The sequence below is a fragment of the Humulus lupulus genome, chromosome 2 (assembly GCF_963169125.1).
Source record: "Humulus lupulus chromosome 2, drHumLupu1.1, whole genome shotgun sequence".
Lineage (NCBI taxonomy): Eukaryota > Viridiplantae > Streptophyta > Magnoliopsida > Rosales > Cannabaceae > Humulus > Humulus lupulus.
In genome coordinates, this window is record NC_084794.1 from 14713427 (window position 1) to 14785515 (window position 72089).

General features: G+C 39.5%; 2 long non-coding RNA genes and 1 other non-coding gene across 3 annotated transcripts; 2 read left to right on the plus strand and 1 right to left on the minus strand.

Moving 5' to 3' along the window:
* Positions 1 to 19795: 19795 nt before the first annotated feature.
* LOC133815854 (uncharacterized) lies at positions 19796 to 21480 on the plus strand. Its single transcript, XR_009884863.1, has 3 exons — positions 19796 to 19847; positions 19992 to 20061; positions 21365 to 21480. It is a non-coding gene; the product is annotated as an uncharacterized LOC133815854 (long non-coding RNA).
* A 7633-nt stretch (positions 21481 to 29113) lies between these two features.
* LOC133820165 (small nucleolar RNA R71) lies at positions 29114 to 29220 on the minus strand. Its single transcript, XR_009886594.1, has one exon. It is a non-coding gene; the product is annotated as a small nucleolar RNA R71 (small nucleolar RNA).
* An 18563-nt stretch (positions 29221 to 47783) lies between these two features.
* LOC133815855 (uncharacterized) lies at positions 47784 to 49537 on the plus strand. The gene is made up of 4 exons (XR_009884864.1): positions 47784 to 47904; positions 48190 to 48267; positions 49149 to 49287; positions 49403 to 49537. It is a non-coding gene; the product is annotated as an uncharacterized LOC133815855 (long non-coding RNA).
* Positions 49538 to 72089: the final 22552 nt, after the last annotated feature.

The window sequence follows — 72089 nt, forward strand, 5'->3', positions numbered from 1 at the left end:
ACACCCTGCAATACAAACAATAGGGCTACGCCCTGCAATACAATCAAAAGAGCCACACCCTGCTCTACGGGTACAACAATTTCCTTACCTGTGTCTCGAGCTATTTGAGCACCGCAATCCCGAGCACTGTCCTGTAACCCGAGCCTCATTGAAAACCTAGTCACAACATATTCATAATAACCATCCATCAAGTTTTAATCTAATAAATGACTTTGAAATATTAATCTAGCCTTCGGGACCTTGGATTCTACCAAACTGGGTAGTAGGATCCTTCCCGAGCCTTAATATTTGAGTTCCCGAGCTAAAAGCCTTCAAATAGCCATTATTTGCATTTGAGCTGCGGCCCAGCCCCTTAAGGGTCGCGGCGCGCTCAAGTCAGAGGAAAAATGCCTCTCTACTGAGGGACACGGGCCACGATGCGCTATACCTTGCGCCGTGACGCGCCTCAGCAAACAGAGGCTTTCCAACCTCCTCGAACATAAGGGCTGCGCCGCCTGAAGAATAGGGTCGCGACCCGATCTCCCAAACCCAGAAAATCAAACTATTTCATGCGTTTTTCTCGAGCCTAAGCCCCAAATTCTCACCCCAATCATAAACCCAACTTAGATTTAAGCCTAGAATCCCCTTTTACATATCCTAAACATCACAATAGAACCGCAAACAACTCCTCACACTCATCAAACATTTAAAATCAAACTTAAAATTGAACTCTCGTGCAAACCTCCAATCCCAGCAGATTTCAACATGATGATCAAGTTTAATAGCTTACCTCTGTACAAGATTTGACCCTGAGCTAACTTCGATTGCCTCAAACTTCAGTTTTCCTAAAGCTTCAGCCTCTAATCCACAAGGTTTCTCCAAAATTCTTAAGCACCATAGAATGGGAGTGAGAACCGACTTTGAGAGAGAGAGAGAGAGGTGGAAGTTACTGTTGTTTCCCTTCTGTTTTCTTCTAATATCTCAGCAGCCCAAATGCTTAAGCTTATCCCTCAGGCAAAAGTCCAAATTACCCCTCTTAAGTCCATCTAAGTCCTCAAGTGTCACCAAGGGCAATTTCGTCAGTTGCCAAGTCCCGCTAATTCCTCGGGTGTTCCTATAAATCCCCATTTGATCCCGTCATGTCCAAATCATTGCTAAATTACTACCCATTACTTGATAAATCCCAAGTACATATTACGTTCCCAAAATACCCCTAGGCTCCTCTTCGAGCTGGGTATTCGACCTCGTTGTGACTATCTAGCTAAACTTCTCCCTAGGACTGTCTCGGATCGTGCATCATAAATATATCACCACTCACTCGTGGTATCAATCATAATATACACAAATATTGCATTTATGCCCTCAACGAGCTAAAATTACAAATATGCCCCTAATAGCCAAATGGGGCCCACATGCATATTTAATTCACCTAAACATGCATTTATAATTACATAATCATCAAATTCATATATTAACATAATTAAATAAATTATTTCCTTCTTGACACGCTAATCAAGACCCTAAGCCTTATTAGCAAATTTGGGACGCTATAACCATAACCATCATTCAATCCTCTATAGATGATCTACTAATGAGATTGGTGAAAATTACCGTTTTACCCCTCATTGGTATTTTATCCTTAACTCCCACAAAGTTCCTTGTTAATGATATCTTCGTAAATTTAATTACAGAAATGAGTACTCTATCATTTAACACTTAAACCAAGCTATAAGGAAATCATCGTTTCACTTCTTAAACAGAAGCTATAGATTTCATATCTATGATAAATACTCCCACTCAATTATATTACCAAATCTCTAATATGTAAGTATGAGCTAGTCCGTAGGGTAAGCTGGTAACGAACAAATCAGAAGACTTGAATAATACAATTAGCAGAATATTAATCACTCAGAATTAAGATTGAATTGACATATGGTCAACGTTGTGTATGATTAGATTAGATAATAATGATACTTACTTATCTTGTCAATAATCAATATCGTTCCATTTCAATGTAACAAAATACATCCAATCTTATCTACTTGGTCAATGTCTTGGATATGACATTATACCATATGTGTAAGTAAATCTTATCGTAGATTACCCAATCATCAGTAAAAATCCAGTGTACTGATTTAATCTTAGGAAAAAATGCTTTTGAATATATAATTACAATTATAATCTACTGTGACTGACTCACTATAATTTTAACTATACATATGTTCGGAATTTTATAAACATTTGTAATAATAATAATTAATAATCATGTAATAAAACATATCAACAAAGTAATTTGATTGAACAAAATGATTTCTACTACTTTATTGATAATGAATGAATTACATAAGAAATGTGGTTTTATAAATGCATAAAACCTAACAGCTATATGTATCTCGAGCTTTAAAGAAGCTTCAAATGCATCTCATATTATTATATATAGAAGTGCTCATATTTAAATTATTAAAGCAAAATTTTTATAGAGGTTGATTGATGATGTTACATCTTTGATTAATTATAAAGAGAAATGGCAAAATATTGTGAAGCGCGTGTGATTATATATATATATATACTAGATACAAGCAACGCGTGTTGACGGTGAAATCTCATCAACGAAATTAGATTGGAAAACTCAAAGGTAAATATGGAGATATTTAGATAAGAACTTAGAATGAACTTATGGATGGATAAACACAGATCAACAATAGAGTAAGCCTTTGTATATTGCTTAATAGCCTAAGTGTACAATGAATTTTCCAACCCTTTTGCTGGAGGGGTGAATGTCTATTTATATTGGGGCTCTAATGACTCCTGGTACATCGTGGTCCCAGGGGACAAGATTGTACATGGGTACATTGTCAGGGTTGTGGCACAGGTCGTAGTGATGTTGAAGGAGTGGTGGTCGGCTCTAGTACGTGTCAGGGGCCTGCAAAAGTACTCATGCATTGGTACCACATTACACCTCCACTACTTGCATGACACAGATGTCAGGGCCACGCTTTTGTCCTCCACATGGTCGTACGTCCTGCACCTGTACACGTATGAGTACCTTGTACCTGATGGTTACTCTCACATCTCCAAGGCATGTATTTGCTCAAAGCTATTCCACATTCTACTAAGTGTAGGAAAGCTTGTGTATTAACATGAGCGATATACTCAGTCGTCTATACCACTATTGGCTTGATACCAAATAGTTCTTGGGTCTCTTTAATTGCTCCTCGTACGCCCCTTCCAAGGGTCTTAGACCCCATACGGAAACGCGAGGCGTCAACATCATGGCAGAGAGGCATCGGGGTTAGATGAAGCATGACATGGATATACGACACCTTGTCACGACTGGGCAAGGTGTGGTGCGAGGCCCTTATGTGCAGGTGCGCGAGGCCCTGATGCGCGGGTTCGCGAGGCCTTGGTGTGCGCGGGTGCGGAAGGCATTGGTGATGCGAGGCCATGGGGGCCGCGAGACAAGGTGCGCCTCACTTGGCGCGAGACACTTGGCCTCGCTATGCGAGGCTATGTGAGGGGTGCCTCACTAGGTGCGAGACCCTTGGCCTCGCTATGTGAGGCTACGCGAGGCTATGTGAGGGGCGCCTCTCTTGGCGCGAGATCCTTGGCCTCACTATGCGAGGCTACGCGAGGCTATGCGTGGGGTGCCTCACTTGGCGCGAGACCCTTGGCCTCACTATGCAAGGCTACATAAGGCTATAGGTGCTTGGGATAAGGCGTGTTGTGAGGGGAGCCTCGCGAGGTTCGCGCGAGGCATGTTGCGAGGGGAGTTGCGCGATTCGAGGGGAGCCTCGCTGTGCGAGGCATGCTGCGAGGGGCAGGCTAGCGAGACGCGTGCTAGCGGTGTGTTACGAGGGGAGCCTCGCTGTGCGAGGCGTGCTACGAGGGGCAGCCTTGCGAGACGCGTGCGCGCGGTCGAGGCACATGGCTCCGATGCCCTTGACATCTCTCGACGTCATAGCGAGGCCCTCGTGCACCTGCCCTCTTGCAACGCGTAGCTTGGCCCCTTAGCCTAGCAAGGCCATACTTCATGGGTCATAAGGTTATGTTTCCCTTGGGACAATCTCCCGGTTTCACAAGACTTACGGGCCCGAGCCTGATAACATGACTAAGTGACCTTTAGCCCTGTATTCCAACCATGGACTAGAGATTTTTTTCTTGGTGGATTTTTGGCATCCACAACGTGCATATGCACGTTTGCTTAATTTTATTTATAGAATTTATTAATTATTTTTATTAAATTTATATTAATGTCATATAAATTTCAAATAAATATCCTATTTTAATTAAATAATTTATTTATTTTTGTTTAAGTTTATGTTTGTTCAAATTTTTGAATTTGGGAGTGACAACAAGAGATTATATATTATATGTTTAATATAATATTAAATATTTTACTAGTTTTTTTAAATTTAAGTTTCTTGCTAGTTTTTTTAAATTTAAGTTTCTTGCTAGTTTTTTTTAAAAAATAATTTCGTGCTAATTCACAGTAGATTATACTATAGGTTTAATATGATATTATTCTAATAAGTGAGTTTAAGTTTAATTAAATTTTATTTAAGTTATAAAACATATGATTTTATTATTTTTAAATGATTATCATTGTAAAATATCTCAAAATTATCATATTTTAATTTGTTTAATTATTTATTATTATAAAATAATTATCATTGTAAAATATTTAAAAAAATATCCTATTTTAATTTGTTTCATTATTTATTATTTTTAAATAATTATCATTGTAAAATATCTCAAAATTATCCTATTTTATTTATTTTTTATTTTTTTTATTTAAGTTTAAGTGTTTATAATACTATCATTAAATATAAAAATATTTTGTTGAATATAAAAATATTCTATTAAAGTTAGCATTAAAAATTAAGAAACTATTAAAACCAACAATTTCCCTTATCTACACACTTATTATATAAAAAGACATATATAAAACAAAAATTTTATCATCTAATTATTAAATTGTATTTGGACTTGTACATGTCGGTGGTTTACGTTCTGCAATTAGTAACAATTAATTATTAGTATATTTAGAAAGTTGAGTGAAATGTCGACGTGTGTTTATATATAATATCGGTCTCGTTGAAAAATAAAACTTTTGTATTTGGAATTACATGCATGGGTGATCGGTGATTTGGTACACTTAATCTAATCTTTTGAGCACCATTTCGAGATACACTTGACTAACTATAATTAAGGAGAGCTATAATATCCAACGTATAACATCCACCCTGATCCTTACAAAACATGTTTATATATAAACTAGCTAAAAATAATATGTAGTGTAATTTTCTTAGTTTCAAAGTTATAAACATGCTTATTCAAATATGTATTTATTTTTATTATTTTTAGTTATCATATAAATAAATAAATAAAAATAAATAAAATATATTTAATATAATAAATGACATAAATGTATTAAAAAATTATAGCAAAATATTGTCTATAATTTTAATAAAAATTGATTTACTTTTTTTTCTTTAATATATAATAGAATGAATTACAGTTCTACAGTATATATAAATATTTATATCAATAATCTCTACATATATGACATTTAAATACAACATTGACATAGATATATATATATATATATACATGGCTATATGACATATATATATATAAATTACAATAATATTTAAAAAGAAATTAATAATAGAATAAAATAATAATGAAAAAGTCATAGTGTAGAGTAGGATACATGCATCAACTATTTTTAGTTTCTAATGTATCTTGCAATGTCTTTTGGTGAATTTGATGAAGAAAATGAGTTTAGATCACTTGATAAAAAATAAACTATCACACAAATTTATTACATAAAAAAATGATATGTATGACTTTATTATTTTTAAATAAATATGATTTAATTATTTAAATTATCATAAAATATCTTTAAAATATCATATTTTAATTTATTTATTTATTTTTGTTTAAGTTTATGTTTGTTCTGGTTTTTGAATTTTGCAGTAATAATAAGAAATTATATATTATATGTTTAATATAATATTAATATTATACATGGATTTTAAATTTAAGTTTGGTGCTAATTTTTTTTTAAAAGAAGTTTTTTTCTAGTTGATAGTATATTATATTATGTTATATGTTTAATATGATAATTATTCTAATACGTGAAGTTTAAGTTTAAGTTTAATTAAATTTGATTTAAGTTATAAAATATATGGTTTTATTATTTTTAAATAATTGTCATTGTAAAATATCTCAAAAATATCCTATTTTAATTTGTTTAATGATTTATTTAATTTGATTTAAGTTTAAATTATTTTTATAATCTACCGTTAAATATAAGAATATTCTGTGATATATAAGAATATTCTATTAAAGTTAACAAAAAAATAAAAAACCGTTAAAACCAATAATTTCCGTTATCTACACACTTATTATATAGAAGATATATATATTGTTGACGCGGTTCTTCGCTAACAGGTAATTAATAGAATAAGAGAATGTGATTAGTGCTAAGTAATGAATCGTAACAGATGAATGATCTTGAAATAAAATGGTGATACGAATACTTTTTTAGGTGGTTCAAAGGTTAAAATCCTTCTACTCCACCAGCCAATATTATTGCTAGTTTTCTGGTATTCTTTACAGCGTATTTCTTTACACAATAGAATCCAACCCTTTGCAGCTCCCAAGGTCTCCATATTTATAAGAGAGAGCACCTGGGGGTTGGCAAGGGGGGTCATCCTGTGACCTTCTTACCCATCATGTCACTTCTGTGACATTCATGATTAATTTCTAAAACCTGACAAATGAAGTGTGGTCTAATCAATAGGTAATGGGGATAATGGGCCGCACGACCCAACCCAGTCGTGGGTGCCTGAACAAGCACGTTTATGCTGCGTGTCTGAGAATTCAGGGATATATCAGACACGTGATGTTTGATATATGCACGTTTACATTGCATGGTTGACTTTATAAAGGGTCACAGCTTCCAACTCAAGCACGTGCCTCGAGCTGGATGTCTTCTTAGCCTGTGGTGTCTATACTTCTGACCCGACTCCTTAGTAACTTTAGTAAGCCTTTGGTTATCTCGAGCTAAAGAGGTGGGACCTGGTAAAAGAAGCTCCGGGTACGTGGCATCCACGTGGCTGATACAATTATGCCATACCTCAGCTCGCTAATAGCCCGTGGAGAATTAGGGCTTACACTTGCCCCCCAAGCCCCTGCTCGTGGCACACGACGCAACCTGGGGCCACAGTGGGGGCTTTTAGGCTTCCTTGTGGACTCTTCACATCCCGCCCATTACGCAGGCGTCGAATACGTGGAGCATCGTGGTTGGTGACGGCACGTCTTCCGAGAACCGCATTAAATGGCCTAGCCTATACTCGGCCGTCGTTTCACCTTTCGAGTAGAGAGCCTTGTATCCTACATCAAGGCAATCCAATGGCCCTCCTCACTTGGCCTCTTACGTATATAAAAGGGGTAGCCACCTTACGCATGGGGCACCCGTACATTTGAAAATTTTTCTTATTTTCCCATCTTCTTCTTCCTTCTCAGTCTCAAAAAATGCCCTCTTTCTTCTGGTTACTGTTCCCAGCGTTCCAGAAGTTTAAGCGCGAGAGCTCCTTTGAGGCTTTGGCACCAGCTATTTTGACAAGGCTCCAACCCAGACGACCCTTTCAGCCTCCTCACAGCAAAACATTCTGTAAGTTCTTCGCTCATGCATGCTTTAAATTTCCTCTTCACTGTTGCTTAGGTAAATTGTTTCTGTAGATGCATGCAACATTCTGTTGGTTTTTGTGGGTATGATAGGCGTAGGTTTTTATTCTAGGGCATCGATCATAGAAAAAACCATTTAGGAGCATGACTCATAGGGTACGCTTTCTGGGGAAATTTTCTGGGTAGGATTTTTGGTATGCCTGTTTGAAATAACCAGCCTTTTGGGTGCAAAACCGGGTAGCATAGGGGACACGCTTCATAGGCGGTTTTGCACTGTTTTCCTACTGAAACTTTCCTTCCAAGGCAAACTTTTATCCTGACCCTCCTGACACACGGATTTTGAGTTATCGGGGATCCGTTGGGAGTACAGGCGCGTGTTCATAGAACCGCGTGGTCTCACTCTCCATGGGCTGAGATTACCTCAGCCCGTGTAAAGGAGACACTTCACACCAGATTCTTTCCTATGCTTAGGTCGCCTTTTCTAAAATTTCTTCTTTTGTTCGTTAGGCGACCAGATGGGACCAAAGAAGAATGCCCCTAAGAAGGCTGCTGGCAGCTCGTCTTCTCAGCAAGCCAAGGGAAAAGAGGTGGTCATGGACTCTCCAATCCCCGTTTTCGGTCCAGCCGTGGAGCAGGAGCTCGAGGCCGAGAGGATCGTCTCGATGATCACCAACCAAGGGAAAGTGAATAAGATATTACTTTCCCACAGTATTGAGATTGGGAGGGGTGCCCTAAACGCCCGACCTCCCCTAGAAGGCGAGCGGAGCTGTACGTCGCTCGATGAGGAATACGCGGCCTGGAGTGACGAGCACTTCAAGGCTGGGGCCTTCCTTCCGCTGGACCAGTACTTTGTGGATTTTCTCAACTACGTGAAGCTGGCTCCTTTCCAGCTCCCTCCTAACTCCTACTATTTGTTAGCGGGGTTGAGATATTTATTCCTGAAGCAGGAATGGGAGGTCCCAATGCCTGCGGACATCCTTTACTTTTTCTGCCTCAAGGCCAGCCCGGAGCAGAGGGGGCGAGGCGACGGGTTCTACTATCTGACCTGTTTTCCAAACACGGCTGCAGTCATCGAATTGCCCAGCCACCCCAACGACTTTAAAGACCAGTTCTTCATGTCGAAGGGGTTTCGCAATTGCGAACATCACTATTTCAACCGCCCTCGTAAGTACCCTTTGCTCTTAGCTCGTAAGTTGATTATCGATTATCTCCTTTATTAGTTCCTGACTTAGAGACAACCATGCATCCATTTTCGTGAGGACGACCAAGTCCGTGACCCTCGGGGGTCAATACGAGACATTGGCGTGGCTGCCCCCCAGCGAAAAAGACTATCGCCAGCTCGTGTCGGACGAGACGATGCTGGCGTGCAAGCTAATCTCCCCAGGACAAACCTTGGCCTTGAGGAGACCGTTGGGCCTCCCTCCAGCTCGTGAGATAGCGCCCATCCCCGAGGAGGAGGCCGCGGGAGAAGAAGAGGACGAGGTGGACGAGGTGCCCCTCGTGAGGCGGAAGCGGGCGCTGGAGGTCGCCCAAGAAACAGACGAGGAGAGGGCCCGGTCCGGAGCAGCAGATGGTCCCTCCGGGCAAGGTAATCCTTATATGTTTAGGGACTTAGATAGGGCCACTGCAGACCTTCGGTTAGCTAGGTTCAATCCTAACCAGCCCGTTCAACGTCATCGAAGTGACCCAGACCGCGATGTAACCTTACTCCAATGCGTCGACCAGCTCGTGCTGGATTACGAAAGTAGCCGCCCTAGGGGCATTGTAGTTGTAGATAACACCATAGCTTTTAGGTCGGTCTTTTTGAGGAGTATGGGACCAATCTTCGGTTGTGGCCCTCCCTTCGGGAGGGTATAGTAGCTCCGGGTCTTAGGAAATATGTAGAAGAGTCTAGTCCCGAGCCAGATTCGGACCCAGAGCCTCTTCCAGCCCGCGAAGTCATTATCCTAGATTCCCCGGCTGCAGCTCCGAGGCCAGTGGTCGTGACCATAGATTCCTCCTCTAGCTCGCAGGGTAGGATCCCTTTCAATATACTTGAGATCTGTTTTCCCTTTAACTTTTGTTGTCTTGCCTAAATATTTCTACTGGTATATTAATACTTTGCCTTTGCTTTCTCAGAGGAGATATCTCAGCCCGGGAGCAACGACCTACGAGCTGTGTTCCCTGGAGGGAACCCTTCCTCTGGGCCCATGGTGAAAAAGCTTCGGCTGGCGAAGAAGGCCATCGGGAGTACCTCTAAGTCCCCTGCAAAGGGGAAAAACCAGGCTCCGGCAGCCCAGGAGAAAGTGCCTCCGCCCCCTCTTGCAATGAAGATGCCTCCTCCTCCCCCGCGAGTTCCCAACCCTGCTCGGGAAACGGAGGTGCCCACCGGGACCTTGTCAACAACAACCCCCGAGGTGTGCGTCCCGGTGATCCCCCGGGCTCTAGAGAAGATCCCCGACGTCTTTCGGGGAACGGTCTACGAGACGGCGAGCTACACCGTGGACCATTACTACAATGCTGCCGAGAGGGATCTACGGGCGATCGAGACAAGGAGCCCGAAGATCGTGATGGAGTCCTCACTGGGGATGGCTCTCACGGTAAGTTGGCCTTGCCATTTGTATCCCATGCCCATTATGCATCACATGTTTGTTTGTTTTTTTTTTTCTCTTAGGCAGTTGCCTTATCATGTTTTTGTCTTACAGGGTGCCTTGGCTCTCCATCGGAGCATATCTCGATCTAGGGCTCGACTTGAGGATATGAGGGCCGGGCACCAGAAAACTTTGGCTATTAAGACTGCCCAAAAGCAAGAACAGGATGCCAAGGATGCCCTGACGACTGCGCAGGCCGAGCTGGACGCATCTCGACCTAAGTTGCAGGAGGTCGAGGCTACCAAGGCTGCTCTAGCCGCCGTGAGGACTGAGCTCGAGGAGGCCAGGGCCGCTCGGGCCGCACTGGACGCCGCGAAGGCCAAGGCCGAGGAGGCCAAGGCCTCCCTAGCGATGGAGTGGGCAGCCGCTAGCTCCTCCATGGAGGCTTTGCTGTACCATTGTTAGGTCTATAACCCAGATGGTGACTTCTCCTTTATGGGGGCGGATGCATGGGACAGCTTCCTGAAGAAGTTCAACGCTTGCCTTCAGTAAGAGGCGCCCTCCAAGACCGAGGAGACCTCCGCAGCCACTGAGCAGGAGGGCGAGGTGGTGACCTCATCGGAGCAGCCTGGCGGGGCCTAGGACTTCTTTTCTTTCTACCCTTCGAACAACATATATATATTTTTTTGTAACTTTGTATGAGGTTTTCTAACCTCGAGACAATTGGCTTTACCAACTTTTTGCTTTTAATTGATTCACATCATTTTGCCTTTATGCATTATGGTAATAGTTTTAGTTTTTGTTGGTGCTGCAGTTGACATTTTATGCTTTTCTAGGAAAAAACATAATCAATTTTGAGCCAACTTCTAAGATAAGTCCTGGTTGCATCCTGGACATTACTTTAAATACTTAGTTCGCGTTAATTTTTGATTAATATCTCGTGCTTTTTAAGAAAAACAATGATCAATCAATTTGAATTAACTTCTAAGTTTTAGGACCTGGTTACATCCAGGACGTTAATTTGAAAACTTAGTTCACGTTAATTCTTTATTAATATCTTGTGCTTTTTAAGAAAAACACCGATCAATCAATTTGAATTAACTTCTAAGTTTTAGGACCTGGTTACATCCAGGACGTTAATTTGAAAACTTAGTTGGTGTTAATTTTTATCAATATCTCGTGCTTTTTAAGAAAAACAACGATCAATCAATTTGAATTAACTTCTAAGTTTTAGGACCTGGTTACATCCAGGACGTTAATTTGAAAACTTAGTTGGTGTTAATTTTTATCAATATCTCGTGCTTTTTAAGAAAAACAACGATCAATCAATTTGAATTAACTTCTAAGTTTTAGGACCTGGTTACATCCAGGACGTTAATTTGAAAACTTAGTTGGCGTTAATTTTTATCAATATCTCGTGCTTTTTAAGAAAAACAACGATCAATCAATTTGAATTAACTTCTAAGTTTTAGGACGACCTGGTTATATCCAGGATACGACTTAGTTCGCGTTAATCCTTTATCAATATCTCGTGCTTTTTAAGAAAAACATCGATCAATCGATTTGAATCAACTTCCAAGTCTTTAGGGCGACCTAGTTGTGTCCAGGTACCATATGCCCCCCAAGTAATTAGGAAAGGGTCTTTCGTGGTCACTTGAGATTACATTCGCAAATATACACAATACTGAAAAAAGATTTAATTCTCATTGCTTAATAAACAAAAAATGGCCTTTCTGAGTAAACCTTACAAGGGTATTACTGATAATATTTCTTTAAATGGATGGCATTCCAAGTTCGTGGGACTACTTCTCCGTTAAGCCGAGCTAACTTGTAGGTTCCTTCCTTTATGACCTCGGTTATTTGATATGGCCCTTCCCAGTTCGGTCCCAATACTCCGTCTTTGGGGTCCTTATTGGCTAAGAAGACTCCTGAGGACCAGGTCGCCAATGCCAAAGGTGCATTTTCTGACCTTTGAGTTGAAATAATGAGTGATTTTTTGCTGGTAATGCGCGAGCTGGAGCTGCAAATCTTCTCGTCTTTCATCAATCAGGTCGAGGGACGCGCAAAGCAGCTCATGATTGCGGTCCTATTCATACGTCTGGACTCTATACGAAGATATCTTTATCTCGACAGGAAGGACTGCCTTACTCCCAAAAGCTAGGGAGAAAGGAGTATGACCCGTAGGAGTTCGATGCAAGGTCTGGTATGCCCACAGTATCTGGGGGAGCTGTTCTGGCCATACCCCCTTGGCTTCGTCCAGTCTCTTCTTAAGGCTCGCCTTTAGCGTCTTATTGACGGCCTCGACCTGCCTATTTGCCTGGGGATAGGCCACGGAGGAGAAACTTTTCACCATGCCGTACCTTTCACAGAATTCGGTGAAGAGGTCGCTGTCGAACTGAGTCCCATTGTCGGATACGATTTCTTTGGCAGTCCGAACCGACAGATAATGCTTTTGACCACGAAGTCGAGGACTCTCTTGGAAGTGATTGTTGCCAAGGGTTCTGCCTCGGCCCACTTGGTGAAGTAGTCAATAGCCACCACCGTGTAACGGACCCCTCCCTTTCCAGTGGGGAGGGCGCCAACCAAGTCGATTCCCCAGACCGCGAATGGCCACGGGGACGAGATCATCTTCAGCTCGACTGGGGGAGCTCAGGCAACTGTGGCGAATCATTGGCACTTGTCACATTTCTTGACGTATGAGATCGAGTCCTTTGACAGAGTGGGCCAGTAATAACCTTGCCTCAAGACTTTCAGGGCCAAGCTTTGCCCCCCAGTGTGGTCCCCGCAAAAACCCTCGTGCACTTCTTACAAAATGGTCTTTGCTTCGCCTGGCAGAACACATCGTAGGAGGGGTAGAGAGTACACAATGGTATAGCATCCCATCTACCATTGTATACCTTGGAGCCTAGTAAAGTATTCGCCGTGCGTCATTACGCCCTTCAGGTAACTTTCCTTCGGTGAGATACTCGAGGATGGGGGTCATCTAGGTCGGTCTGGCGTCGATCATCTCGACCCCCGTCCCGACTTCTTCTATGCTTGGTTTCTCCAAGAATTCAACCGGTACTAATCCCAAAGTATCCGTCTCCCTGGAGGTAGTGAGCTTGGCGAGGGTGTCTGCGTTGGCGTTATGCTCTCGAGGTATCTGATCGATTGAGCCCCGTTCGAATGCGGACAGCTCAACTTTTACCTTGGCCAGGTAAACAGCCATCTTGGTTCCCCGTGCTTGATATTCACCTAGTACCTGGTTTACCACGAGCTGGGAATCGCTGAAGCACTGAACGGAGCTGGCCTTTAGCTCCTGGGCCACCCTTAGCCCGGCCAGCAAAGCTTCGTATTCGGCCTCGTTGTTGGATGCCTTGAATCTGAATCTCAACGCCGAGTGGAATCTATGCCCTTCAGGGGATATCAAAATGATTCAAGCCCTAGAGCCGTTCTCATTAGATGAGCCATCCACGAAGATCTTCCATGATGCCTGGGCCGAGGTGACCTGGGGTGAATCTTCCACAGAATCTTCTTGGAATCCTGTGCATTCTGCCACAAAATCGGCCAGGGCCTGGCTTTTTATTACAGTTCGCGGAGTGTACAAAATATCGAACTGGCTGAGCTCAATAGCCCACTTCAACAGGCGTCCCGATGCTTCAGGTTTTTGCAAAACCTGCCTTAAAGGTTGATCGGTCATGACGTGTATTGAGTGGGATTGGAAATACAGCCTGAGCTTTTGGGAGGCCGTGATAAGATAGAATTTCATCTTCTCCATCAACGGGTATCGGGACTCAGCTCCGAGAAGTCTCTTGCTGATGTAATAGACTGGTTTTTGAACCCGGTCTTCTTCTCAGAACAATACGGCACTAGCTGCATCTTATGTGACAGCTAGGAAAAGGAAAAGAGGCTCTCCTGCCGTTGGTTTGGACAATACGGGTGGCTCGGACAGATGCGCTTTCAGGTCGAGGAAGGCATGTTCACACTCCTCTGTCCATTCGAACTTCTTATTCCACCGAAGCAGGTTGTAGAATGGCAGGCACTTGTCAGTGGATTTAGAAATAAACCGATTGAGGGCTGCCACCCTTCTTGTCAGGCCTTGAACGTCCTTTCGCGACCGAGGTGAGGGAAGCTCGAGCAACGACCTGATCTTATCGGGGTTCACCTCGATTCCTCTAGTGTTGACAATGAAACCCAGGAATTTTCTAGATGCGACCCCGAAAGTGCACTTCTGCAGGTTAAGCCTCATGCCATATTCTCTTAGTAGCTTGAAGCATTCCTCCAGGTTGAAAACATGGTTATCAGCAGTTTTCGACTTGACCAGCATGTCATCAACGTGCACTTCCATGTTCTTCCCGATCTGGTTGGCAAACATCCTGTTCATCAATCTCTGGTATGTAGCACTGGCGTTCTTCAGTCCGAACAGCATGACCTTGTAACAATAGACGCTAGTTGGGGTCATGAAGCTAGTGTGCTCCTGGTCCGCTGGATTCATGGCGATCTGATTATAACTTGAGTACGCATCCATAAAGGACATGAGCTCGTGCCCCGTCGTGGTGTCTACCAATTGGTCGATCCTTGGCAAGGGAAAGCAGTCTTTGGGGCAAGCTTTATTCAGATCGGAGAAGTCGATGCAGGTCCGCCATTTCCCGTTGGGCTTTGGGACCAACACAGGATTGGTGACCCAGACCGGGAACTTGGCTTCGCGGATAAAGCCGCACTTTTTTAGCCGGGCTACTTCCTCTTCTAGGGCTTCAGCTCGAGTTGTTCCCAGGGGCCTCTGTTTCTGGGACTTCGCAGGCACGCTCTTATCCAAATGGAGGGTGTGCATGATGACGCTTGGACTGATTCCCACCATGTCCTCTTGTGACCATGCAAACACATCCAGGTTCTCCTATAGGAACTTGATCAGCTCTGCCTTCCTCTTGCCACGGAGGTTTTTCCCAAGCTTAACCATCCGTGATGGATTCTGTGGATCGATATTTACCTCCTCGAGCTCTTCGATAACTTGGAGCTGGGACTTATCCTCGCCTACCCTAGGGTCAATATCATCACTCAGGACGATATCTTCCCCTTCGGCGTTCTGAAGTTTTTCAATCTCAAGATTAGGCAAAGGTTCCTGAAATTCCTCCTCTCCACCTTGAAGGATCATCGTTAACTGCCCGGGTTTTAATTTTCCCTTCGTGGAAATGTTGTAGCATTCCCTGGCAGCAAGTTGATCGCCACAGACCGTGCATATCCCCGTGGAAGAAGGGAATTTCAGCACGAGGTGGCGAATGGAGGTAATGGCTTCAAAAGCTATAAGTGTAGGTCGACCCATAATGGCATTGTACGCGGCGGGACAGTCGATGACCACGAACTCGAGGAGTTTTGAGACCGTCCGAGGTCCCTCTCCTAAGGTGATCACCAGCTCAACCGTCCCTATTGCCACCGATCCTTCTCCAAGGAAACCATAAAGCATCATGGAGGTTGCCTTCATCTCGGTGACAGACAAACCCATCTTCTCCAGCGTGGACCAGAATAGAAGGTTTATCGAGCTCCCATTATCGACCATCACTCTCCTAACCCTCCGATTAGTGAGTTGTACTGCTACGACCAGAGGGTCGTTATGAGGGAACTGAACGTGGCTGCGACTCTGGGAGTCGTTATTGTCTGGACTATGTTGATGATCCAACCACGCCTCTCACCATCATTGTGACACCTGATGCTGCGACTCTGGGAGTCATTATTGTCAACCCTGAGGATGTTGCTAGGGTTCGGTTTCAGAGGACTAGACGCCAAAGACGCAAGCCAGATTGGTTTGAGGACTACACTGATCCCATGAGGAAAAGACCTCGCACTGATGCAACTGCACCAGAAGAGGAGGCTAGACAGGTGTTGGGCCCTTTCAAGAAGCAAGATCGCAAACAGTACAGGACAGTGTCCAAGTGGCTGCTTGGAGACATCCCTTGTAGGAAATTGATAAGAAATGTTACAACTCTAGACAAGATAATACAAATAAACTTTAGATTGATTAAATAGTTTTACAACTATATGACTGAAAATACAAATAAATAAGAAAAGAAGAATATGAAGAGAATGGTGAAATACAACTCTAAGCAAAGATACAAATAAAACAAAAGTGTTTGTAACAAAAGAAAAGAAAAGATTAACACTCTAAACAAGAAATACAAATGAATAGAGAAAAAGAATATGAATATGAAAAGCAATAGAATAAAGGAAAGAACAAGAAACAAAAGACAAGCAACTCTCACTCACACTACCAAAGTGAAGAGTGTTGGGGATCACCAACTTGAATAAGGTTTGAAACCTTTGTCCAAAAGCTTATTTCCCCATAATTCAAGCACTAAGGGATCTCTCACAGATTTTGGAAATGCTTTCTGGAATAATCAAGCCTCTTGGTGTTTCTAGCCAAATGCTCTAATGGATAGAAAAATTGTATTTTATAAGAGAGCAATAGGCTCTTATTTATAGAGTTTAGAGACACCCTTTGAATTTCAAATTCCACCAACTCCATGGCCATTACCAATGATTAATTGGATGTTTAGGGAGTTATTTGGGTTTTTGGAACCATTAAAAAAGATTGGAAAAACTGAAAAATATTTGGTCAAAAATTCACCTGTGGCCGCGTCCAGGAACATCAGTGGCTGCGGCCACTCCTCTCTGTTCCACAGGCCGCGGCCACCAACATCCTGTGGCCGCGACCATTGACCAGTTTCAGCACATAAAATTGTGCTGTTTTTCCAAACGGTTCCAACACCCTCCCAATTGATTTTGTAACCCCCAAAACACATTATTGGGGTTAGAATCATATCTCTAACAGCCATTTCACTTATGGCTTTAAGAAATTCATCTCAATATTGTGTAACAACAAATCTACACAATAATGGACAATATTTGGAAGTTACAAATTTGTGACTGAATTGGTAACACCAAATATGTTACATATTGGATATTTCACATATATATAAATATTGTAACTCTCTATTATATGTTACAATATGTGACACTCTTTGTCACATTTATTTAATCTAAACATTATATTATATAATAATATAACATTCCCCCACTAGATTAAATAGTTATCTATTGTAACACTTATGTAATCAATCATTATATTTAAAATATAACATATCCCCCACTTGATTAAATAAGATCTCTCTCTTATAGGAGTCATTGCATTGGTGCATAAAATAAAGTGTTTTTCAACTTGAACTTTACTATAGTGTAATTATCACAAAATTTGTCGAAAATTTGGTTGCACTAGGCATTGAACCATCTTTTCATGATAACAAATCTGTGATAACACACACACCTTTGCGATGTTCACTTGAGACCTCTATGTCTCACTTTGCACCGTTAATGGCCATGTGCACTTTCCATTCATGGATGTTCTTAAGAATACTCTCAATTCTCATGAGAGGCGGCACAACCCCTAGGTCCATATAGGTAGAATTCTTATAGTAATTTGTTACCAAAAAGTACTTGTCTTCACAAGACTGAATTCTATTAAAAAACCTCTTGGTTTTAACCTTCAACTTGGTAACTCACAAGTACTCAAAATGTACTCAACATCTCAGATGGGACTTGTTTTAAGTACAACTAATATTCACTTGACTAACTTGTTGTTACCTATTGAACCTAACACTAGTTAAATAACTAGTGTTAAGATAGGTTACCATCAATCATGAATCTCTTTAGGGAGTTTAAGTCCTATCCCTCGAGATGATGTAGCCACTAAATCCCTCGTTAGTGGCTTAGTGAAAGGATCCGCCATATTTTCACTATTCTCACATAGAATATTGAGATGACTCCGCTTTGAATCAATTCTCGTACATATCCATGTCTTAGACTGATGTGTCTAGACTTCCCATTATACACTCCGTTGTATGCTCTAGCCAATGTTGCTTGGCTATCACAATGTATCAATATAATGGATACATTCTCTTTGATTAGGGGTATCTCTATCAATAGACCCCTTAACCATTCGACCTCTTTATCGGTAGCAGCTAGAGCTATAAACTCTGCTTCCATAGTTGAATGAGATATACAGGTTTGTTTCTTGGAACCCCAAGAAACTGCACCCCCACCAAGTATAAATACCCAACCAGTTGTGGATAAGTTTTCCCCAAGATTGGATATCCAACTTGCATTTGTATATCCTTCTAAGATTGAAGGAAATTTGGAGTAGTGAAGGCTTAGTCCTTTGGTTTTTCTTGAGATAACCTAGGACCCTTCCAATAGCCTTCCAGGCAAGGTAAAAAGGTATTCTCAAAGATAGACCTTCGTATCATCAGTTGAGGGTCAAGGAGAGAGACATACCGAAGACTGCTTTTCGCACCAGGTATGAGCATTATGAGTTCTTAGTCATGTCTTTTGGATTGACTAATGCCCCAGCTGCTTTTATGGATCTGATGAACAGAGTGTTCAAGGATTATCTGGACAGTTTGTGATCGTCTTCATCGATGATATCCTGGTTTATTCTTAGTCAGAGTCAGAGCATGAGTAGCATCTGAGATTGGTTCTACAAAGACTGAGGGAGCACAAACTATTTGCAAAGATCAAGAAATGTGAGTTCTGGTTATCTCAAGTATCTTTTCTTGGGCACATTATTAGTAAGGTGGGGGTTAAGGTAGATCTAGCAAAAATCGAGGCAGTCAAAGATTGGCCAAGGCCAAAGAATGCTTCTGAGGTTAGAAGTTTCTTTGGATTGGCAGGTTATTACAGGCTTTTTGTGGAAGGGTTCTCAAAGATTTCTACTTCGTTGATTGAGCTGACACGCAAGAATCAGAAATTTGTGTGGTCAGACAAGTGTGAGAACAGCTTTCAGGAACTGAAGCAGAGATTGATTACAGCTCTAGTTCTGAGTCTTCCAACAGATTAGGAGAATTTTTCGATTTACTCTGATGCTTCACATCAAGGTTTGGGTTGTGTTCTGATGCAATCAGGGAAGGTAATTGCTTATGCCTCACGTCAGTTGAAGGAGTATGAACAGAGATATCCTACTCATGACTTAGAGTTGGCGCCTGTGGTCTTTGCTTTAAAGGTATGGAGGCATTACCTTTATGGGGAGAAGTGTGAGATCTATACAGACCACAAGAGCCTGAAATACTTCTTCACATAGAAAGATTTGAATATGAGACTACTACAACAAAAACCCATTTCCATAACACAAAAATTTAACACTTTTAAAAAAGTATTATAATATATATAAGTGTATATGTATATAGGCGGGACTTTTTGGCGCCTAATTTTCCCCAGCCCCCAAAATTTTCCACACAGTCCCAATTGACCAAAAAAAAAGAAAAAAATCCATTTTCACACGGTCCCAGTCGGGCCCTGATTCCCCTCTCTCTCTCTTGTTTCTCTGTGTTTACCCCCTTTCTCTCTCTCTCTCTTCGTTTCTCGACCAATCTGCCCAGGAGGAGGACGATTAAGCTTGCCCAGGTACGTTTTCCCTCTCTTCGTTTAAATGTGTATGAATACCCATTTTCAAGTTCGACATTTTCAGTTCTTCTCTACGCAGGCTTTGTTTTTTAAGTGGGTTTTTGACATTGTACTTTATTTCGAATCTAGTCCAACATAATCATAACTAATTCTCCGTGCCAAAAAAACCTCGGCAAGGTTAGTGTTTTAATCTCATCTCATCAATTCTGTTTACTTTATTTTGTTGTTATTGAATTTGCCTTTTGGATTCATTTAGAATGATTTTGATGATTCGCTTTAGGGTTTGATCCTTTGTAATTTTTGTTTAATTTGTTCTGTTAGGTCTTCGCTTTGGACATGATAACTAAATTTTGAGGAAGCTTCTACACCAAACTCGAAGAAATCGTTAGAGGTTTCTTCTACTCTCTCAACAATATATACGACTCTTTTTCTTTTCCAAGCTGAGATGTTTGAGAAGATTTTCATGCACTTAAATACTTATCTGGATTTTTATTTTTATTTGGGTTTTTTATTATTATTAAATTTTTATATTAACATGCATAATTTGGGAATTGATTTATGAAATTCGGGTTACTAATCCTAGATATCTTCATATTATTTTTCCCCGAAATCAAATCCATCTCACGGCCCTCACTAGCCTTCTTTGTCCCCTCGTTCGTCGTTTGTCAGCGTCCATCTCGACGCTGCTCTACTCATAATTTTTTTGTTCTGCCCTTTGCAAATCAGGTTGGCTATGGATTTTTCTTTCTCTTCTTAGTTTATTTTCATTAATCTGTCCCATTTTTGTGTCAAAATTGGCTTTATGGAAATCTTAGTTTCTTTCTCTCCCTCAAATCAATTCATGATCAAAGATATCCATAAAATTTGGGTCTATTGCTCTCTTCATTTTTGGAAGGCTCAAACTTTTTATTATTGCCAGCTCCATTTTGGGAGCTTGCGTTTATAGTTCAGTTTTCCTTATATGAGTTTATGTACTGATACCTCCATAAATATGTGAGCTACTTTCATACCTCATCGTTGATCTTTCTTGTATGGCCGAGAAGAGATTTCAATATGAAGTCGTAAGAGTTTCGAAGAATTGTGGGATGGTCAAATTTGAGACATGATGGTGTTGCTTGGATAGTAGCTTATGGGATTTTAGATTTTCCATTTTGCTTTGTGCTCTTTAATTTTTAATTTTTTTTAAATATATTTGATGTTATTTGCCCTTGGGACTTTATTTGAGGTGTTTGGAAAAGTACATTTTGATTTGTGATGATTCAGAATTTTGTGGTCAACTTTTGAGATAAATTTTGTCATTTTTCTTATTTTGAGATTTCAATATGTATTTGTTAAAATGACTCACAGACTGTGATCTAAGAAAATGTATAGTTTCAAATATGAAATGATCATATGTTACGTGGCAGGAAAACCAACAATGTAAGATATTTTTATTTGCCTTTCAAGTGTTTGTTAACATGTTTATACCAGAATGTGGTTGTTTTTCCATTTCCCCTGTGTTATTGTATATTTATTACTTTTCAACTGCTGCATATTGCCATGTTGCATTATTAGGTCAAGAGTTGCATGGATAACAATAAAAGTTCATGTTTTTGGATTAGTATTAATTGACTTGCATTATACAATACATTGTACTTTATTTCAAATCCAGTCCAACATAATCTAAACTAATTCTCCATGCCAAACAAACTCAGAGTATTTTCAGCATGGACAACAATAATTGGAGATCTATTCAAGGTGGTGAACCCATGATAGACAATACTGATTGGAGAACTAAGCTGCAACATGATTCGAGACAACGAATTGTCAAAAAGATGTAAGTGTCTTTTGAAACAAGAGATGCCTTGTTAATGGAAAATATTCAGTTGTACCTTAACCACTTAGGGCTTGATTGGATTGATTAAATAAAATAAAAATAAAAATCTTGTGTTCATTTTCAATTTTAAAAGATAGGAAACATGATTGGAAATCTTTATTAACTATGTGTATAGTAACATGTTTATCTCTTTTTGGAAATTATTCTAATAATTTTCATAAATACAAAAGACCAAACAAGATATCAAAGTAAACTTTCAAGGAAAACTTCCACTTTTTAGTATTTTTATTTTTAAGAAAAAAAAAACAAAAACAAAAATCAAGCCCTTAATAGTTTGATTTTATTCTTTATGAAGTTTCCATCTTCAAAATTTATCTTATTGTAAAAAATATATGAAAGGGTCATTTTCACTGACATATGTAATCTGATGTATTTACCGCAAGAATGGATACTTTGAAAAAGCATCTCCCATTCTCGGGTCAAGATGGATTGCTTGAACTAAAGAAAATTGCTGAAAGGTTTGAGGAAAAGATTTACAGTGCTGCCACAAGCCAGGTACTTCCATATTTCTGATCACCTTCCTTTTCCTTTTTTTTTCCTCAGTCACCTATATGTATTACTTGAATTGAATGCTGACATGATGTTATAGATGGATAAAGGCTGATTTATTGCTTAATATCATGATAATCGCAGAATAGGATTTATCTATATATATATAGAGAGAGAGACACACACACATAGGCTGACATTAGGTCACACGTACTATCAAACAACCAGTTAGATATCTGAGGCTAACAACCCTAAAATATAGGAAACAGATTAATTAGGGATTTAAACGTAAATTCCCTTATCTGAAAAATATCCAATCTGCAACAGATGTACTTATGTTTACATGATAATGTTTTGTGTCCTTGTACATGAACGATTTTTATGTATGTTGCTCCCTCCTAATTGGCATTTGTTTGTGATTGTTACAGTCTGATTATTTACGAAACATTTCACTGAAGATGCTGTCAATGGAGAATAAGTCTCAGAACAATAATGTACCAAACCCTTTGCCATCCAACCCCACTAATAGCAGAACCACAGATCCAGGTATAACAATGTGTTGTTAAATGGAAGCCAAAAAAATGTGTTCCTTAAGGGATACAAAATGCATATTTCAATAAAATTCTATTTTGTTCCATCCTCTTCCAAATTTTATGCTTTACTTTGGCATGTGGAGTAGTTATGTATGTAGTTATATAATAGCTCTTAGGAGCTTAATTTGGTAGTTAGAGGATCATGACCCATTCTCGTGGGGTCAGCTATCAGAAAAATATAATTTTTTTACATCTGCATTGGTAGGGATGTAATGGGGGAACATAAATGCTCATTATTTCAAATTATCCCTGATAGAAGTTTTTCTTGGACATGATCTGTTGTCATGCCACCTCAAGTACACAATCAAGGGCAATCACTTGTAATGCCATTGTCATCTAATCAAGGCCAAACTCGACAACAACTACTATCTCAAAATGTTCAGAATTCTGCTGTTGTTCAGAGTTCTTCCAGTGTATCTGTTAGGAAAATATTGTTTTGCCTCAATGGAAATGATTATAATATTACAACTCTATGCAATAATATTACAAGTAAATATGGATTGATTAAATAAGGTTACAACTCTATAACTGAAAATACAAATAAACCAAAGAAAGGGAGAAGATGATGATGAAGAAGAGAATGGTGGAAATACAACTCAAAGCAAAATGTTACAAGTAAACTAAAATGTTTGAAATAAAGAAAAGAAGATTACAACCTTTGAACAAGAAATACAAGTAATAGGAACAAGAGAATAAGTAGAAAACAATGCAATAGAAAGAAGAACAGAAACAAAAGCAAACTCTCACTTACACAACCTAAGTGAAGAGGATTGGGGATCACCAAATTGAACAAGGTATAAAACCTTTGTCCAAAAGCTTATTTCCCCCTAACTCAAGCACTAAGGGATCTCTCTCAGATATTGGAAAAGCTTTCTGGAATTATCAAGCCTCAAGGTGTTTCTAGCCAAGTGCTCTAGAGGATAGAAAAGTTGTGTCTTACAAGTGAGCTATAGGCTCCTATTTATATAGTTTAGAGACACCCTTTGAATTTCAAATTCCACCAACCCCCATGGCTGTTACCAATATTTGATTGGATTAATATGAAATTAAAAAGGGGATTTGGGAGTTATTTGGGTTTTTTGAGCCGTTCAAAAAATATTAAAAAAACTGAAAATTTGGTCAGTTTTTGGCCTGTGGCCGCGGCCAGAGACATTAGTGGCCGCGGCCACTGACCAAATTCAGCACAAAAATTGTGCTGTTTTTCCAAACGGTTCCAAACCCTCCCAAATGATTTTGTAACTCCTAAAACACATTATTGGGGTTAAAATCATATATCTAACAGCCATATCACATATGGCTTTTATGAAATTCATCTCAATATTGTGTAACAACAATTTACACAATAAAGGGTAATATTTGGAGGTTACAAATTTGTAACACCAAATATGTTACATTATTTGGATATATCTCATATATCTAAATATTGTAACTCTCTATTATATGTTACAATATGTGACACACTTTGTCACATTTATTTAATCTAAAACATTATATTATAAAATAATATAACATTCTCCCACAAGATTAAATAGTTATCTATTGTGTTGACGCCGTTTTTCGTCAACAGATAAAAGAAGAGCGCAAAAACAATGAATAACGATGGCCAAACGGAACAAACAAATCAAACACACGGTTTTTTACGTGGTTCAGCAGTTAAATCTGCCTAGTCCACGAGTCTCTGTTATTAATCTTAAGATTATCTCTGAACAATTCTTTAGCATGAATTCTCCAGAGTTTTCTCCCAAGGATCAGAATTTCGGTCCATTACAATGGTGCATGGCTTCTCTATTTATAGAGAAGGATACAGAATACTATCCCACATACTTTGGGTAGTTACTCTTTTGTGAATAAAATAAATGGCTTTAAATGCCTTTAATCAGATAAAAAAGGAAACGTCCCTGAAGACCAGGAAACGCATAACTGACTAAATAATATCCCTCGATTCTTGGGGATTTACATCAATAAATGAGGATTACATCTCATGTTTACAATACTTGTAGATATTCAAGATGGTTATAACGTATCTCCAAGGCTTTAGCATCTCAGGTTTCACGTCATTGTGCGAGCCACTGACATCTCCCGAGCTAACATTGCTTTCGAGATAGTACATCGAGCTCAAGACCCCTGCTCCGAAGTTGTTCCTCAAGATGAGGGTGTTCTCAGAGCTACCTTTCGAGATCGAGGTCATTTCGAGGTCACCACATTCGAGATCATACATCGTACTTCTCAGACTCGATATACCATCCTGGAGCATATCCCAATCCTTGCGAGACCATTTGTTGCGAACTCAGCTTTCGAGGTCACATTTACTATGGCTCGAAATCTGGGTATAACATCTTGCCCCCTCAAAAGTATTTGTTCGAATCCTAAGAGAAGGAAACTTTTGAACTACCTTTTCTGGGAACCGTACCGTCATACACTTTCAAAAATGGTCACGTGTCAGGTGGGTATTGCTCACTTTAGGGACTTGAGTACCTTGGGAACACGCCCACGATCGTCCGTCTGACAACTTTTTGGCGCCTTCTTGTCATTAATCCCCATCCGTTCGATCTAGTGAGAATTTCACTCGACGCTCCTGATTAATTCCATTTTCCCACCTATATATACAAGACCCCCCTCTTCGTCTTCTTCTTCACGTTTGTTCATCATAAACAAGAAAAGAAAAACAACCAGAGAACCAGAGACTCTCCTAAAAAGCTTTTGTCCCGCGCATGTTTTCTCGACCCAAGAAACAAAGAAATCCTGGTCTGTTCGAGTCAGTGAGTTCTTTCTTGCAACCTCTTCTCCAATCGACGATTTCGCTGCAATCACCATCACTGTGTAAGTATGCCATTTTTGTTGTTTGTTTTTTTACTGTTTTTGCTGTGTATGCTAGTTTACATTCTTAGCATAATAAGATAGGGGGTTTCATTTCGATAGGCTTTCAAGTTTCCTAGACTTCCCCTGCTGGATTTCGCATCACTGGTTTATATCCAGTTTTAACGTTTGAGCGAAGTTTCAACTTTCTGGGTTTTGAAAATTTTAGGCTATGTTTCTTGTACATTAAGTTTTCGGGTAAGAACCCTTGTCCTTGGAAAATGCACGAAACCCAAGAATGCCCTTCCTGGCTAACCGCCACCTTTCTTTCCCTTGAATTTCGGGATTTTCAAAAGATCACCCACGCTCCTTTTCTTTCCTGTGGAACACACGCTCTGACTCTTTAGTAAGGGTCTCAATATTTAATTTTTTGTTCCTAAATCCCCGAGCTCATACCATCGAGCTCGTGATTCTTGCATGCATGGCCCTCACCATTTTTTCTTTCTCGTTAGATGTCACAGAATCTGGAAAGACGGTGGGGGTCATTGCGAGCCATCCCTTATGAGCCTGAATCTCCGAGCCCAGAATCGCTGTTCGCCCGGAATCAGTGTCGGATAAAAGAATACGAGCTTGCGCGTGAGCAAGAGGACACTCGAGCCCACTATCGCCGTCAGATAGACGAGGTCATTGAAAAGAAGAGAAGAGTTCTTCGGGAGGCCATCTATCCGGAGCCCAACCCAGGACCTAGGCCAATCCCCCTCGACCCTGCGTTAAAAGTCACGGTTGCATATCATCCGGGGGAACTCCAATTTTCTTTAATGGCGGAGCCTTCGTCTTCACAGCCTAGGAGGGAGATGTTCGAAGCCGAGTTCTACCAGAGCTCGGTTACCACCACCGACCAAATAACTGACATCCTGGCCCTCCATGGCCTTAGTTCGTTGGACACCCTGAAGTGTCGAGCTCCGGCTAGTCACGAACGGAGCTGTTTCGCCCCTGGGGGCCGCGATGCCAGTGTGAAATACGCGGCCTGGAGCCAGGAACATATGAGGACGGGAGCTCTGCTGCCCTTGAAGTCCTTTTTCAGAGACTTCATTGATTTCGTTGGGTTGGCTCCTTTCCAACTCAACACCAATTCGTACAGGGTGATGTCTGCCCTGAAGTCCTTGTATCACGAGCTGCAGTGGAAAGGACCTTCACCCCAAGAGATTTTATATCTCTTTTGTTTGAAAAGTAAACCCTCCCGAGCTCGGGGAGGGGATAGATTTTACTACCTCTCGAGCTATCCCAAAGAGACGAAGATTTTTGAAGATCTTCCCAACCACCCTCCTGACTCCAAAAAGGCTTTTTTCTGGACAGACGATCTGTCCCCGTCTCGACATCGTTCTTTCAGGCGGATTCGTAAGTACTCTTGTTACTTTTATTTTTTTTTGTGCTTGGAGTTTTAGCCCTTAAGACCATACTTAGCTGAAATGTGCCTCGCCTTTCAGCTAATTTTCAGCGTCCCTCCCCCTCCAAGACAATGAGGGAATACAGAGAGGCCTTGCTCGGACTTCCTTATGGTAGGAGGTCTCTCTCGTATCTTCTTCATGAGGACCAGCTCCGAGCCTGTGGGTTGTTGGGAGAAGGCCAGTCAACCTCTGTCTGGTCTAACAAAAAATACGAACGTTGGGAGGAGGTGCCACAGCCCACAAGCACCCTTCTTCCGAGGAGAGAAAAGAGGGCATCTCTCCCAGTTCGCTTGAAGAGTCCGCGATCTGGGAATGAAGCCAACGACGAGGCCTCGAGCTCGAACTCAGATGAAGGTTGATAAGCGTACAAAATATACACTTATTAATAACATTTTCAGATTGATTTGGTTGTTTTTCTCAAGAGAAAGTTTCTATTTAATCTGTTTGGTGAACTTGTGCAGTTTGTCGTTATAATTCTGATTTGTTCGAGAATTTGGATAAATGTTGGTTTTAGTAGCCGAAAATTGGGCAATATGTGGAAATATGGTACAGGCGATATATCGCCTGTCTTGGGCGATATATCGGCATAAGAAGGAATTCCAAATTTTGTCTTTGCAGAAACGACATCAGAAACTCGCGTTTTCATCGAGAAAATTCACCAGGCGATATATCGCAGCATCATAGGCGATATATCGGCACGAGGGCATTTTTGGAAATCTTCATGGAAATTCGTAGGTTTTTGGAGATTTTTGTAAAAAGAATAAAAGGAAGATCGGAAGGTACAGAAAGGGGAGGAAGCATTCTGACGGCAAAAGGAAAAGAAACAGAGAAGAATCCACGTTTATTTCGTTTGTGTTTATTTTTATGTTTTTGAATTTTAGATTGTGTGATGAAGTTTAATATTATGAACTAAATTCTTATTTAGAGTATTTTAATGTAGTCGCTGGATATTCTATTCGTTTTTAATGCAATTTCTATGAATCTTTGAATTTATGGTTATCTATTGTTCTTATGTTTAATGCTTGTAATTGATTGGCCATCTGTTGCATGATTATTGGTTTTAATTCAATATCTGAAAAGTGAGAATTGGAATAGCTTTAGACAATAGACATAGATTTCAATTTAGAACGAAAGTATCAAATTGGTTTGTGTAGCAATTAGGTTTTTGTTCTTAATGCGGTTTATGTGTAGAATTTATCACAGACATGTAGAAAATTCACAGGTAAACTGAATATTTTATATCTTGAGAGAGAATAGAATTGTCATTAGTAAACTTGCTATAACCATAGATCAAAGAAACATATTAGTTGTATTATTGATTGAATAGAATTGAAGGTTGATGAAATTAGAATACTCTAATCTTTCGCTTATATTAAAGTTCGTTAATTAAATTGTGCTTTCTTAGTTTATTATTAATTGTTAATTTTCATTAAAATTTCATTAGTCAAATAGAAATAAAAGTTTGCTATTGGTAATTATTAGATCAATTCCCTGACGGAACGATAATATATTTCCACTACTATTACTTGTTTATTCGATTGCGTATACTTGCGCAGTAGTAAAAATTCGCAACAAGTTTTTGGCGCCGTTGCCGGGGAATTGATATTCTATTAATATCAAGATAGTTAATTTTTATTCTAATTTGGCTGTTTTTATTATTTGAACTAATCCAAGTTGTCGCATTCTGTTTTAATAGGTGAATCTTTTGTATGCGACGTGAAGGATCTGCAAATCTTGTTCCTGTTAATCCTGAAATCGAAAGATCCTGCAGACAAAACAGAAGGAAAAAGAGGTTGGAAGCATCAATGGCTGCCAACCAAAGAGACAGGGTTAACAACAATGATGGTTAGAATCATATCGCTCAGGACCAAAATGTGCGAGCATTAAGAGATTATGTGCTCCCCGCTGTCATAAGAGTACACTCGTGCATTAGGCCGCCTACTATTACTGCCAATAACTTTGAGATTAAGCCGGCGATGATACAAATGGTCCAGACTTCTGTTCAGTTTGGTGGTCTCCCCAATGAGGATCCTAACTTGCACAGTGAATTTCCTTGAGCTATGTGCAACGTTTAAGTTTAATGGGGTGAGCGATGATGCAATAAGGCTGAGATTGTTCCCTTTTTCACTAAGGGACAGGACAAAAAGTTGGCTTATTTCTCTACAGGCCAACTCAATCAACACATGGGAGGAACTAGCTCAGAAGTTTCTCTCAAAGTTCTTTCCTCCTGCAAAAGCTGCTAAGTTGAGGGGAGAAATCAATAACTTCTATCAGAATGAGGGAGAGTCATTGTACGATGCATGGGAAAGATTCAAAGACCTGCTCAGAAAATGCCCTCATCACGGTATAGAGAAGTGGATGTTAGTCCACAATTTTTATAATGGGCTTTGCGGTACTACTCGCACTATAATAGATGCAGCAGCAGGTGGTGCTTTCATGAGTAAAGGGGCTGATGAGGCATATGAATTGTTAGAGGAGATGGCTATGAACAACTATCAGTGGCCTGCCGAACGAGATACTTCTCAGAGAAAAGTAGCCGGGGTACATGAATTAGATGCTATAACTGCTTTAACTGCTCAGGTTGCTTCATTGACAAAGCAGTTGCAACAAAACAAGATCTCAGCTCAAGCCCAGGCTATACAGATGCAATCAGGGTGTGAAATATGTGGAGGGCCTCATTTATATGAACAGTGTACAGCGGCCAACATGTATGGTAATATGCCAGTTAATCAGGCTCAGGTACAGGCAGTTGGTAATTTTCAGAGGCCTTATCAGAATCCGTTCTCCAATACTTATAATCCTGGGTGGAGAAATCACCCAAATTTCTCTTGGAGAAACAATCAGGGCCAACAGTCACAGTTTCAAGGGCCATACCAGCAGCACATGCCACAACAGCCTATGAATCAAGCCTCATCATCACACCAGCCTAGACCGCAAGATCAATCAGAAAAGCCTAATGAATTGCAAGCTGCCTTGTTGACCCTCACTAATACTCAGACTCAATTCATGACTGAGACCAGATCCTCTATTCGAAACCTTGAGACACAAGTGGGTCAGTTGGCCAACATGCTTAATAACAGACCGCAAGGGAATTTACCTAGTAATACTGTGGTCAATCCTAAGGAGAACTGTCAAGCAATTTCATTGAGGAATGGTAAGCAAGTGGAGCAGCCCAGTGTACAAAAGTCAGTGGTTCGGAATGAAGAGTTGGGTGAGAAATCAGATACTAAAGCGAATGGGGTTACTGAAGACCACCAGGGATCAAACAAGTGTCCTCCCGTTGTTGATAGTCAGCCAGTTCAAGTTCCATATCCTCAGAGGCTTAGAAAAACTACACTTGATAAACAGTTTTCTAAGTTTTTAGAGGTATTCAAAAAGCTGCACATCAATATTCCATTTGCTGAGGCATTAGAGCAGATGCCTAGTTATGTCAAATTTATGAAAGAAATTCTGTCAAAGAAGAGAAAGATGGAGGAGTATGAGACGGTGGCGCTCACTGAAGAGTGCAGTGCGATATTGCAGAGGAAGTTGCCCCAAAAGTTGAGAGATCCGGGGAGCTTTACTATACCGTGTACAATTGGGAAATTTGAATGTAAGCATGCTTTGTGTGATTTGGGGGGGAGTATAAATCTGATGCCTTTGTCTGTATTCAGAAGACTTGGTTTGGGGGAGGCTAGTCCTACAACAGTCACTCTACAATTAGCAGATCGATCAGTGAAACACCCCAGAGGAATCATAGAGGATGTTCTTGTGAAGGTGGATAAGTTCATTTTTCTGGCAGATTTCATAGTTCTGGATATGGAGGAGGATATGGATGTACCAATCATTCTGGGCAGGCCATTTTTAGCTACTGGGCAGGCTTTGATTGATGTTCAGAAAGGTGAGCTGACACTGCGAGTTCAGGGCGAAGAAGTAGTATTCAACGTGTTTAAGGCCTTAAAGTTTGCAAATGTCAATGACAACTGTTTCAGAGTTGACCTGGTAGAGAAAGCGGTGGCTGAAATTAATCTCACAGAGGATCCACTTCAGAAGAGCTTGACAATTGGGGATATCGATGCTGAGTTAGACAGTGAGGTCCAAGAGTGTGTACAGTGGTTGAATTCTAAAGGGCCAATTTATAATCGAAAATATGAAGATTTGGGCCAAGGACCTGAGAGACCATTACCATCAGTTCAGAGACCTCCAGAGTTGGAATTGAAATCATTGCCAGCACATCTTCGATATGCTTTCCTGGGTGAGAAGGAGACTTTACCAGTTATTGTGTCTTCTTCTCTTTCTAATGAGGAGATGGAAAAATTGTTAAGGGTGTTGAGAACTCATAAGTTGGCAATTGGATGGACGTTGGCAGATATTCAGGGGATAAGTCCATCCACAGTTATGCACAAGATCTTGATGGAAGATGACAGTAAGCCCTCTATTGAAGCACAACGTCGATTGAATCCAGCAATGAAAGAGGTGGTAAGGAAGGAGATCTTGAAGTGGTTAGATGCTGGGGTGATCTATCCTATTTCAGACAGTAGTTGGGTGAGTCCAGTTCAGGTAGGCCCTAAGAAAGGAGGGATTACAGTGGTGAAGAATGACAATAACGAACTTATCCCGACGCGTACCGTTACTGGTTGGAGGATTTGTATAGATTATCATAACTGAATAAAGCCACCAGAAAAGATCACTTTCCACTGCCGTTCCTTGATCAGATGTTAGATAGATTGGCTGGACACCAGTATTACTGTTTTCTGGATGGCTATTCAGGGTACCATCAAATAGCCATTGCTCCTGAGGATCAAGAAAAGACGACCTTCACCTGCCCATATGGTACTTTTGCATTCCGCCGTATGCCGTTTGGTCTGTACAATGCCCCTGCCACTTTTCAACGGTGTATGATGGCTATCTTCTCTGATATGGTGGAACGGAGCATTGAGATCTTTATGGATGATTTCTCTGTGATGGGGTCTTCTTTTGACAATTGTTTGATGAATTTGGAGGCTGTGCTGAGAAGATGTGAAGAGGCGAATCTGGTCTTGAATTGGGAAAAATGCCACTTCATGGTAAATGAAGGCATAGTACTTGGGCACAAGGTGTCTAAGAATGGTATTGAAGTCGATAGGGCTAAGATTGCTACTATTGAGAATTTGCCGCCTCCAGTTTCAGTTAAGGGAGTGAGAAGTTTCCTTGGTCATGCGGGGTTTTACAGAAGATTTATAAAGGACTTCTCCAGGATTTCTAAGCCACTCTCAGCTTTGTTGATGAATGGGGTGCCATTTGAGTTTGATGAGAAGTGTCTTGAAGCTTTCAAGATACTAAAGCAGAAGTTGGTGTCGGCACCTATAGTAATTTCACCGGATTGGGACCAGCCGTTTGAGTTAATGTGCGACGCAAGCGATTTTGCAGTGGGTGCGGTTCTGGGGCAGCGTGTTGACAAAGTATTTCAGACTATTTATTATGCCAGCAGAACACTAAATGGCACTCAGTTGAATTATGCCACCACTGAGAAGGAGCTTCTTGCCATTGTCTATGCATTCGACAAATTCAGGCCGTATTTGATGGGGAACAAAGTTATTGTGTATACTGATCATTCCGCAATCAGGCATCTTATTGCTAAGAAAGATGCTAAACCCAGACTTATTCGTTGGGTGCTTCTTTTACAAGAGTTTGATATGGAGGTTCGGGATAAGAAGGGTACAGAGAATTTGGTGGTGGATCACTTATCAAAATCTAAGAAAACGCCTCCTCCTCCCCCGCCGGCTTCGAGCTCTGCTGCTGCGTCGACGGGCCAGACTAGCGTCCCCACGACGATGCCATCCTCGCAGGCCATCGTCTCTGCGGTGGCACCGGCCTCGCTGGCTGGTACCCCTGTCGTGGTTGAGTCCCAAACTCCTATGGTGGGTCCAACGTCTTCTGCTCAGCTCGCCAGGAGACCTTCTGCTTCTCGAGCTCAGAAGCTAACCATCTCCACCCATATGGACTCATATGTGGTGGACAACGCTGCCGGACCTCATGGATCTACGCTGATTTCGGACGTCATGTCCCGGATCGGCCAGAGCTATGGCAGTTTCGAAGCTCCCCAGTGGCAGTGCTTAACTGGCACCCGAGACTGCACTGTTCTCTACGAGAAGAGTTTCGAGCACACCGCTGCAGTAAGTATTTTTCCATATTTCTTTCGCTTGTATCCATGCTGTCTTGAGGCTAATGGTGGTTTCTTCCTTTTTTCAGGCTCTTGCCTTCACGGCCCAGCTCAACTACGAGCTTAACAACGAGATCCATTCGAGCAGGACTCATGCCCAAGAGGCGAAGGACCTCCACCTTAGAGCGAACGATGATCTGAAGGCGGCGAATGCTAAGCTCGAGGTAGTGGTTAAGGAGCTCGAGGATATGGCCAAGGAGCTCGGAAAGCTGAAAACTGAACTCGAGGAGCAAAAGAAAGATAACACCCAGCTTCGGGAGGCCAATAAGAAGCTCGAGGAGGACAAGAACGCCACCTTCGACCTTATAGAGGATGTCAAAGCTCGCCTTACTGCCGAGTACAAAGAAAAGAAGGAAACGGCGGTCGACTCAGCGATGTACCGGATGTGGGCTTATAACGAAGAGCTGGACACCAGCTTTTTGGGTCCCCACGAGGCACCGTTTCTTGAACGATGGAATGCTCGGCTCGAGAAGGAAGAGGCTGAACGGCTTGAGAAGGAGAAGGCTGAGCAGCTCGAGAAGGAAAAGGCTGCTCCGGGCACCGTTTCGAAGGAAGCTCAGGAGGATAGTCATGCTATTCGTCCTGAGGGGTCCGGTGCCACTGATGCTGGGAAGGCCAAGGAGACTCCTCTTCTTTGAATCTGACCTCGGGGAGATCAGTTATCGGGGCTGCGTCCCCTTATTTCTGTAATTATTTTAATTTATGCCCACGGGGCTGATACAATTCCCTTTACTATTCTTTTATATGCTTACATTTCTTGGCTCGAAATATTTTGCACATTTTTATATTGATGAACCGGTTATGTTTATTTATTCATACAAACATAGTTTGGATTTTAGGCTCGAAATTCGATGCATTCATGCATAGTTTCTTCGAATTATCCGCTTCCGACCTCGTTACTTATCAAGGTCGGATATTACTTTAACCATGAACTCAAGAGTACTTATAGGGTGTGTAATATGAATGATCTGGTTATATCTTTTTTTGTTTAGTCACTTTTCCTCATCCTCAGTTTTTGTTCCGAGGTTAAGAGTTCGAAACTATTTTTCTTTAAGATATTCCAGCCTCGATCTTATCTCGAAATAGGTTTAGGTCCCTACTTATCATCGATTAATTTTTTGGCTGGTTTGTTCCAGACTTGTTAAGTTTGCACATCTGGTTAACTCCAAACGTTTTAGGTTTTTGGTAGTTCGGTTATGTCCGAACTATCTAAGTTCGCGTACTTGGTTATCTCCAAATACTTTTATCTTTTTGATAAGTCGGTTATGTACGAACTATCTAAGCTCGCGTACTTGGTTATCTCCAAATACTTTTATCTTTTTGATAAGTCGGTTATGTCCGAACTATCTAAGCTCGCGTACTTGGTTACATCCAAATACTTTATGTTTTTGATAACTCAGTTAAGTCCGAACTATCTAAGATTGCGTACTTGGTCATATCCAAATACTTTATGTTTTTTTTTATTTTTTAAGCTGGTGGTACGTATACCAATGATGCCCCCTTAATATCCTATGAGTGTGACCATAGGTTATTAAATTAAGAGAGATTGCAAAAATAAAAATAAATTACATATGAAACAAAGTAGACCCTTTATTTGATGAAATTCAAAAACAAACTAAATACAGATAGAAAATCATGGTTACAGGCGACACTTTCTACACTATTGATAATATGGTCTAAGGTGTTCGCCATTCCATGCTCGAGGTATCAGGCTCCCATCTAATCTCGTAAGTTTGTATACGCCAGGTCGGATGACTGACTCTATCTGGTATGGTCCTTCCCAGTTCGGCCCGAGCACCCCAGCTGCTGGATCTCGGGTTGCTAAGAATACTCGTCTCAAAATCAGGTCTCCCACTCCGAACTTTCGATCTCGAACCCTCTTATTGAAGTATCTCGTGGTTCGTTGCTGGTAAGCAGCATTTCTCAGCTGAGCCTCTTCTCTTTTTTCTTCGATCAAGTCTAGGGTTTCTTCGAGCTGAGTATGATTGGAACTTTGGTCGTAAATCTGAGTTCGGATCGTCGGAATTTCGACCTCGATGGGCAACATCGCCTCGCAGCCGTATGCTAGAGAGAACGGAGTATGTCCTGTTGATGTCTGAGCTGTAGTCCTATATCCCCAAAGGACTTGAGGAAATTCCTCGGGCCATCGTCCCTTCGCCTCTTCTAACTTTTTCTTTAGAGAGCTCTTGAGAGTTTTGTTAACGGCTTCGACCTGACCATTCGCTTGAGGGTGAGCCACTGATGAAAAACTCTTTATTATACCGTTCTTGTTACAAAAGTTGATGAATAAGTCGCAATCGAACTGGGTTCCGTTATCAGATACAATCTTTCTTGGTACTCCATATCGGCATACGATGTTCTTTACCACGAAATCAAGGATCTTTTTCGAAGTTATGGTCGCCAATGGTTGAGCCTCCGTCCATTTCGTGAAGTAATCAACGGCGACCACAGCATATTTAACTCCGCCTTTGCCAGTTGGGAGTGAGCCTATGAGGTCGATGCCCCATACCGCGAAAGGCCATGGGGATGTCAACATGGTCAGTTCGGAAGGTGGAGCTCGGGGTATCGTGGCGAATCTCTGGCATTTGTCGCACTTTTTCACGTACTCGAAGGAGTCCGTTTTAATGGTTGGCCAGAAATATCCTTGGCGTATAATCTTCTTGGACAGGCTATGCCCCCCGGTATGGTCTCCGCAGAACCCTTCATGAATTTCTTCAATGATCTTCTTAGCCTCGGGAGGAGTTACACATCTAAGCAGCGGCATGGAGAACCCTCTTCTGTATAACTTTCCATCCAGAATGGTGTAACGAGGAAGTTGATACATCAACCTTCGAGCTTGATTTCGATCTCTTGGAAGAATTCCATTTTCGAGATAATCGACTATCGGACTCATCCAGGTTGGTTCTGTTTCAATCATACACACATCTTCCTCGTCTGGCCCAGCAATGCTGGGTGCTGATAAGTGTTCTACGGGTATAACATTCAGCTCTTCATCTTCGGCGGAAGTGGCGAGCCGAGCTAAGGCATCTGCATTTGAGTTTTGTTCTCGGGGAACCTGTTCGATTGCATAAAACTCGAAATACTCCAATGCGGATTTTGCCTTCTCCAGATAAGCTGCCATTCTTGTGCCACGAGCCTGGTACTCCCCCAAGATTTGATTGACCACGAGCTGGGAGTCGCTGTAGCAATGTATAGCTTTGGCCTTGAGCTCTTTTGCTATTCGTAGTCCTGCAAGTAGAGCCTCGTACTCAGCCTCATTATTAGATGCTTTAAAGCCAAATCTTAAAGCAGAGTGAAATTTTCTCCCTGTAGGAGTGATCAGAATAACTCCTGCCCCCGCTCCATTTTCATTTGACGAGCCGTCGACGTAAAGTTTCCACAGCTCGTGGGCCGTGGTTATTACCTCGTCGTCGGCTATACCAGTGCACTCCACTATGAAGTCTGCCAAGGCTTGTGCCTTAATGGTCGTTCTCGGATGGTAAGGGATCTCGAACTGTCCGAGCTCAACAGCCCATTTAAGGAGCCGACCTGACGCCTCTGGTTTAGACAAGACTTGCCTAAGTGGTTGATCTGTCAGTACATGGATGGGATGTGCCTGAAAGTAAGGGCGGAGCTTGCGAGATGAATGGATTAGGCTGAGGGCAAGCTTCTCCATCAATGGATATCTTGACTCTGCCCCCAGTAATCTTTTACTGATGTAATAGACGGGTTTCTGCACCCTCTCTTCCTCCCGAACGAGCACCGCGCTTATCGCGTGTTCGGTGGTTGAGAGGTACAGGAACAATACTTCTCCCGTCTCAAGCTTCGAAAGGATAGGTGGTTCGGCTAAGTGCTTTTTGAGCTCTTGAAAGGCCAGCTCGCACTCCTCTGTCCATTCAAACTTCTTACTTCCTTTCAATAAGTTGAAGAATGGAAGGCCACGATCCGTTGACTTCGAGATGAATCTGCCCAGGGCGGCCATCCTCCCAGTCAAGCTTTGGACATCTTTATGCTTCCGAGGTGAAGGCATATCAATCAGGGCCTTTATTTTGTCGGGATTAGCCTCGATCCCTCGAGAGTTGACAATAAAGCCTAGAAATTTTCCCGAAGACACCCCAAAAGTGCACTTCATAGGATTTAGCTTCATGTTGTATTTCCTGAGTACGCCAAAGCACTCTTCGAGATCGTCAACATGGTTCTTGTTAAGTTGAGACTTTACAAGCATGTCATCAACGTAAACTTCCATGTTGTTCCCTATTTGCTCTGAAAACATCATGTTTACAAGCCGCTGGTACGTGGCTCCAGCATTCTTGAGTCCGAATGGCATGACATTGTAGCAGTAGAGCCCTTTATCTATGATGAAACTTGTATGCTCTTGGTCGGGGGCATGCATGGGAATCTGGTTATATCCATAATAGGCATCCATGAACGACATCAGGCCATGCCCCGCCGTGGCATCTACGAGCTGGTCAATTCTTGGCAGCGGAAAACAGTCTTTCGGGCAGGCCTTGTTGAGGTCTGAGTAGTCAATGCAGGTTCTCCACGTCCCATTGGGCTTCGGAACCAACACTGGATTGGCTACCCAGTCAGGGTAAAAAGCGTCCCTGATGAAATTGTTTGCTTTCAGCCTGTCAACTTCCTCCTTTAGTGCTTTCTTTCTATCCTCGTCCAGCTGTCTTCGCTTTTGTTGCTTCGGGGGAAAGCTTTTGTCTATATTCAATGTGTGGCTCGCAACATTTGGGCTTATCCCCACCATGTCTGAGTGTGACCATGAGAAGACATCCTGGTTTTTCTTGAGGAAGCAAATTAATTGCTATTTTGCCTCGTCTTGGAGGTGTTTTCCGACCTTTACCTTCTTCGAGGGTTCAGCTTCGTCAAGCTGAACTTCTTCGAGCTCTTCCAATGGTTCGAGGTCAACTTTCTCCTCAATCCTTGGATCGATTTCCTCGTCAATTTCTAAAACCGTCCCATCCTTATTTTGTATGATAACGAGTGCTTGAGCGCTCGTTTGTTTCTTTCCCCTCAAAGAGATGCTGTAACACTCTCTCCCTGCCAATTGATCTCCTCTTAATGTTCCGACCCCGCTCGGAGTTGGGAACTTAAGGGCTAGATGCCTTACAGATGAGACTGCCCCCAGCCCGACCAGGGCGGGTCTCCCGAGCAGTACATTGTAGGCAGATGGTAACTCTACTACCACGAACTCCATCATCTTGGTCACCGAGACCGGATAGTCTCCCAAGGTCACAGGGAGTTCGATGGACCCCATACAGGCGGTTCCTTCTCCAGAAAAGCCATACAAAGTGGTTGCACAAGCCTTCAGGTCGCGAAGGGAGAGTCCCATTTTCTCTAGTGTTGCTTTATAAAGAATGTTAACTGAGCTCCCATTATCTATGAGAACTCGGCGCACTCTTTTGTTGGCAAGCTGCAGGGTGATGACTAGTGGATCATGATGAGGGAAATGGACATGGGAGGCATCTTCCTCGGTGAAGGTTATAGGTTGAGTTTCAACTCTTTGGCTTTTTGGTGCCCTTGGTTCGGGTTCATAAGGAGACCCGTCCCCTGTCTTCAGCTCATTCACGTATCGCTTTTGAGCATTTCTACCCCCTCCTGCGAGATGAGGACCTCCCGAGATGGTTATTACATCCTCTCCATCTATCGGCGGGGGCCTGTCTTCTTCCCGAGATCGGGAGTTATTATTCTGTGCCGTCGAAGGCGCGGCTATTCTTTGGCTTGCAGTAGTCTGTCCAGTACTCTGGTTTTTGACATACTGCCTGAAATAACCTCTCGAGATCAACCCTTCGATCTCGTCCTTCAGCTGTCGGCACTCATCAGTTGTGTGTCCGGTGTCTCTATGGAACCGACAATATTTGCTGGAATCCCTTTTTGACTTTTGATTCCTCATTGGGTCCGGACGCCTGAAGGGGACCTGGTTTTCATTAGCCAGGTATATGTTTTCCTGAGACTCGTCTCGGTGTGCACTTTATATACGGAGAAATACCTTTCTCCTTTCTTCTTCTTTCCTCCTTCAGCCTCAGGGTTATTTCCCTCGCTCTTTTTCCTCTTGGAGGGATTCTCCGAGGTAGGCTGTGGAGCAGCTGGGTCAGCCGAGGTTGAGGCGGAGTTAATGTTTATCGTTGTAGTTTCGGTCTGCGAGGTCGCCTTCAGCATTGACCTCGCCTCCTCTACATTGACAAATCTCTGCGCCCGTCTGTTAAACTCGGTCATCCCAAAGGGCACTTCCGGGTAAAACACCAGCTCAGATAGCCATCAGGTGCCCACTGTCATCCACATCTCGAGCTCGGGCGACCTCTAGATTAAATCTTGTCAGGTAGCTTTTCAGTGTTTCGCCCGGCTGTTGTCGGACGTTAGTCAAAGTGGATGCCTCTGGTCTGACTCCCATCATAGCTCGGAACTGCTTCTTGAAGTCTCTAGACAACTGATCCCATGAAGTTATCGAGTGTCTCTTGTACTTCTCGAACCAACTCTTGGCAGGTCCGGCCAATGATGTTGGAAACAACATGCACCTGAGCTCGTAACCCACGTTACTAGCTCTCATAATAGTGTTGAATGTACTCAAGTGGCTACATGGGTCGGTTTTTCCTTCAAACGCTGGGACGTGAGGAATCCCAAACCCTTGAGGAAACTGAGTGTTGGAAATATGTGGAGCGAACGGCTCGAGCTCCTCATCAGAGTCCTCGTATCGACCATTCCCTCGTTCATTCTTTAAAAGCCTAAAGGCTTTTTCGAGCTGATCAATCCTTTCTTGGACTGGGTCCTTGGGTGGTGTCTGGAATTGACAGTCATTGATCATGATCCCAGGCTCGCGCCTTCGTGAGGGATCTCTACGCCCATTTAGGTGATTCCTTAGGTCTGGATTTGTCTGATCTCCCTTCCCCCTGCTCTGATTTAGATGATTCCGCAGGTCAGGACGATTCTTGCGACTTCCAGTATTTTTGCGACCTCGGTCGTGTTTACTGACGGACCTGGTCTCTCCGGACTCGTCACTGGTGAAACTCATTGATCGGTCATTTCGTGGTGGATTCTTTCCACGTCGCCTCGTCTCTGCAGTGCGAGACCGAGACGTCTGACTTCTCTCAGATGGTGCGCCTCTCCGCTCCCAGAATGTCTCCCTGTTTTCTTGTCTTTCCCCTGTACGCCCTTGATCCTGATTTCGATCAGGTTGAGCATTTCCACGGGGAGGTGAAGGATATCTTACAGGAGACGGAGGGAACCGTATAGGCGACGGTGGTGGCCGCCCTTGCCTCGGCCTAGAGGGTCCAGAATTTGCCCGAGATGGGTCAGTCGCGTTCGGTGCACTACCGGGAACCTGAGTCCGAGCCTCGGCAGGAGCTCGGTTATTCTCAGTTTCTGCAGGCACTTCCACAGGTGGATTAGGCGGGACCCGAGCTCGAGTACTCCTCTGGGGCCTAGAAGGAGCAGATGGCTCTGCTGGTGCCGGAGGTTGAGTCGGCCTCCTTGTGGCAGCGTCTTTCCGTGGACGTCCACGGGGCCTCCGGGGAGGAACATGCACGTCCCTTGGAGGAGGGACTTGGTTTTCGCGCGGAGGCGGGGGCTGAGCCAGCTGCGCCTCTGCGGCCATCCTAGCCAACTCCTCATTCCGTTTGTTGGCTTCTGCCAGAAGCTGTTTCAATTGCTGATTTTCTAGTTCTACAATAGGAACATAATGCTCAGGATTGTAGTACATGTCCTCATCCCTTGGTTGTGGAGGTGGTCCCCGGGAATCAGAGGGCCCACTTCTTTCATCAGCATCCGGGTTCTCCATTGGTTGTTTTCCAGGACGCCTTGGGTAATTTTCTTCAGGAGTGTTCTGATTGTTTGCGGCCATGAATCTCTCAGGGATGAATGCTTAAGGCTCTCAATGAAAGCACCAAACTGTTGACGCCGTTTTTCGTCAACAGATAAAAGAAGAGCGCAAAAACAATGAATAACGATGGCCAAACGGAACAAACAAATCAAACACACGGTTTTTTACGTGGTTCAGCAGTTAAATCTGCCTAGTCCACGAGTCTCTATTATTAATCTTAAGATTATCTCTGAACAATTCTTTAGCATGAATTCTCCAGATTTTTCTCCCAAGGATCAGAATTTCGGTCCATTACAATGGTGCATGGCTTCTCTATTTATAGAGAAGGATACAGAATACTATCCCACATACTTTGGGTAGTTACTCTTTTGTGAATAAAATAAATGGCTTTAAATGCCTTTAATCAGATAAAAAAGGAAACGTCCCTGAAGACCAGGAAACGCATAACTGACTAAATAATATCCCTCGATTCTTGGGGATTTACATCAATAAATGAGGATTACATCTCATGTTTACAATACTTGTAGATATTCAAGATGGTTAACGTATCTCCAAGGCTTTAGCATCTCAGGTTTCACGTCATTGTGCGAGCCACTAACATTTCCCGAGCTAACATTGCTTTCGAGATAGTACATCGAGCTCAAGACCCCTGCTCCGAAGTTGTTCCTCAAGATGAGGGTGTTCTCAGAGCTACCTTTCGAGATCGAGGTCATTTCGAGGTCACCACATTCGAGATCATACATCGTACTTCTCAGACTAGATATACCATCCCGGAGCATATCCCAATCCTTGCGAGACCATTTGTTGCAAACTCAGCTTTCGAGGTCACATTTACTATGGCTCGAAATCTGGGTATAACATATTGTAACACTTATTTAATCAATCATTATATTTTGAAATATAACATATCCCCCACTTGATTAAATAAGAACTCTCTCTTATAGGAGTCATTGCATTAGTGCATAAAGTAAAGTGTTTTTCAACTTGAACTTTACTATAGTGTAATTATCACAAAATTTGTCGAAAATTAGGTTGCACTAGGCATTGAACCATCTTTTCATGATGAAAAATCGGTGATAACACACACACCTTTGCGATGTTCACTTGAGACCTCAATGTCTCGCTTTGCACCGTTAGTGGCCATGTGCACTTTCCATTCATGAACGTTCTTGAGAATACTCCCAATTCTCATGAGAGGCGGCACCACCCCTAGGTCCATATAGGTAGAATTCTTATAGCATTTTGTTACCAAAAATACTTGTCTTTACAAGACTGAACTCTATTAAAAAACCTTTCGGTTTTAACCCTCCACTTGGTAACACACAAGTACTCAATATCTCAGATGGGACTTGTTTTGAGTACAACTAATATTCACTTGAATGACTTGTTATTACCTATTGAACCTAACACTAGTTGAATAACTAGTGTTAAGATAGGTTACCATCAATCGTGAATCTCTTTAGGGAGTTTAAGTCCCATCCCTCGAGATGATGCAGCCACTAAATCCCTCGTTAGTGGCTTAGTGAAAGGATCTGCCAGATGTTCACTAGTTCTCACATAGGATATTGAGATGACTCCTCTTTGAATCAATTCTCTTACATATCCATGTCTTAGACTAATGTGTCTAGACTTCCCATTATACACTCTGATGTATGCTCTAGCCAATGTCGCTTGGCTATCACAATGTATCGATATAGTAGATACATTATCTTTGATTAGAGGAATCTCTATCAAAAGATCCCTTAACCATTCGGCCTCTTTGCCAGTAGCTGCTAGAGCTATGAACTCTGCTTCCATAGTGGAATGAGATATACAGGTTTGTTTCTTGGAACCCCAAGAAATTACACCTCCACCAAGTGTAAATACCCAACCAGTTGTGGACAAGTTGTCCCCAAGATTGGATATCCAACTTGCATCTGTATATCCTTCTAAAATCGAAGGAAATTTGGAGTAGTGAAGGCTTAGTCCTTTGGTTTTCTTAAGATAACCTAGGACTCTTCCAATTGCCTTCCAGTGATCCACACTTGGATTACTTGTAAACCTACTAAGTTTACTTACCGCAAATGCTATATCAGGTCTAGTACACTGGGCAGCGTACATTAGACTCCCTATAGCACTAGCGTACTCCAATTGAGCCACCGCTCTTCCTTCATTCTTCTCTAGTTTTACACTATGATCGAATGGAGTATTGGCATCTTTAACCTTGAGATGGTTAAATTTGTTCAATACTTTCTCAACATAGTGGGCTTGCCCTAACGCAAAACCCCCACTATGTTTCTTTATTTTGATACCGAGTATTATATCAACTTCTCCAAGATCTTTCATCTTGAAGGTTGATGATAGAAACCTCTTCGTTTCATCTATCCCTTTCATGCTATTACTTAAAATAAGCATGTCATCCACATATAAGCAAACAATTGTCACAAATCCCTTACAAGTTTTGGAATACAAACACTTGTCACCATTGTTATGTCTAAACCCATTAGACATGATGGCTTGATCAAATTTCTCATGCCATTGCTCAGGAGCTTGTTTCAATCCATATAAGGATTTTACAAGTCTACACACTTTATGTTCATATTTTGGTAGGACAAACCCTTCGGGTTGTTCCATATAGACCTCCTCATTGAGGTCACCATTAAGGAATGCCGTTTTGACATCCATTTGATGAACATACAAGTTGTGTATAGAAGCTAGAGCGAACAAAATTCTTATAGAAGTTGTTCTTGCAACAGGCGCATAGGTATCGAAATAATCGATACCCTCTTTTTGCCTAAACCCTTTAGCTACTAATCTAGCTTTAAAGGTTTGGATAGTGCCGTCAGTGTGGTATTTTCTCCTAAATACCCACTTACACCCAATTGGCTTAGACCCCGGTGGGAGGTCTACCAATTCCCAAGTGTTATTGGAAAGAATGGAATCCATCTCATCATTGATGGCTTCTTTCCAAAATGCACTATCTCTCGATTGCATAGCTTCTCTATAAGTCTTAGGATCATCCTCAACGAGAAGTACATGAGGAATTTTCCTAATGACTTCCTCTCGATTTCCTTCTACCATGTAGAACGAAATTCGTTGAGGATCTATCTCATCCACTACTAGACTTTTAAGCCTTTGACTTCTTCTAGGTTCAAAGGGTTGCTTTACATCCTTTTGAGAATTCTCCTCTTGAGAATCAATTTTGGATGTAGAAGCTTGAGAATTGTTCTCATATAACATATTCTCCTTTAGAGATGTTGAAGCTTGAGAATTGTTGTCACTTAACATGTTCTCAAAGAATTCAACTTCTCTAGATTCAATCACAATATTAGACTCTAAGTCTAATAGCCTATAAGCTTTACTATTGTTGGCATAACCAACAAAAGCATACTTTATGGCTCTTGAACCTAACTTTGTTCTATTAGGTTCGTTTTTCTTGCAATATGCAAGACACCCCCACACTTTGAAGTACCCTATGTTGGGTTTTCTTCCTTTCCATAACTCATATGGAGATATCTCATTTTTCTTCATCGGTATTCGATTAAGAATGTGACAAGCGGTTAAAAACACTTCACCCCATAAGTTGAAGTTCAACTTAGAAAACACCAACATAGAATTTATCATCTCTAGATAAGTCCTATTTTTCCTTTCGGCAACACTATTGTGTTGTGGTGTATAAGGTGCAGTGCACTCATGAATTATACCATTTTCTTCACAAAATGTATTGAATTCATTAGAGAAGTACTCTCCTCCTCTATCACTTCTTAGCACCTTAATATTTTATTTAGTAGATTAAATAATCTCAAAGTCACTTAACCAACTTTTGTGCGTTTTCTAAGAGTCTCTTTGAGATTCTTTTGAAAACATCATTTTGACATCCATTAATTTTCTCGTCAAAATCAATTTGAAGATGTCAATTTTAAACACTTAAATCAAAGAAAATAAACCCTCAAATCAAAGAAAATAAACCCTCAATGATTTATTTAAATACTTTGATTTCTAATGCTTTGGTTTAAAATAATCTCCTCATTGAGATTAATTTAAACATATCACAATCTTTAACCAAAAAAGAATAAAATTATCTTCAATATTATTCACTATTGGTGTAAAGATTCAAAATTGCTTCTCCAATTTTGTAATGTCTCCTCATTGAGACATTGAATATTTAAGAATTATTGTCACTAAATAATTCTCAAATATATTTCATTTGACCACACTCTAGACTATAAGTCTATTGAGTCAATATGTCATCCCACAATTTTTTAATCCACCTTGATCCATTTTTCTTGCAATAGCAAGACACTTATCAAAAGATGTAACCCCCTTAGGTTCATCTTTTCTTATCTCATAAGTTGAGATGATCAACACTTTAAATGAGAAATTTTAATTTCTCAAATAGTTCTCTTTATTTACCAAATAGATGGTAATTCATCACATTACAATAAAATATGATAAAACATATTTATATTATTATCACCTTAGTTATCATATTATATGAAACACCATAAGAATCATGATAATTCTCATGTATATATCAATATACTTTTATCTATAAACATAATTATGTCTCAAGGAAATTTAACATAATTTGTCAACATATACCCATCATATTAGCATGCACTTTGAATCTCATAATTATATTGTAAATATATCACAAATATCATACAATAATTCACATATCCACATATTGATATATTCTATTGATTCACAAAATCAATATATAGGCATGTCAAAAATGACCTAATTATCATGATTTATAAATTCTCAAAAAATAATTTTATGCCAAATGTATGTCTTACTATCTCACATATAGCATACACATAAGATTAACAAATCACTAGATTATGTAGAGCTTCTCAAAAGTTCACTTCTAAGGATTTAACTTTCACAAATAGATGTGTAACATATGTTACAATGTATCTCATATTGTATTAATATGTTAACATCTACACAATTATTCATATATCAACATATGAAAACATGCTAATACATGAAATAAAATCTCATCACTATAATACAAAAGAGTGTATACATTTACACTTACCTTGTCTTACCAACAAGTTCAATTGGATCCATGAAACCTATTCAACCCTACTAGGTCTTGGTTCATGATCTTGATGGTTTCCCCTTCCATTGAAATAAAAAGGGATAAGCTTTTGAATGTTAGGAAAATATTGTTTTGCCTCAATGGAAATGATTATAATATTACAACTCTATGCAATAATATTACAAGTAAATATAGATTGATTAAATAAGGTTACAACTCTATAACTGAAAATACAAATAAACCAAAGAAAGGGAGAAGATGATGATGAAGAAGAGAATGGTGGAAATACAACTCAAAGCAAAATGTTACAAGTAAACTAAAATGTTTGAAATAAAGAAAAGAAGATTACAACCTTTGAACAAGAAATACAAGTAATAGGAACAAGAGAATAAGTAGAAAACAATGCAATAGAAAGAAGAACAGAAACAAAAGCAAACTCTCACTTACACAACCTAAGTGAAGAGGATTGGGGATCACCAACTTGAACAAGGTATAAAACCTTTGTCCAAAAGCTTATTTCCCCCTAACTCAAGCACTAAGGGATCTCTATCAGATATTGGAAAAGCTTTCTGGAATTATCAAGCCTCAAGGTGTTTCTAGCCAAGTGCTCTAGTGGATAGAAAAGTTGTGTCTTACAAGTGAGCTATAGGCTCCTATTTATATAGTTTAGAGACACCCTTTGAATTTCAAATTCCACCAACCCCCATGGCTGTTACCAATGTTTAATTGGATTAATATGAAATTAAAAAGGAGATTTGGGAGTTATTTGGGTTTTTTGAGCCGTTCAAAAAATATTGAAAAAACTGAAAATTTGGTTAGTTTTTGGCCTGTGGCCACGGCCAGAGACATTAGTGGCCGCGGCCACTGGTCTCTGACCCACAGGCCGCGGCCACTGAATGTTGGTGGCCGCGGCCACTGACCAAATTCAGCACAAAAATTGTGTTGTTTTTCCAAACGGTTCCAAACCCTCCCAAATGATTTTGTAACTCCCAAAACATATTATTGGGGTTAAAATCATATCTCTAACAGCCATATCACATATGGATTTTATGAAATTCATCTCAATATTGTGTAACAACAATTTACACAATAAAGGGTAATATTTGGAGGTTACAAATTTGTAACACCAAATATGTTACATTATTTGGATATATCTCATATATCTAAATATTGTAACTCTCTATTATATGTTACAATATGTGACACACTTTGTCACATTTATTTAATCTAAAACATTATATTATAATATAATATAATTTTACATTATATTATAAAATAATATAACAGTATCATCTTCTCTTCTTCCTCCCACAAGCTTAAGTCAAAATATGCCTGGTAATTCACATAACACGGTAGGCTATGCTAATACTCATAGGCAAATCAGAACTAGAGTCAACTGCAACATCTGGTATCAAGAGGTGTAAGTTAGAGGTATTTTTCTTTTGCTGAATGGATGTTTGTATGAATAGGACCTATTTTAAACTTGGTTCTAGCTTCAAAGATCCATGTTTGACATTCAGCTCAATCTTAGATCTGATTTTGGTGACTTTCTGATAGCATATACTGAGACACATAAAGATATACTTATTATGAGTGTGCTGTGCTGAGAGTTCATTTTATCATATCCATTCAGAAACTTATACCTGTGAAGTGACTATGGTGATCTTGTTGCAGGTAATTCATGCTCTTAAAGACGAAATTAGGGAAATAAATCAGCGTCTTATTGACACTGTTATTGATATTAGTGAGGAATCAAGTGTCTACTGACTGCATAGTCAATGCAATACTTCATAAGACCACTCAAGATAGTTTTATATGTAGTTAAGGAGTCTAATTAGTTAGCATCAGGATTAGGACTCCTAGTGAGACTAATTAGGCTCTTGGGCTTTCATTCAAAATTTCAACCTTTATTTTTAATACTTGTGCTCTGTAACTGTAAATTTTCTATATATAGGGAGCTTTGGAAGACAAACTATCCGCAGCAGAGAGCCAGCAAAAACCTTAGACACAGTATTAAGATGGTAAGCTAAAGCTTTACTACATAATCATGAGGTGGTTATCCTAACTTTTCTATTGAATATGATGGTTGATTTAGTCACCATATTTCAGCACAGGAAGATGAGAATCTACAATAATATCTATTAGTGATGTATTATTTCTGTCCTATTATATTTTACAATTCTCTACCAACAATTGGTTTCAAACTACTATGTTATCCGATTTCTGGGGCAGTGCATTAGGGTTGGACTTTAGGGAGGGCACCTGTATATGATGTTAATATGTAACTTGCTTCATTGACTTTGCAGTATTTCGACGGATATGGGTATCATGGAGCCTCATTTGAGCAGACATATCGATGTTACCCTTCATCCTTTATCGATAAGGTTAGTTTTGCTCCTCACTCGGTTCAGACTTCTTCTAGAATGTTTCACTGTTAGATGTTCTGTTTTTATATTTCAACAACCTCCTGCATTATTCAGTGTTTAGAGTCTATTGTAGCTGTGATTTATATGGTGTTTAGAATAGCCTACCAAAACCTTCATTAAAGTAAGGTGTTGTGGATACAAAGAATCTAGAACATTACCTTCTAAGTTCATAAAAATTCTATGTAGATCATTTCCTCTGTTCGTATGGTTGCCAATTTTTCACCCATATTTCACATAATCTTTTACATCAATTAGCCAAAGAGCCAGTCTAAATTTAATTCAGTTTTCTTATGCTATTTTTCTGGCATGCATGTTAACTATCTTTGGTTGAGACAATTTATTCCTCAAAAACAGAATTTGAGCAGAAACATTATGTTATTTTAACCATTGAAATTTATTTTTATAGAAGCTAGAAGGTAATGGTTAGATAAGAAAATGAGATAAAAATATTGCTAGACAATTTTATTGTGACAGTCTTGTCTCCATGAAGTTTAATAAAAAGGTCCAATTATTATGAGACATGTCTAGAATCCATTCTTTTTTGTTTTTCCTCTTCTTTTTTTATATAATTCTTTTAGCTGCTCCTTCTCATGATTAATTCAGTATTGATTATATATTTTAGCTCATTACAAGTGTTGAATCACAAATATTCAAAACTTGCATATATTTAGATAAAGTTTACTTCATTCATTCTCTATTCTCTTTGATGAATGTGGTGCTATTTGGAGAGACCAGTGATAAGGAGCACAACATAATGAAAATTTCATCTGTTTGCCATAATGGAGATGTATTGTATTGTATGTATTTGGTTTCGATTCATGTTAGGGTGATTGGTGCAGGATAATTGGCCTTCTGTGATGTTTGCAATGGCAGGAGGGGTGGTACTTAGCCTTGGAAATCTCTCAACTCAGTATGCTTGGGCTTTTGTTAGCTTATCAGTCACATAAGTGATCACTGCAGGCATAACAGTTGTTATAGGTCCTTTCTTTCATTCTCTCTCTCTCTCTGTCCATTTCTAAATATTGATGTTTGTCTGTGTTGCTCTTATAGATACTGAATTTTTTGCTTTTGTTGCGATCTTTAATGGTGACAGGAACAACCTCGAATTACTTTTTAGACAATAGAATTAATAGAGCCGAGATCCTTTTCCCTGGCGTTGGCTGCTTCTTGGTTGTAGTTTGCCTTACTTCTACTGTCCAATCATCTGATGCAGCTGATAATAAAGAAAAGCTTGAAGGTTTTTAATCTAAAGAGGGGTATGTTTCATTCATTAAATGTTAAGGTTATCAAAGAATTATCTTGTTTTCATTCATTTTTAAAAATAAAATCATCGAGCTTGTTGAGTGATGCAATTTTTACTTAATTGTTTTGTTTGATGGTGCACTTAAGGATAATGAGAATGAGCAGAAAACTAGATGTACCACTATAGATGGCACTGTAAAAGACAATAATTTTTAGTATGGAAAATCAATTAAAATTCTCACATTTAGATGAAAAGTGATAATCTTGTGTTGCAAAAATACTACACAACAATATTTGGACGTTCATCATCTGACATTCAAATCCAAACATCTCAGATTCTCTATCACATTTAATAATTATAACTCTTGCTACAGGTGTTTGGGAAAAGCACTCTCATTGGACTGTCCATATGTTTCTTTGCTGGTGTTTGCTTTTCTCTATTCTCACCAACATTCAACTTGGCAACAAATGATTAATGGCATACATTGAAAGATGGGGTTCCTCACTTGGTTGTCTACACTGCATTCTTTTACTTCTCAGTATCTTGTTTTGTCCTTGCTATAATCCTCACATCACATTCCTTTACTACCCTGTGCTGGACTTACCGAAATCATCATTCAAGGCTTATATGCTGAATATTTAAGACTACTTGAATACTTTAAGAACATTTTGTTGTTGATGACAGTGTTGAATGTTTTAAACTAATTTGTGGATTGTTAATATAATGTTGAATGTTTTTACTATTTGTTATTTGAAAATCAAGTTCATTTGATGATGCTAGTATATATTACAAAGCTAATTTTAATTATATAAAAAAAATATAATAGAATAAATTAGTGTTATATAAATGAATATATAATGAGAATTTAAACTTATCTAAATATTAAAATAATACGAAAAATGTGTTATAATATCTATTACAATAACACTTTTTATAAGTAAAGAGTTTTGTTATGCAAACATTATTATATAACACAAATAATGTGTTATACTAAAGTGTAGTATAACACAAAAAATGTGTTATACTAAAGTGTAGTATAACACAAATTTATAAGTATTGAAATGTGTTATATAATCGACTATAAATAATATAATTAAACACTTATCTATTTATTAAAATAACACAGAAAGTGTGTTATCGTTGACAGTATAATAACACATTTGTATAACAATGATCAAGTGTTATGTAAAGTAGCCTGACTTACGATAACATAGTCGGTCTTAACACATCATAAAGTGTTATGGTATGTTTTGATAACACATTTTTGGTGTTATTAAAAGCATTTTTTCTTGTAGTGGACAAAGGCATTGGCTGGAGTTAGTAAAAGATTATGACTGTGAGATTTTGTATCATCCAGGAAAAGCCAACGTGGTAGCTGATGCTTTAAGCCAGAAGGGTCCGGGGTAGATTTATAGTGCGAGGCTGATAGCCAGAGAGTTAGCAGATGATATGACCAGAGCTGGTATAGAGTTGCTGGTGGGCCACTTGGCCAATATTACGCTATAGTCTACACTGTTGGAGAGAATTAAGGAGGGTCAGCTGAGTGATCCACAGCTGATCAAGATCAGAGAAGATGTTTTGGCCGGAGCATCCAGAGATTATACAGTGTCTGAGTTAGGCTTGTTGAGATACAAGGGGCGGATATGTGTTCCGTTAGACACTGCTTTGAGGCGAGAGATTCTGGATGAATCTCATACTACACCTTACTCTTTGCATCCAGGCACCACGAAGATGTATCAGGATGTGAGTTCTTTGTATTGGTGGTCGAGGATGAAGATGGATGTAGTAGAGTTTGTGGCTAAGTGCTTGACATGTCAACAGGTTAAGGCTGAGCATCAGAGGCCGGCAGGGTTATTGCAGCCTCTGGATATCCCATAGTGGAAATGGGAGGACATCACGATGGATTTCGTGGTGGAATTACCCAGGACTGTTGGTCAACATGATTCTATTTGGGTTATAGTGGATCGCTATACCAAGTCAGCTCACTTATTGTCAATAAGGACTACATATACAGTTGATCAGTATGCAAATCTCTATGTGAGAGAGATCGTGTGCCTCCATGGAGCACCGAGGTCGATCGTGTTAGATTGGGGCCCTACTTTTACTTCCAAGTTCTGGGGGAGTTTACAGAAAGCCATGGGAACGCAATTGAAGTTCAGTACTGCTTATCATCCTCAGACATATAGGCAATCTGATAGGACGATTCAAATATTGGAAGACATGTTGCGGGCATTTGTGCTGGACTTCGGTGGATCCAGGAGTAAGTATCTACCTTTGATAGAGTTTTCCTACAACAACAGTTATAAGTCTACCATTGGGGTTGCACCTTATGAGATGTTGTATGGTAGGAAGTGCAGATCTCCCATTCATTGGGATGAGACAGGTGAAAGGAGATACTTGGGTCCTAAGGAAATTCAGAGGACCAGTGAGGCCATTGAGAAGATTAGAGCTCGGATGCTCGCTTCTCAAAGTAGGCAGAAAAGTTATGCAAATCCCAAGCGCAAGAATGTGGAGCTCCAAGTGGGAGACTATGTTTTCCTTAGAGTCTCGCCATGGAAATGGGTGAAAAGATTCGGGAAGAAGGGCAAGCTGAGCCCTAGATTTGTAGGTCCATTTGAGATCCTGGAGAGGATTGGTCTGGTGGCTTACAGGTTAGCCTAGCCTTCGGCATTTTCGGCCGTGCATAACGTGTTTCATGTTTTTACTCTTCGGAGGTATGTATCTGATGTGCCTCATGTTTTGAGCTATGAAGATCTGGAGCTTGAGGCAGATCTCTCTTATGAAGAACAGCCAGTCCAGATACTTGATAGAAATGACAAGGTCCTCAGGGATAAGACAATACCTTTGGTTAAGGTATTGTGGAGGAACAGCATGGTCAAGAAAGCGACCTGGGAGCTGGAGTCAGATATGTAGAGTCAGCATCCCGAGCTGTTCATGTAAATTTCGAGGACAAAATTTCTGTAAGGAAGGGATAGTTGTAATGCCCCAAAATCCCTAATGCGATTTAATGGTTGGATTAGTAGGCCGGGAGGGCCATAATTGTAATGCCCCAAATTTCCTAATAAGGTTTAGGACCTTGATTAGGAGGCCGGGAGGGCCATAATTGATTTATTATAGTATTTAATGATTATATGCATGTTTACGTGGATTATATTATTATATGATGGTGAATGCATGCATATGGGCTCATATGTTAATTGTGAGGGTAATTTGGTAATTTGGCCACTGTGGGCGTAATTGTATATTTTGGGTGCGTGATTGTGATTAATTAATATAGCCACATTATAAGGTGGATTGGTTCGAGCTAATCGACATGAGACGATCATGGGATGTAAGTGTTCGGTCTAGTCATAACGGGTTTAAGTTCGGGGCTCGGGGTGAGTCTCGGGGTGAATTTAATGATTAGAGCATTACCGGGAATTAAAGGGTAATGGGATATGATTTATTGGTAATTGGGAATATTGAGAATAGTGGGAATTGGAGAGCGTTAATTATGATTAACGGTATAGGTTGTAAAGGACGATTTTACCCTTGGGAGTGCTTAGAAGCCTTTAAATGACCTAGGGGCATTTAGGTCATTTGGCTTGGATATACATGAGGTTTAGTAGGCTGTAGAAGGCAGAATCAAAAACAGAGCCATCCTCATCCTCTCTTCCTCTCTCTCCCGTACAAACTCTCCTCCATCTCTCTTCCAAGTTTTGAGAGCCACCTTGGGGTTTTGAGCTAGGAAATCAAAGGTGGCAGCTAGGGGATTTGTTTCAACCATTGAAGGGGATTCAAAACCGTGTTAGAGGTGAGTTCTAGTCATTAAATTCAGGTGATACTCTGTTTTCTTCTTTGGTTTTTCAGCTTTGATTTCTTGTTGGAAGTTTGGATTTAAAGGGGTTTTGATGGGTGATAAGATTGGGTTTTGGTGAGGGGAGGTTAAGGGTGATGTCTAGAGGTTTGAATGAGTGTTTGGAAGAGGTTTTGGGCTAATTTGAGGGGCTGGTTCTAAGGGAAAACGCAGGGGCAAATTCTGAGTTCGCGTGCTGGTTTTTGCCTGGTCTGGGCTGAGCGCCGCGCCGCAGCTGTGGTGCGCCGCGGCCCTTGGCGTCTGGCAGGGGGGGAGCCTTTCTGTTTGAGGGTGCGCCGCGGCGCAGCAGGGGAGGGCCGCGGCCCTTAAGGCCATTTTGACCAAAAACATGTTTTTAGCTTGGGGATTCAAGCCATAGGCCTCGGGGTTGAACCTAGTACCCAGTTAAGTGGGGATTGATGTCCCGGAGGCTAGATATTGATTTGGGAACTTATGTTGATTATTTTTATTGATGATACCTTATATTTGGTTATGACTAGGTGACCGCTAAAGGACTAAAGGTTGATCGTTCTCAAGGGTCGTTCTTTAAATCGTTCTAGCTCGACTTTGAGGTAAGAAAAATGCACCCTGTGTAAACGTGACATGCATGGCTATTATGATGCATGTTGGTTGATTACTGAGTATGACATGCGTGGTTATCATTGATGCATGTCGGTTGATTATTATGTGTGACATGCATGGCAATTCTTGATGCATGTTGGTTGACTGTTAAACGTGACATGCATGGCTGTTATTGGTGCATGTTGGATGGTTGAATATATTGCATATGATGCATAAGAAACATGTGAATAGGACATGCTTTGTATACTGGATGTGATATCGTTCAGAGCTTGAGCCTCTGTGTTAATGCATAGTCCTAATTGTACTGGTATCTGTTAGTAAGCATGCTAAATACCTTGTTTATGGACATTGGACATGTGATATATGTTTGGTGGCATGGCTTACCTGTGTATGGCGCTGACTTATTAGTCAGAATCGACAATGGTGTCAGATCCGTCTGTGAAGCTGTGACTTATCAGTTAAGTTCACCACGGGCTGAGCACTGGTCGCGTTTTACCGACCCAAGGGTCAGAAGTGGCAGTGCGTTGTGAACGCCGGACTGATTAAAGATTGGATCTAATCGAGGTCGGCATTGAATGACTCATATGGGGTATTAATGCTAGACCGACCGGAAGGTCAATGAGAACTATAAGCGCTTGCCTGGTCTACGACCAGATGACTATAGCCAAGGTATATGACCCCGGTGACCGTTTGTCACATGGCTAAGGGACGTTGTCCATAGTTTCGACTCTAGAGTCGTGAGGAGGGTTATGTTGGTGACTAATCACCATGCACCTATCCTAACCAAGCTTATGAAGGAACACTTATCAGTTGAGCCATGGTGACCCTATCGTCACGTGGCTAGAGGGAGCGATGCTCATTATTGTGACTTTTGGCTATTGTCACCTATCTGGATGGACCATTGGTTCCAAATGGTTACTATGGTTCTAGTTGATATTATATCATGTTATATTGTGTTTTCTTGCTGGGCTTTGGCTCACGGGTGCTACGTGGTGCAGGTAAAGGCAAGAGGAAGCTGGACCATCCTTGAGTTGGAGAGCTTAGGTGATGACGTGTACATATGCAGCTGCTCGTCCGCCACGGCCGAGGTTTAAAGTGGAACTAGGGTTGAACCCTGTTTTGCCGCTTAGAACGGCCTGTTGTAAATATTTTCTGTAATAAACTCTGAAATTATATTTTCGGGATCCCAATGTGTTTATATTAAACGTTCTAGTGAAACGTTACATCTTAACCAAAGTTTTTAATCCCTAAACCGCTAATCATACTTAGTTCACGATTTTGGCCAAATGACTCGATTAGCGAGTTTAGCACTGTTTACAAGGCACACCGTAACGGTCCCTGGAGTTTGGGGCGTTACAATAATTGTTTTATTATGCCATTAATACCGGCTGAAGATCTTTGATCTGGTTAGTACCGGCTGAAGATCAGGGAGAAGGATATGCAGAAGACTGTTTTTATATTAGATTAGAGCACTGGGAGTGATGGATGATGTTCTGAGAATTTGGTTAATGCCAAGTGTTTATGGATCAAATGAATGGAGTATCCAAAGGATCATCTGAAATTGGATTTGTGAACATCTTGATTGACGGTATTATAGTTTTCCTCAATTGGAGATTTTCCAAGGTCAAGGAATGCCTCGGTAGGCGAGAGTTTCCTTGGATGGGCAGAATATTTCATGTACCTTGGGAAAGAGTTCTGAGTCTTCTTGCAGATCAGAATCAATTTGCAGGTTGTTATGACACCTCAGTGACATGGAAAAGGATTGCTTATGCAACATGTTGGTTAAAGGATCTGACCAGAACTAGAGTAGAGTTTCTGGTGGGTCGGGTGGCCAGTTTTATGCATGATATTATCATTTCAGAAATGATCAAAAGGAAAACAATTGAGTGAACCCACAGATAGGAAAGATTGAGTGGAAAGTCTTAGCTAGATTAGCTAAGGATTAGACAGTGTCAGGTATGAATTTATTGAGGTATAAGGATCGAATTTGGGGATCCGATAGACACTGAGATTAATTGGGAGATTCTGGATGAATCTCATGCTACTATTTTATTCTCTTCATTCAGGCATCATGACAGTGTATCAGAGCTTGAAAGTTTTATATGTTATATTATTTTATAATATAATGTTTTAGATTAAATAAATGTGACATAGAGTGTCACATATTGTAACATATAATAGAGAGTTACATTATTTGGATATATGTGAAAAATCCAAACATGTAACATATTTGGTGTTACAAATTCATCACAAATTTGTAACTCCCAAATATTACCCAATAATGTGTATATTATATGTTACACATTTGAGATTGGATTTCATAAAGCCATATGAGAAATGGCTGATAGAGATGTGATTTTAACTCCCATATTGTGTATGGAAGTTACAAAATCAAGTAGGAATAAATTGGAACGTTTTGGAAAAAACTCAAAAAATTGGTTGCTGAAACTGACCAAGGGCCGCGGCGCTTGAAACTAGCGCCGCGGCGCTAGTGGCTGACAGATTCATACTAAGTCGGTTTTTATCCAATTTTGAACGTTTCCAACAGCCAAGTAACTCCCAAATCTCTATTTTAATTCCATAAAACACCCAATTTATCATTGGTAACAGCCATGGGGGTTGGTGGAATTTGAAATTCAAAGGGTGTCTCTAAACTCTATAAATAGGAGCCTAATGCTCACTTGTAAGACACACCATTTCTATCCACTAAAGCACTTGGCTAGAAACACCTTGAGGCTTGATAATTCCATAAAGCATTTCCAAAATCTGAGAGAGATCCCTTAGTGCTTGAGTTAGGGGGAAATAAGCTTTTGGACAAAGGTTTTAAACCTTGTTCAAGTTGGTGATCCTCAATCCTCTTCCCTTAGGTTGTGTAAGTGAGAGTTTGTTTGTGGTTTATGTTCTTCCTTTTATTCTATTGTTCTTCTTCTTATTCTCTTGTTTTATTTACTTGTATATTTTGTTTAAGAGTTGTAATCTCTTCATTTGGTCCAAACGCTTTATTTTATTTGTAACTTTTGTTTTGAGTTGTATTTTACTATTCTCTTCTTCTTTATCATCTTCTTCATTTCCTTTATTTTATTTGTATTTTCAGTTATAGAGTTGTAACACTTTATTTAATCAATCTTGTCCATTGTAATATATTGTCTAGAGTTGTAATATTATCTTACCATTTCCATTGAGGCAATATTATTTTTCCTAACATTCAAAAGCTTATTCCTTTTTGTTTCAATGGAAGGTGAGACTATCAAAATCATGAACCAATACCTAGTAGGGTGGAATAGGTTTCATGGATTCAATTGAACTTGGTGGTAAGACAAGGTAAGTGTAAATTTTATATAATAGTGATGAAATTTTATTTCATGTATACGCATGTTTTCCAAATGTTGATATATGAATAAATTGTGTAAATGTTAACATGTTAATATAATATGAGATACATTGTAACATAGGTTACATATCTATTTGTGAAAGTTAAATCCTTAGAAGTGAACTTTTGAGAAGCTCTACATAATCTAGTGACTGTTAATCTTATGTATATGCTATAAGTGAGATAGTAGTACATACATTTGACATGGAAATTATGTTTTGAGAATTTATAAAGCATGATAATTAGGTTGTTTTTGACATGCCTATATATTGATTTTGTGAATCAATAGATATGTGAAGTATTGTATGATATTTATGATATACTTACAATATAATTATGAGATTCAAAATGCATGCTAATATGATTGATATATGTTGACAAATTATGTGAAATTTCTTTGAGACATAATTATGTTAATATATAAAAGTATATTGATATATACATGAGAATTATCATGATTATTATGGTGTGCCATATAATATGATTATTAAGGTGATAATAATATAAATATGTTTTATCCTATATTATTGCAATGTGATGAGTTACCATTTATTTGGTAAATAAAGAGAATTATTTGAGAAATTAAAATTTCTCATTTAAGTGTTGACCATCTCAACTTATGAGATAAGAAAAGATGAACCTAAAAAGGTTACATCTTTTGATAAGTATCTTGCTATTGCAAGAAAAATTGATCAAGGTGGATCCAAATTATGGGATGAAATATTGACCTATAGGCTTGGAGTCTAAAGTGTGGTCAAAAGAGAAAACATTTGAGAATTATTTAGTGACAATAATTCTCAAATATTCAATGTCTCAATGAGGTGACATTACAAAATTGGAGAAGCAATTTTGAATCTTTATACCAATAATGAATAAGGTTGAAAAGAATTTTATTCATTCTTGTTAAAGATGGTGATATGTTTTAAATTAATCTCAAATAGGAGATAATGTTAAACCAAAGCATTAGAAATCAAAGTGTTTAAATAAATCATTGAGGGTTTATTTTCTTTGATTTAAGTGTTTAAAATTGACATCTTCAAATTGATTTTGATGAGAAAATCAATGGATGTCAAAATGATGTTTTCAAAAGAATCTCAAAGAGACTCTTAGAAAACGCACAAAAGTTTGTTTAGTGATCTTTGTGAATTAAATGGTGTTTTAACTAGAGGTGGTAAAAGGTATTTTCTTACTTTTATAGATGATTTTAGTAGATATACCTATGTGTTTCTTTTAAAGCATAAAGATGAGACTTTTGATGCTTTTAAATTGTATAAATTAGAAGTTGAAAACCAACTAAATAAAAAGATTAAGGTGCTAAGAAGTGATAGAGGAGGAGAGTACTTCTCTAATGAATTCAATACATTTTGTGAAGAAAATGGTATAATTCATGAGTGCACTGCACCTTATACACCACAACACAATGGTGTTGCCGAAAGGAAAAATAGGACTTATCTAGAGATGATAAATTCTATGTTGGTGTTTTCTAAGTTGAACTTCAACTTATGGGGTGAAGCGCTTTTAATCGCTTGTCACATTCTTAATCGAATACCGATGAAGAAAAATGAGATATCTCCATATGAGTTATGGAAAGGAAGAAAACCCAACATAGGGTACTTCAAAGTGTGGGGGTGTCTTGCATATTGCAAGAAAACCGAACCTAATAGAACAAAGTTAGGCTCAAGAGCCATAAAGTGTGCTTTTGTTGGTTATGCCAACAATAGTAAAGCTTATAGGCTATTAGACTTAGAGTCTAATATTGTGATTGAATCTAGAGAAGTTGAATTCTTTGAGAATATGTTATGTGACAACAATTCTCAAGCTTCAACATCTCTAAAGGAGAATTTGTTATATGAGAATAATTCTCAAGCTTCTACATCCAAAGTTGATTCTCAAGAGGAGAATTCTCAAAAGGATGTAAAGCAACCCTTTGAACCTAGAAGAAGTCAAATGCTTAAAAATCATAAAAGTCTAGTAGTGGATAAGATAGATTCTCAACGAATTTCATTCTACATGGTAGAAGGAAATAGAGAGGAAGTCATTAGGAAAATTCCTATTGTACTTCTCGTTGAGGATGATCCTAAGACTTATAGAGAAGCTATGCAATCAAGAGATAGTGCATTTTGGAAAGAAGCCATCAATGATGAGATGGATTCCATTCTTTCCAATAACACTTGAGAATTGGTAGACCTCCCACCGGGGTCTAAGCCAATTGGGTGTAAGTGGGTATTTAGGAGAAAATACCACACTGATGGCACTATCCAAACCTTTAAAACTAGATTAGTAGCTAAAGGGTTTAGGCAAAAAGAGGGTATCGATTATTTCGATACCTATGCGCCTGTTGCAAGAACAACTTCTATAAGAATTTTGTTCGCTTTAGCTTCTATACACAACTTGTATGTTCATCAAATGGATGTCAAAACGGCATTCCTTAATGGTGACCTCAATGAGGAGGTCTATATGGAACAACCCGAAGGGTTTGTCCTACCAAAATATGAACATAAAGTTTGTAGACTTGTAAAATCCTTATATGGATTGAAACAAGCTCCTAAGCAATGGCATGAGAAATTTGATCAAGCCATCATGTCTAATGGGTTTAGACATAACAATGGAGACAAGTGTTTGTATTCCAAAACTTGTAAGGGATATGTGATCATTGTTTGCTTATATGTGGATGACATGCTTATTCTAAGTAATAGCATGAAAGGGATAGAAGAAACGAAGAGGTTTCTATCATCAACCTTCATGATGAAAGATCTTGGAGAAGTTGATACCATACTCGGTATCAAAGTAAAGAAACATAGTGGAGGTTTTGCGCTAGGGCAAGCCCACTACGTTGAGAAAGTATTGAACAAATTTAACCATCTCAAGGTTAAAGATGCCAATACTCCATTCGATCATAGTGTAAAACTAGAGAAGAATGAAGGAAGAGCGGTGGCTCAATTGGAGTACGCTAGTGCTATAGGGAGTCTAATGTACGCTGCCCAGTGTACTAGACCTGATATAGCATTTGCGGTAAGTAAACTTAGTAGGTTTACAAGTAATCCAAGTGTGGATCACTGGAAGGCAATTGGAAGAGTCCTTGGTTATCTCAAGAAAACCAAAGGACTAAGCCTTCACTACTCCAAATTTCCTTCGATATTAGAAGGATATACAGATGCAAGTTGGATATCCAATATTGGGGACAACTTGTCCACAACTGGTTGGGTATTTACACTTGGTGGAGGTGCAATTTCTTGGGGTTCCAAGAAACAAACCTGTATATCTCATTCCACTATGGAAGCGGAGTTCATAGCTCTAGCTGCTACTGGCAAAGAGGCCGAATGGTTAAGGGATCTGTTGATAGAGATTCCCCTAATCAAAGATAATGTATCTACTATATCGATACATTGTGATAGCCAAGCAACATTGGCTAGAGCATACAGTGGAGTGTATAATGGGAAGTCTAGACATATTAGTCTAAGACATGGATATGTAAGAGAATTGATTCAAAGAGGAGTCATCTCAATATCCTATGTGAGAACAAGTGAAAATCTGGCGGATCCTTTCACTAAGCCACTAACGAGGGATTTAGTGGCTGCATCATCTCGAGGGATGGGACTTAAACTCCCTAAAGAGATTCACGATTGATGGCAACCTATCTTAACACTAGTTACTCAACTAGTGTTAGGTTCAATAGGTAAGAACAAGTCAATCAAGTGAATATTAGTTGTACTCAAAACAAGTCCCATCTGAGATATTGAGTACTTGTGTGTTATTAAATGGAGGGTTAAAACCGAAAGGTTTTTTAATAGAATTCAGTCTTGTAAAGACAAGTATTTTTGGTAACAAAATACTGTAAGAATTCTACCTATATGGACCTAGGGGTGGTGCCGCCTCTCATGAGAATTGGGAGTATTCTCAAGAACGTCCATGAATGGAAAGTGCACATGGCCATTAACGGTGCAAAGCGAGACATAGAGGTCTCAAGTGAACATCACAAAGGTGTGTGTATTATCACCGATTTGTCATCATGAAAAGATGGTTCAATGCCTAGTGCAACCAAATTTTCGACAAATTTTGTGATAATTACACTATAGTAAAGTTCAAGTTGAAAAACACTTTACTTTATGCATCAATGCAATGACTCCTATAAGAGAGAGTTCTTATTTAATCAAGTGGGGGATATGTTATATTTTAAATATAATGATTGATTAAATAATTGTTACAATAGATGACTATTTAATCTAGTGGGGGAATGTTATATTATTTTATAATATAATGTAATATTATATTATTTTATAATATAATGTTTTAGATTAAATAAATGTGACATAGAGTGTCACATATTGTAACATATAATAGAGAGTTACATTATTTGGATATATGTGAAAAATCCAAACATGTAACATATTTGGTGTTACAAATTCATCACAAATTTGTAACTCCCAAATATTACCCAATAATGTGTATATTATATGTTACACATTTGAGATTGGATTTCATAAAGCCATATGAGAAATGGCTGATAGAGATGTGATTTTAACTCCCATATTGTGTATGGAAGTTACAAAATCAAGTAGGAATAAATTGGAACGTTTTGGAAAAAACTCAAAAAATTGGTTGCTGAAACTGACCAAGGGCCGCGGCGCTTGAAACTAGCGCCGCGGCGCTAGTGGCTGACAGATTCATACTAAGTCGGTTTTTATCCAATTTTGAACGTTTCCAACAGCCAAGTAACTCCCAAATCTCTATTTTAATTCCATAAAACACCCAATTTATCATTGGTAACAGCCATGGGGGTTGGTGGAATTTGAAATTCAAAGGGTGTCTCTAAACTCTATAAATAGGAGCCTAATGCTCACTTGTAAGACACACCATTTCTATCCACTAAAGCACTTGGATAGAAACACCTTGAGGCTTGATAATTCCATAAAGCATTTCCAAAATCTGAGAGAGATCCCTTAGTGCTTGAGTTAGGGGGAAATAAGCTTTTGGACAAAGGTTTTAAACCTTGTTCAAGTTGGTGATCCTCAATCCTCTTCGCTTAGGTTGTGTAAGTGAGAGTTTGTTTGTGGTTTATGTTCTTCCTTTTATTCTATTGTTCTTCTTCTTATTCTCTTGTTTTATTTACTTGTATATTTTGTTTAAGAGTTGTAATCTCTTCATTTGGTCCAAACACTTTATTTTATTTGTAACTTTTGTTTTGAGTTGTATTTTACTATTCTCTTCTTCTTTATCATCTTCTTCATTTCCTTTATTTTATTTGTATTTTCAGTTATAGAGTTGTAACACTTTATTTAATCAATCTTGTCCATTGTAATATATTGTCTAGAGTTGTAATATTATCTTACCATTTCCATTGAGGCAATATTATTTTTCCTAACATTATAGTGGTGGCCTGGGATGAAGAGGGACATAATGGAATATGTGGTAAAGTTCTTAACCTATTAGCAGGTCAAATCAGAGTATCGGAAACCAGTAAGGCCATTGCAACCCTTGAGTATTCTATAATGGAAATAAGGAAACATCGCGATGGGTTCCGCGGTGGGGCTGCCCGGGATAGTGGGCCAGTATGAGTTGTCATTGTCATTATGGACCAATATTTCAAGTGAGTTCATTTTTTATCAGCAAGGACGAATAATACATCTGATCAGTATTCAGATCTCTATGTGTGAGATAGATAGTTTGCCTTCATGGAATTTGAGGTCTATCTTATGAGATGAAGACTCTATTATTACTTCCAGGTCCTGGAAGGATTAAGGAAGGCGATGAGTATATAGATGGAATTCAGTAAATTCTCAAACTGATGGTAAATCAAAGAGAGAAAGAGAGTTATCCAGTATTGGAAAGGTACCTTATGAGATGAGGTATGTTTGAGAATGTTTATCACCTATTCATTGGAATGAGATAGGTGAGGTGTTGATTTTGGATCCTGAGGTAGTTCAGGGGACCATTGAGATTGTTAGAGTTAGAGCTTGGATGCTCACTTCTCAGAGTAATTGGAAAAGTTTTACTGAATTGAGGGAACATGGAGTTCCGAGTAAAAGATTGTATCTTCCTTAAAAGTATCACCATGGAAATGGGTTAGAAGTTAGGGCAAGTTAAGCCCTAGATTATTATGACCGTTTGAATCCTGGATAGGATTGATCAGGTTGCCTATGGATTGGCTTTATCATTGGCACTGTCAGCAATACACAGTGTATTTTATATTTCCATGTTGAGGACATGGGTTGAAAGGAAACTCATGAGTTGAGTTATGAGAATCTGGGGATTTAAGGCTAAGTTATCCTTTGAGGAGTAGCCAGTTCGGATATGAGACTGAAAGAGTAAGGTTCAGAGGAACAAAGTTATACCTTGAGTCAAGGTATGTTGCAGAGACAGTGATGTCGAGGGAATGACCTGAGAAACTGGAATCAGTTGTGCGGAATTCTTATTCCGGGCGATTCAGATAAATTTCGATGACGAAATTTCTGTAAGGAGGGGATAGTTGTAATGCCACAAAATCCCTAATAAGGTTTAGGACCTTGATTAGGAGGCCAGGAAGGCCATAATTGATTTATTATGCCATTAAATAGTTATATGCATGTTTATGTGAATTATATTATATAATGATGATAAATGCATGCATATGGGTCTATTTTTAATTATAAGGCATTTTGGTAATTTTTCCTGTTGATGGCGTAATTGTGTATTTTCATGCATGTGGGTGGATTATAAATAATACCACATTATATGTGGATTTGTTCGAGCCATTCGGCATGAAACGATCATGGAATGCAAGTTTTCGGTTTGGTCATAACGGGATCAGTTTCAGGGCTCGGGATGATTTGGTGATTAGAACATTACCGGGAATTAAAGGGTAATGGGATATGATTTATTGGCATTTTTGAATATTGGAAGTATCAGGAATTGGAGGATGTTAATTATGATTAACGAGATAGGCAAGAAAGGACGGTTTTGCCCTTGGTGGTTGTTAAGGATTTTATTTAGGCATGAGGGCATTTAGGTATTTTCACCCTAAAGGATATGTTTCAGCCATTAAAGCTTAGAAGGCTGTAGAAAAAACAGAGAACCTCCTCTTCCTTCTCCCATACATCATTTATCTCTCATTTCTCTTTGGATTTTGAAGCTTCTTTTGAGGAATCAAGCTAGGGAACCAAACTGTGATAAGCTAGGGTTGGGTTCTACCATTGAAGAGGGTGTGTAGCCGAGATTGAGGTGAGTTTTTATCCATAGAATCTCTTGTTCTTGCTCTGTTTTCATTTGGAGTTTCAGTTTGGTTTTTGAGTTGAAAAGTTGAGAGTTTGATGGAAGTTTTGGCTAGGGTTACTTGGGTTGTGATTCCTAGGACATGTGTAGATGATATTTGGGTTCATTTGGGGGTTTAAATGGTGTTTGGAAGCTTTTGAATCAGGTTGGAAATGGGGGATTCGAAGGAGGAAGAACTAGGGTCATTTCTGCTTGGTCCTAGCGCTATAGCGCCCAAAGGGTAGCGCTACAGCGCTAGCCAAGGAAAAATGCCCTTGGTTGTAGCACTGGGGCGCTAGGGGGGGTAGCGTTGTAGTGCTACCCTATTTTCTCATATGCATATTTTGGGTGTTTTAAAGGGTTTTTGGCTCGGGGTTTCAATCCTTAAGGCTCATGATCAAATCTACTCACTGTTTGGGTACAATTCGGGGTCCCGGGAGTGAGGTTTAGGTCAAGATCCTATTATTGTTGATTTCATTAATTGGAGGTTGTATTTGGTTATGACTAGGTGAATACTAAGGGATTAAAGGATCGATCGTTCTCAAGGGTCGTTCAATTATTATTTCTCGCTCGAACCAAAGGTAAGAAAACAACACCCAGTATGTGATGCATGTGATGCACGAGAAATATGTGATTAGGGCATGCCATGAATGTTGAATATGAGATTGATCAGAGCTTGAGTCTCTGTGTTTGTGCATGATCATAATTATGCTAGCGATTGTTAAGTAAGCATGTCGAATGCCCTACATTTGGATATTTGACATATGATATATGCATGTAGCATTGCTTACTTGTGTGTGGCACTGACTAACTAGTCAGAATTGGCAATGGTGTCAGTATTAACTGTGAAGCTATGACTCACTTGTCAAGTTCGACAGTAGTACTGAGCTCTGGTCACCTGGTATTGACTCATAAGTCAAGAACGATCTTAGTGTGTTTAACGCAAGTCGATAAAGATTAGATCTAATCGATATATGCATTGCATGACTCAAATGAACATTAATGTCGGACCGACCTCAAGTTTGATGTAAACTAAAAGCGCTTGTCTAGCCAAAGGCTAGTCACTTAGAGCCAGGGCCAGAGAGCCCCAGTGACTGTTTAGTCACATGGCTATGGGTGTTGATCCCGGGTGACTTACCCAGCAGTCACTCATTTGATTGGAGCCAGGGCCAGAAGGTCCAAGTGACTGTTTAGTCAAATGGCTATGGACACTGAGCCCAGGTGACGGTTTCGTCACATGACTGTGGGTGCCGAGCCCCGTGGTGACTTGTTTGTCAGTCACTCATCTGATTAGAGCCATTGCCAGAAAGCCCAGGTGACTCCTTCGTCACACAGCTATGAATACTGAGCCCTAGTGACTTGCTCGTTAGTCACTCATTATGGTTTAATAGTACTTCAAAGTGATATTTACTCATCTGTTCAGGGTTATAAGCTCTGTATGATTATAATGATCATCATTCGCATGGCTATGTGTGCTGAGCACCGTGGTGACTTACTTGTCAATCACTCATTATGGTTAACGGAACCACCAGTGTTAAATCACTCATCTGATTAGGATTGACTTGATAGTCATCTGATCAGGAGGGCAGGATTTCTTATCCTAGATTCCCCAGCAGTGTCTGAACTCATTTGCATGCTTGAATAGGCTATAAATTGCTAGGCATGCTAGTTATGATTTTGTGACATGATATTACTGTTCATGAGCATATTGAGTTTTCTTGCTGGGCTTCGGCTCATGGGTGCTATGTGGTGCAGGTAAAGGCAAAAGAAAGCTGGACCATCCTTGAGTTGGAGAGCTTAGGTGACGATGTGTACATATGCGGCTGCTTGTCCGCCACGGCCGAGGGTTGAAAGAGGAACTAGGGTTAAACCATGTTTTGCCGCTTAGATCGGCTGGTTGTAAATATTTTGTTGTAATAAACCTTTAAATTATATTTTTGGGATCTCAATGTATACAGTAAACGTTTTAGTGAAACTTTATATCTTATCCAAAAAATTTAACCCTAAGCCACTAATCATACTTAGTTACACGATTATGGCCAAATGACTCAGTGAGCGAGTTTAACACTATTCAAATTTCACACCGTAAAGGTCCCTGGAGTTTAGGGCGTTACATTTGCTCTGTTTTTGGTTCGGTTTTCAGCTTGGTTTCTAGATTGGTTAAAGGGAATTGATGGGAGTTTTTCACTAGGGTTACTTGGGTTGTGATGCCTAGGACATGTGTAGATGGTTTTTGGGTTCATTTGGGACTTAAAATGAGGTTTGGAAGCTTTTGGTTAAGGTTGGAAATGGTGGAGTCGAAGGGGGAAAATTTATGGGCATTTCTGGCTGTGTGTAGCGCTATAGCGCTACTCAGAGAGGCTTTGGGTCTGTCTTGGGCGCTGGGGCGCTAGTGGGGTAGCGCTACAGCGCTACCCTTCTCCTTCATATTTTGGTTTTGGGCATTTTTAAGGGTTTTTGGCTCGGGGTTTCAATCCTTAAGGCTCATGATCAAATCTACTCACCGTTTGGGTACAATTCGGGGTCCCGGGAGTGAGGTTTAGGTCAAGATCCTATTATTGTTGATTTCATTAATTGGAGGTTGTATTTGGTTATGACTAGGTGAATACTAAGGGATTAAAGGATCGATCGTTCTCAAGGGTCATTCTTTTACTGTTTCTCAAAAATGCACCCCATATGTGGCATGCATGGTTATTATTGAGGCATGTTGAGTGTTTAAATGTGGACATTGATTGCATATCAAATGCTTAGCAAATCTTGCTTACTTGTGAATGGCACTGACTTACTAGTCAGAATAGGCAATGGTGTCAGAACTAGCTGTGAAGTTGTGACTTACTAGTCAGGTTCGACAATAGTTTTGAGCACTGGTCGTATGTTACTGACCTATGAGTCAGGAGCGGCATAAGTGTCATGAACGCAGAGCCAATAAAAGCTTAGATCTGATCAACATCTACATTGAATGACTCATCATGAGCATTAATGCTGGACCGACCCCAAGTTCAATGAAAACTAAAAATGCTTGTCAGTTCCATGACTAGTTACTCAGAGCCAGGGCCAGAAGGCCCAGGTGACCGTATCATCACATGGCTAAGGGAATGGAACCCACAGTAGTGACTCCATGGTCACTCCCTTGATTTACATTGGCGACTTGCTCATCAGTCACTTATCATGTTTAAGCTAGTGACTCGATCACTCATTTGTAAAGGGTGCGGAACCCACATTAGTGACTTACAACATAAGTCACTCATTTGTTTGGGCTATAAGTCCTAGATGGTTATTATGATCATTGTTTAATATTATATTCATGCGGTATTGAGTTTTCTTGCTGGGCTTTGGCTCATGGGTGCTATGTGGTGCAGGTAAAGGGAAAGAAAATCTCACCCAGCCTTGAGTGGGGAGCTTAGGTGGCGATGTGTTCATATGCAGCCGCTTGACCACCACGGCCAAGGAGTTTCTCAGAGTAACTAGGGGTTAACCTTATTTTTGTCGCTTAGGTCGGCGGGTTGTAACTTTTGTATTATAATGACCGTTTTGAATTGTAAATAACTTGTAAACGCTTTTATGGGCCCATGAACAGTTTTATGTTTTAAATAAAATATATCATTTCCTTTTTGATTGATTTTACACCTTAACCTATTAATAACACCTAGATGCATGTTTATCACCAAAGAACTCGATTAGCGAGTTAAGCACGGTTCAAAGATCACAGTAACGGTCTTGGAGTAACTAGGGCGTTACAGCGCGTTTGCTTAGTTATAAAGTTGTAAAGATTGTCTATAATTTTAATAAAAATTGGTTCAGTGTTTTTAAATATATATATATATATATATTAGAATGAATTATAGTTCTATAGTATATATAAATATTTATATCAATAATCTCTACATATATGATATATAAACACAACACTGACATAGATATATATATATATATATATATTTACATAGAGGCATGACATATATTTAAAATAAAATAATATTTAAAAAGAAGTTAATAACAAAAATAAAATAAGAATAGAAAAAGTCATAGTGTAGACAATAATATACATGCATCAACTATTTTTAGTTTCTAATGTATCTCACAATGTCCTTTGGTGAACTTGATGAACAAAAAGAGCTACATTCACTTGATAAAAAAACAAACTATCTCACAAATTTATAAAATAAAAAATGATATGTATGCCTTTATTATTTTTATATAAATATGATTTAATATTTAAATTATCATAAAATATCTTAAAAATATTCAATTTTAATTAATTTATTTTTGTTTATGTTTATGTTTATGTTTGTTCTAGTTTTTTATATGGCAGTGACAACAAAAGATTATATATTATATGTTTAATATAATATTAAGTTTAAGTTTAATTAAATTTTATTTAAGTTATTAAATATATGATTTTATTATTTTTATATAATTATTATTGTAAAATATCTTTAAAATATCATATTTTAATTTGTTTAATTATTTATTTATTTATGTTTAAGTCATGTTTATAATCTATCGTTAAATATAAGAATATTTCGTTAAAGTTAACAAAAAAAAATAAAAAAAACAGTTAAAATCAATAATTTATGTATCTACACACTTTTTATATAGAAGATATGTAGTAGTTGAGTACCTTATTCTGCTGGAAACAAAGAAAGAAAGAAAAAGAAAAGAATTTGATTAGAATTCTATCAAAATGTTAGTAGAATTTTTTTCACTAAAGGCCATATTGCCACTTAGTATATAGCAAGGATATATATATATATATATATAACTTATCACAAGTCTCCACAAATGAATTATAAAAAAAAGGTCTATTGTCAAAGTGACCTATTTTTTAAAGTTATTTTACCATTTGATTAGTTTTGATAATTTTTTGTAAAATGACATCCGATACTCGAGACATGTGGTCGAAATTTTTCAGAAAAGTGGTCGAAAAATTCAGACAGTTAGTCATAATTTTAAACAGAAGTCATTTTGTAAAAAAATATCAAAACTATGTCAAAGTACAAAATAACTCCAAACAATAGACTATTTTCACCAATTACGCTTAAAAAATGTTGTTTAATCTCTTTGCTCCTTCCTTGCGAAACAAAAATAGATTTTTCACTGTCTATAAATATATAGGACAATTCTTCTATAAGGGCTTCACTTTAAACTTTACCGGTGGGGCTCTCAGTGTTTCTCGACCCGTAAACAATTTTTGACATGATTTTTTTTTATGACCATGTATATTATAGTTATTTAGAACATCCTATAAATATCTATAATATAATACATAATACATAATCTTAATTTTTATTAAAAAATATGAAATGTGAAATTTCTTTTTCTTATATTTATATATATATATATATATGTTTTGTTGAAAGTATTATATGGTTGAGCGCAAATGGAGCCGAGGTCCCACAATAATTTTTTTAAAAAAATACTTTTTCTAAAAATGATCTACCTACTGTACATATATTTGTTTTCCTTTCTTTTTTTTCTAAGAATAGAGTCCACATCCCATATTTTGAAGATATGTAGTCCCCTTTGGAGACCAGTCATTTATCATAAAATGAAACATTTTGTATACGTAAGTCAAATTTTGAATAAGACTGATTTGGATTTCACTATTTTGGGTATTATTATATCCAAGTAGGATAAGGAAATATATAGTCACTTTTCTCTTAGGCTACCACTCGAGGGCTGCTGATTTAGCTTAACTATTAAGAGCATCATCAGTGTGATTTAGTTTTGTCAATTCTCATGCCAAATGGCATTGCCAAAGTAGTAGAGTAGACGACTTAAGCGGACAACGTTGCCTAACAGTAGTACAACGTCTCTTTCAAGGCAAAACATCATTAGGTTTCGAATCTAGTAGAGGCAAAAAAATTATGGGTAAATATATTAGTGATTAAACTTGTTTATTTACATTGTTTTAACTATTTCGAATAGATTTGTGTCTGCATTTTGAATTTTTTTTACTGTTTCACAGTCGAATTAGAACTGAATTTTTCTGGGTTCTTTGTCTGTCTCGATGAGTTTCGATGAAACTCGACATGCCTCGATGGTCCTCGATGTACCTCGATTAGCCTCGATTGTCTTCTATGGACCTCGATAGGGACCCAAAGTGTCCTATAGATGACCACCTCGATTAACCTCGATATGTAGACAAAATTTCTCATACTTGGTCACCTCGATTAGACTCGACGACCCTTGATGGACCTCAATTTGATTCAATTCATGGCCACATCAATGAGACACGATTGTCCTCGATGGACCTCAACATGTTGACCTCGATAAAACTTGATTAAAATCGATGGAACTTGATATTTTGCAGATTTTTATGTTATTAAATTTTTTACCTTTTTTTTGTTTTTTTGTCAATACATATTCGTCTGTTTCTATATTTGTTGCATACAATGGTGTTTGGGAACTCGAATATAAGGATTGGATTTTCCGGGATGCTAAAAATAAAGTTCTCCCTTTGGAGAAGAGGGTGACGTACGAGTAACTGCTTGAAATTTTTATGATGAGCTTGAAGTGGATAAATGTGTGTATCACTTGAAACTTGAGGTCCCATACACATGCCTCTCACAACCCTTCAAAACTACCGTTATAAAAAATGATAGGCATATTCATGCATTCATGGGCTTAGCATTGAAATCTGTTGGGAAGATGATTCCTTTGTGCATAACATTGGTTAAGAAGGATTGTTTAGGAAATGCTTCGGCCTCTCCCAACATTAATAAATAAGTTCGATTTGAAGAGAACAATTCTCCCCCGTGTCATGGTTTCAGGGGAACTCAAAGTGAGGTTGGGACATTTTTTCCTAAGAAAAATCCAGACGTTATTGTCCATGATGATATCCATGTTAGAGGTCTGCCACATGTTCTTGACACACTGGAGTACGAGCCCTGTGGCTATGATCCTTATGTCAACGACGATCTGATTACTGATGCAGCATTAGTTGATGGGCCAAATATTAGGGCTGCTTTTCCAACGCAAAATTCAGATGTTATGGTAGTTGAGGAGCGTAGAAGAGAAGATCGACAAACACCTGGGACCAGCAGTAGTCATCCAGGTTCAGGTAGAACTGAAGATAGCAATATATGGAGTTCTCCTTTGGACTTAGGTGATGGTCGTAGAACTTGTAGTGCTTCCATGTTTACCAAAGAAGATATACAGGACATCGAAATCATCCTTCCTCAACCAGCGCATCTTCAGGAGAATTGCACCTTGCCAAGTTCTTTCAGAACAAGTTTGAATTGAAAACCAAGGCGGCCATCTTTGCAATGAAGAATAATTTTGAGTTTATGGTGAAGAAATCTGGTACTGGTGTATGGTTCATAACTTGCAAGGATCCTGATTGTGGTTGGAGATTGAGGGGAAAGAAAAAAATGCAGTCTGAAATGTTTGAGATAATGGTCTACAACGATGTACACACTTGCTCACAAGAAATCTGAGAGAAGGACCACCGTCAAGCAGCACCATGGGTTGTTGGCCACCTAATCAAGAGGAAATTTGCTACCGATGGTACTCGGTACATG